This window comes from Rhinolophus ferrumequinum, chromosome 3, assembly GCF_004115265.2.
Source record: "Rhinolophus ferrumequinum isolate MPI-CBG mRhiFer1 chromosome 3, mRhiFer1_v1.p, whole genome shotgun sequence".
In the NCBI taxonomy this organism is placed as follows: Eukaryota; Metazoa; Chordata; class Mammalia; order Chiroptera; family Rhinolophidae; genus Rhinolophus; species Rhinolophus ferrumequinum.
The window spans coordinates 27166967-27227914 of NC_046286.1; the positions used below are offsets into that span (position 1 = coordinate 27166967).

General features: G+C 37.4%; 1 protein-coding gene across 2 annotated transcripts; it reads left to right on the plus strand.

The window, feature by feature from the left end:
- Positions 1 to 27146: 27146 nt before the first annotated feature.
- On the plus strand, positions 27147 to 38686 carry PTP4A1 (protein tyrosine phosphatase 4A1). 2 transcript variants are annotated; one of them, XM_033099786.1, is made up of 6 exons: positions 27147 to 27817; positions 31480 to 32026; positions 33204 to 33296; positions 33611 to 33741; positions 34701 to 34775; positions 35467 to 38686. In XM_033099786.1, the coding sequence occupies exons 2-6, from the start codon at positions 31922 to 31924 to the stop codon at positions 35582 to 35584; spliced, it is 522 nt and encodes a 173-aa protein (XP_032955677.1). In that variant the 5' UTR covers positions 27147 to 27817; positions 31480 to 31921; the 3' UTR covers positions 35585 to 38686. The 2 variants fall into 2 exon arrangements, with proteins under 2 accessions (XP_032955677.1, XP_032955688.1); XM_033099797.1 differs by having other exon boundaries at positions 27528 to 27817; positions 31483 to 32026.
- The last annotated feature ends 22262 nt before the right edge of the window (positions 38687 to 60948 follow it).

Here is a 60948-nt window from a genome sequence, read left to right on the forward strand (position 1 = left end):
TTGCTAGAGCAGTGCACAGAATGGGAACTCAGCACATGCTGGAATTGGCTTCCATCGCCTTCCTCGGGATTATGCTGCTTTCAACTGCCATAGCAGTTACTTCATGTATGCATTTTACACACAGCACATTATCTTGTGAGTTGCTTGTATATATGTCCAATCTTCCCTCCTAGATTATAAATTCTTTAAGGATAAGCCATGTAGTACATATCCTTGTATCCCCTCATGCCTCACAGACTTTGTGTAGAATAGTGACCGATAAATGTTTGTTGAGTGAATAAATGATCTGTGAAAGGTCATCTACTTTTTAAATGAGTCATTCCTTTCTCCTCTACTATATTTAGATGTCTTAATTTTTTTTGCAAATGTGGAAGATATAAATAATATCCGATATGTTTTATATTAAGTCCACAATGTTATAAAATATATTTTTATTTGTCTAGATCTGCATAATATTTTCCACACAGTAACTACTTCAATTTTGGTGCCAACTCGATGGAACTGTTCTCCGTTTTAACCAAGGAAACTAAGGCTCCAAGAACCTAAGTGACCTTGTCCAAGGTCACAGAATGAGACAGTGATACTCCTGGAATTTGACAAGGGCTCTTTTCACACATGGTCTCTCAAGAAGTTAGTGCTTAGACAATGATAATGACAGGGATGAACTTGCCTGACAGACTGCTCTTCTTCCTCTGCAGAGCCTCACCTCAACACCGAGAACAACCTGAAAGGAGTGGCTCACAATTCCCAGCAGCAGTGCCAGTTCATGCGCTGGGATTCTGACCACAAGTGTAACGATCAAGCCAGGAGTCAGATTTCTGCTGGATTTAGAACAGCATCTATGTGTTCATGAAAGAAACCCAATGGGTTGTGCTTTTTGTTTTTTTGTTTTTGTTTTTAATTTATTGGGGTGACAATTGTTAGTAAAATGACATAGATTTCAGGTGCCAATGGGTTGTTAATAGTACTGCAGCTCTTGGATCCCCATCCACCCGTTCACCCCAGCCAGGAGCATGGCTATAGGGGGAGGAGGAAGGCAGGCAGCAGAGAGGTAAGTGTGACTTCCCCACAGCACCTTATTCCTATTGTAAAGCTAGAGTACTGTCTCGGCAATCCAGTCCCATATCTTGGTTCATGATGTTTTGGGAGCCACTGAAAGTCTGATTGGTCCACAAAATTTCAAACACACCAGCAACACAGAGGGACACAGTACAGATAACTTGAGCATATGAATGTATTTTCTGCTTCTGTTGAGTTCTCTGAAAAATAGGATTAACATACACACTTGGTGGCACTCTCCATAGAGGACTTGTAGTGAAGAATGTGTTTTATTAAAATATTTATTACTAACATTACAGAACTTTCGGATAATTTTGACGGGTATTCAGGTTCTCTGGAGTCTCAAAAAATTATTATAATTAATATCTACTTTTTCTCTATATAACACTTGATACATAAGATGGCCTGATTGCAAGACAAATGTTAGATTAGAACAAAGATCAAACCTGGTAAAGCTTAATTTTCTACATTAGTGCAAGTAGATGATGTCTCTCAAACTTTTAAGCAAAAGAATTGCCCAGGTTGCTTCTCCTTTGTCACCCCTTCCCCTCGTTCTTTGCCATTTCTTGCTGCTCCTGCCCCTTTTCGCAACCACCTGTCTTCCTATACTACCTCTCTCCCTTCTAATTCTCCCTCTTTCCTCTCCTTTTGTGGAGGAAGGGCTTAACCTTTTGAGAAATTGCTTTATTTGCTGCACTATCTCTAAAGCGTGGTCTGAGGAGTCAATTCTGTTTGCATAAAATAAAAGTTAGAAAACAAAGTTTCATGAACAAAGGGATGGAGCGGAGAGTTATGAAGTTTATCGCACAGTCCATCATCTCCAAATCCATGCTATCAGCAGGGAAATAGGGACAGTTTTTCTGAGTAATCCCTCATCCACTCACGTGTTATGGTGGTAAAATATATGCTTCAGAGGAGTTGGCAGAAACTATAAAAGGACTAAAAATTATAAATTAAGTGTAAAAATATTTCTGCACTTACTGGAAGTTAGCACTATTACAGAAATATGGTATTTTGCCATTATAAATGCTTGGCTTTCACCATTATTTAGGTGACTTTATAGGATTATGAGTAATATTTCATTTTCTGACAAAAAGAAGATTAGAATCATGAAGATTAACTGTTGCTGGAGATAGGGCAAGGATAATAACAGTGTAGATTCCTGATAATAAGCAGATAGAAAATCAATCCAAAGAAACTGGCAGAAGAAAGTCAATTTGGAACCATGTAAAATGATGTAACGATGAAATGTAATCATTAAAACAGCCACGAGGTTAATTTACTTAACACTCTTTTTCATCCACTGGAGTCAGCAGATTATCCCAAGGTAAAGAAAAGATATAGGTGTAACCTTGTAAGAGGAGAGTTGTGGGACACAGCTACAGACAAAGCCAGCCTGGGAAAAAAGCACAAAGGCTAAATACTGCGTTTATATGGTGTGACTGGAAGACAGCCAGGAAAGGTTTGCCCTGCCTTTTATTCCCAAGTCTATAGTTTAAATGGATGGTCTGAGAAGATACTGCAAGTTACCTTGAAGACTCAGGTACCCAGATACAAATGGCTGCCTCATACCACCACACAGACTGTTTCCTGCACAACTCCAGGGGGCTCCACTCACATAGAGTACGATGTAGAAGGAGACACTGTATTTGTGAGAGGTAGAAGCCTTTCTGTGATAAACTGGTGGGTTCCTATAGAATAAGAGAAAACAGTAGGATATGTTAATAAAATATATGTATGATATATGCATATGTATCACATATAGATATATAAAGTATGATAGTGATTTTTTTATTAAATAAAACATGGATATAGAAAAATGACCAGAAGGAACTACACCAAAATAGTAACATTTCTGGAAGTATGCCTGAATTCACTTTTTCTTATTTCTAATTTTCTGTATTTTCACATTGAATAAATAAGTAGCTTTTTAATAAATTAACAGCATTTAATAAATTAGTGGCTTAATATATCCAAATTGATACTATTTATAGCTTCAATGTCATAAAGTGTTGAAGATGTAAGAATTAGAATGAGTTCTACACAGATGGAAAATCCTTTAGAAAAATTGGGCACTATTTTCTACACATGTTTATATTTTAAACTAGTTTTGCATTTTAAACTAGTCAATAAAATATAAGGATTTACTTTGCTTTTGAAAGCCCTGATTTTATTATAAATACTAGAGAATATGTATACTGCATATCCAAAAGTAAACCAGGTTTCAAGAATACTTCCCTCAGCTCTGAGGCTCTCTTAGTGCCGCCAACCTCTTGGATTGGCTGTGATCTAGACCTCAGACCAGCAGCAGCTGGGGCAACGTGATTTCTGGTTTACAGCCAATAGAAAAGGACTGTCCACCCCTAAACCAATCACAGGCAAGAGGAGAGAATTGGCTTAAGTTAATCAGGATTTAGTGTGGACCAGGGATCACTATATTACTGCTACACAGTGGGGAATGGGTAGAATCAAGGACAAATACAGGTTTTGTGAGGCATGAAACTTACACAATCTCAGAGTTCTCTTTAAATAAAACAATTTAAAAAGTAAAAATTCAATGTGAAAATGAATATTTACTTAAAATAAAAGCACAAATTATAATTTAAAAAGATGCAAAATGCCATAGACATCACAAAACCCAGAAAAGAGAACATAACATTTTTATTAATTAACTTTCTGACACATCCCTATTATAATAAACTTTGTCTGCATTTTTTTGGCCCCAACCTTTTTGATTACCTATTCATATGACAATTGTGTAATGGTTAATGAAGAAAAATTGAAATGTAATTCTCTTTCTTCTTGCATATATAATTGAAATTGTTTTCATTATTGGTAATTTTGAAAACTTTCTTTTAGCATAATAATTTATCAGTGATGTCATACACACTTGTAGGAACGTTATCAAATTTAGGTAGGACTCTATCAAATCCTTTTTTATCATATATGGCTACAAAATGTGGAAGAATTTTCTACAGTGTAGCTTCTGCATTCAGACCTCTCAAATGGTAAATCTCTTCCACTAATCCACATACTCCCAGCCGCAGGCACTACATGACCTGCTTATGGCTCCATACATCCCATACCTAGGTCGGCATAGCACGATGGATGATAGGACTATTTCTGGAAGCCATTTCTACACCAATGCAGCTAACTGTACATAGGAGTAACTGCAGACCAGGTAAATATATGCCATTAAACCCAAACAAAAATATTCTCTATTCATCATCACCTCAATTGGATTTCAAAAGTGCTTTCAGCTACTGAATATCACCCAACTGAAGGAAAAGCGTGATGGAGGGAAAGCTAGAGAGTGAAACAAAAATCCAGTCCTAACTGATGAGAGTTAAAATATCCCATTGTTACAACTTTTACAAAAACCCATGACCATGTTAAATCAGTACCCGGTTCCCTTAAGATTGCATGCTGTTTGGCAACAAACTGTCAAAAAATATTGTCTGGAAAAAAACAAGATAATGTACATTGTTTGTTTTTTTTTATCATAATGATCAGATTATATCTGCTTATTGGTTAATTAGTTAATGTATTACATTCCTGATGTGAGCCTACAGCCAAAGGCCGGAAGGAGGAGGGGTAGAAACATCACCAGACCCTGCCTTTGAAGAACTACAAGGGCATCAGAATCTATAGGTATTCATTTTCTGCTTTAAAATACTTGATAGATTTTTAAAAAAGTAAAATATATCTTGGCATTAATAACATCTTAATTTCATATATACACATTATTACATGAAAAAATAAAGGGTTCATATACAGCTATTTGAAAAATAATTTGATTGGAGATTCACAATGACATTTTGCAAGGAATAGTGCCTACTATCAAACTATAGCATTCATTGTTTCATCTTGGGTGCAAGGATATTTAACACTTTTATCATTTGTGTGGTTGGTGGACTAGAGCACAAGATGATTAAATATACAGATAGTAGCAAATTGGAATAAGTGGTTATTACTTTGGAGGATGGGATTAGAAATCCAAATGACCTTGCAAAGCTTGAAAAAGAGTCATATAAACAGACTGATGAGCAATTGTACTGAGAAATGGGTGGGGAAGTACACATAGGAATTTTTTTTGAACTACGCAAATAAAATGTAGCAAATTCTTAAATATTTTTTAAATGCAGAAATCACCATCCATCACAAATTGAATACACTTGAGTAAGTATAGCAATTACATTTTTTAAATGCTTCAATCTGGAGGTCCTTTAACAACAGTTTAAGTGGAAGGAAACAGAAAATGACATATTTTCCCATAATATCTGGTACCGAGCAATGTCCCCTGGATCAAGGTTTACTCTAATTCAGGAGAAAATGTTTTTCTGAGGGCAGTTGACTACAGAACTTCTGCAATCTAATGGATTTCTCTACTGAGTGGAAGGAATGTCAGAGGAGTGACACAGAGGGCCTAAAATTGGGGTCTACGTCAGTTCAACCAGTATTTATAAAACATTTATACATAACATTGCACCATGTACTACAGGCAATAAGATGTATAAGGTATGTTGTCTGTGGTTAAAGGACGACTTACAAGGTTTAAAAACACAACAATAAAATGTACTTTCTTCCTTAATTGAATAGTAAATAAATTTCACTGATTTCTTTCTAAAATTAGTGGCATTTGTCAGTTATATGTGTCTTTACCATTGCTCCAAGGTTAATATAAGATAAATTGAATGTTAATAAAACTAAATATAGAAATAGTTATAAAAATAAGTGTGACATCCAGAGCAACATCACAAACACACTTGGAGTGGCTTAGATGAGTTAGTCACAAGGACGGTGCCCCACACACATCAAAGGATCAAAGCTGACTTCCGGAACAACATGGCTAGTTAAAAATCAATACATATGTTTATTTTTGGCATAGGTCATTTTATTAGTCTGCTTTGCTGGTATTTGAAAGCCAGTCACAAAGGTTTAAGGATATCTCATTAACTTTGCTGAGAGACTAAAATATATAAAAAGATTGGATTAAAACAATGGAATTAGAAAACATCTGAACCCCAGCGCCCCATGGGAAATAAATCATTTATATTTTGTCCACTTGATTTTATCGAGTTTTAAAGATAATCTATGAATGATTTTTATAAGGTTTCCCCACTATAGCATGTGTTAGTTGTGTTTTATCCTCAAGGATTATAAATGTTCTAAAGAAATTTGCTTCTCTATAGAAAAATAAGTATCACAAGAAAAAGCAACCTTAATTATTATCCATTATATTACTTATATATCATTTCTTTTAAAATAGTAATAATAAATTTAAGATTTGGGGACATAAAGTATCAGACATTTATAGCAATATAAGGCCTTTTGTAACTTGAAGTTGCCCCCAAAGCACTCCAGATTAAAAATTCTCTGAGCAAACGCTCTGTGACTGCAACTCTCAAGATTGTTGTTACTACTTCAAGTGGAATTTTTTTTTTAATTATGTTTCCACATAATTATAAAAGGCCACATATCAAATGAGTTAGAGGGAGTGCCTTTGGTGAGGGGGGAGGTAATGAGAGTAGGGATAGGGAATAAAGGTGTAAAGTTAAAAAAAGAATAAGACTAAAATGAGAGGAACTTTCATGAACTGATGATGATAAAGTGGAATGAATTAAAGACAACAGTGTTCTTAATCATTCTAAAGTTTTAAAAGTATTTTTTTAAAGGGTGAATATTTCCTGGGCGGGACAAAAGTTTCCTAAGTTACCTAAGACAGTGGTTTTTAAGTTTTCACTGGAGCAATGGATCTCAAAATGTAGTCACCAGCAGCAGCATCCCTGGGAATTGTCAGAAATGCAAATCAGGCCCCATCCCAGACCTACTGAACCAGAAACTCTGGGGTGGAGCCCAGTAATCCTGTTTTAACAAAGCCCTATAGGTGATTCTAAAGCGTGATAAAGGTGGAGAACCACATTGGTAACACCTGGGAGCTTTATAAAACTACCAATGCCCAGTCCCCTGTCCCAAACCAATTAAATCAGAATCTCTGAGGTTTTCAACACTCCTCAGGTGGAGAATCACTGCCTTAGAGAGCCCCTCTTTATCCCAGAGCAAGAAACCAACTGGCTGAGCTCCAAACTAACCCTCCTTCAATAGGATGATTTGAATCTTGAACTTGTTTGCTTTACTTTTTCAATGAAAGGTTTTCTTAAAGGAAGTGCAAAAACCACAGGCTGAGTACAGTCAAGACTAATTTGTTTGTTAACACCTGTCGTGCGGGGTGTCAGGCGGGGTCTGTGGGGTCTCTGCTCCCGCTCCCCACACAAGAACGCAGGATATGGCTAGGCCAAAAAGGAACACCCACGGAACCATAGGTAGGGGAGTCATATCTCTATACTCTCGCTGGCGGCTGGGTTGGAGACACAGGAACCAGGAGCAACACAATTCTCAACCCTCACGGTGCCGCTTGCAGGCTCAGCCACCATCTTCTTGCTAGCTCCCCCTTTCTTGCTAGCGTAGCCACAGCAGTTATATTTGTGGCCAATGGCTCACTGGTTACAGCTGACGGCCAACTAGCCACAGCTGATGGACATCCAATCACAGTTGATGGCCATTTACTACCTGAGCCAGCACCTTTCTATGTGAGGCCGAGAGCCTGGAAACTGCTTTTTGGGGGCTCTGTCCCCACAACATCTTTGTGAGTAGATCAAGCCCTGAGGTATAGGAACCCTACAGCTTCATTTTGGTATGTGTGGAAGGGAAGAGGGGAAGATGATCATCGTGACCCTGGGGCACAGTGAGGACACCTCAACAGCCAAGAATCTGGAGAAAACGCCACAGTCCTCACGAAGAGAGGGTCCTACCATAAGACCAGATAGGGGTTTCAAAGAACAAAAAGTGGAAATGGTGTCACAGACAAATCTCACCTGCATTAATCAGAGTTTACCTGAGGTTAGTGTTGTACAGCCTAATGGAGATTAGTCAGATACAAAGATAAATTACCTCTGAAATTATTTTGCAAAATAGTGGTGAAACAAAATTTGCTGACATCAAACATACATGAAAATTTTCTGGCGCTTATCTCAGCAGGGTTATGCCCAAACATCGCCGCCATTAAAGGTTCTTTGGAATATGAGCTGGAGTGTTTACCAATAAAGAAATGATTGTTCAGGAGACGGTGTTTCCCAGGTTTCCACTGGGACCTGGCATCAAGAGAAAGAGACAGAAACCCAGGACTGTTCTACTACTTTCTTTAGCACTAAGGATTACTGAAAATTTAGCAAACATTGTTAGAGGGATTTCTATTCTTCATAAAAATAAAAGATTAGACATGCAAAAATTGAGACTGAAGTATTTATTAATTGTATTATAAAAGAGGAAGTTCGGATATTCTAAGTTGATGGAAATTTGATTAGATTAATTTTCAGTTGAAGACACTTAGTGATGAAGATACATGTCCCAGTATTTAAGCTGTAGCGTTGCATAAACAGTAAATAATTTAAAATATTTTGAAATTTGGTCCAGACATATAAAATAATGCAGATACCAAGAAATAGCTTGCAAAGAAAGATCAAAATTAAAAGAAAATAAAAATACATAGTTGGGGGTCTCAAGAGTATAATTTTTTATTTTTTAAGATAGTATCAAAAATGTGCTTTAGTTTTTCCCTACAATAGTAGACTTGTTGCAACATGGATTGTCTGGCCTCTGCCCTTAAAGATTCTGAGTCCCGAAGTCTGGAGTGCAGGCTGATTTTGCATTTCTAAGCAAGTTCTCTGGTGATGCTGATCCTACTGCTTTGAGGACCATGCTTTGATAAGCACTGATTTAGAACACTGAGTAAATTCTAGCATGTACAATGCATTAAAATTACACAACACATAAGACTTATAAAGAGATGAAGAATAAGTCAATACATATACTTGACCCACCACCAATAAATATACTTGACCCACCACCTAACCTAAGAATTAAACATTACAATGCAGTTGACATCCCCTATATATCTTTTCTGGATTTCACTTCTCTTTCAACTTCAACTTTAGGGGTATTCATCATTCTTCATGTTTCATTGTTATTCTTTATGGTTTGCCACGAACTACTGCAAACTAACAAGGAACAAGAAATCTAAAAAAAAAAAAGGCAAAGGATATGAATTGGCAATTTCAGAAGAAACTCAAAAGGTCAGCAAATACATGAAGACATTTTCAAACTCATTCATAATCAGAGGAATACACTTTTAAAAAAATATGAAATAACACTCTATATAATTTGATGGGCAAAATTACAAAGCTGGGGAATGCCATCTTGCGAGAGGGTTTAAGGTGCAGGGAGAAACAGAACATTCGTGTCTATTGGCAGAAGAGCACGTTCTTGCAGCCTGCTAGAAAACAATCGCGAGTTGCTTGGTCAAGTCAATACGGTTATACACGGTGCTCCCTGCAATTTAGTTCCTGACTGTCCATTCCTAAGGAATTTTGCATATCCAAAATAAAATCTGTTGAAGATTGTGATAGAAGTCAGAAGCAATCTGATGTCTGTGACTGGGGAATAAATAAAGTGCGGGGGAAGTAATTAGTCCTTGAACTACCTACCTACCATCCACCAGTTAGAAGAAACACAACACTAAATGTACCACAGAAACAGAGAGAGACCTAAAAATCTAGTCCTGGTTAAAAAAAGAAAATTAGATAGAAAATGAGATTTCTATTACAATACTATACGTACATATATTTTATTTTTTTCTCTTAACTATTTAAGAGCAAATTGCAGACATAACTCCTTAGTGTCCTAAAACCCCAGAGTCCTAAAACAAGAATGTGAACATTCTCTTACTAATTGCTACAATGATCAAAATCAGGAAATTAGCACAAATACAATAATATTAGCTAATTCACATTCATATTTCCCTAAGTCTCAATAATGTTATTTATAGCAAAAGAACATCTGGGTCATAGACTGTATTCAGTTTGCAAGTTTGCTTTAATCTTGAGAGTAGTTCGGTCATTCCAAATCTTTCATGACCTTGACATTTCTAATGAGTACAAGCATTTAGGATGTACCCCAGTTTGGGTTGTCTGATGTTTTCTCATGATCAGATTTAGGTTATGCATGTTTGGCAGGAATATCCCTGAAGTAATGTTTTCTCTTCTCTGTGCATCCCATCAGGAAGCACTTGATGTCAGTTGCTCCCATTACTGATGATGTTGACTTTGCTCATTTTGTTAAGGTAGTAATTACCAGGTTTCCCTTCTCTGAAGTAATTTCTTTTCTTTGAAATTAGTGTCTCTGGGAGATACTTTGGGATTATATACATATCCTATTACACATCAAACATTCCCTTAACTGGTTTTAGCACCCATTGATGATTCTTTCTTGAATTATTACTATGATAGTTGCCAAATGGTGATTTTCTAATTTCATTTCTTCTATATGTACTAATTGGCATTCTACCATAAAGAAGTTCTTTTAAATTTCAAGCTCGAGATGTTTCAGACTCATTTTGTATTTTCCCAGGCCCAGCCCTGGAACCAGTCATTTTTCCAAGGCCTGTTTTCTTTTGAAGGAGAATGCTTTTTAGAAACCAAAATCTGGACATTAAGTGTGTTCTAAATGCAGTGTAATATGCCAGTTTTCCCATGTTTTATATTTATAACTCCTCTTTTCTGACAGTGAGAACCCTGGTTCCATTAAACAAAATATTTTTACTGATTTTCTTAATTCAATAATATTCAGAAAGTAGTTTCAGAGTTCTAACTCATACTTCTGAGATAATCAAGGCTTCTAACCATAATTCAATATTTATTTAGAGTTTTTTGTATTTGGGAAGCGTTCTTGAATAAGAAATGACACATAAAGATAATAAGTTTCCTGAAACAGGAGGTGAGCCCATATAACCCTGTTTTCTCTGCTATCACAAGACCCATTATTCTAATTGACTCTTGTTGATGATTTATTCAATGAGTAAGTGATACAAATAGTTTTTTTAAGACTCATAAGCATTATGAACTGAAATAACGAGTGATTAAAGAAACAAACAATTCAGGAGGACATTGCCAGAAATAAGTGTTTTTTAAAGTTTTGAATTAAAATAATAGTAGTTGATTCTCACTTGTTTTCTGTCAAATACTTGATTTGAGCACCACACTGGCTCTGCCCTCCTCGGATGCTAAGGTTAATCACCGTTGGAGACAGCCCATCAGGAGTCTAGTCCAGTGGCGGTGATGATCTGATGATCTGATGTGAAGAGCCAGATTTCTTTACACTACAGCCCCAAAAGTATCTCCCTGCCTCCCTTCTTGCTCTCTCTAAAACCCACAAATTTGACTTATGTTTTTTTTGTTTAAAACCATTTAAGGCTCCCCATTCTTTCGGGTTGCTTTTCATATTCCCTAACATGGGATACAAATTCCTTCACAATCAGGGACTTGTTTATCTTGCTAAGCTTTCCCTATTTCTGTCCTGTAAACCTCCCTCATTTTCCCAGACCCACTTCTTTTCCACAGCTCCCGCTTTAGGTCACAACTTCTTCATGACAGCCCTCTTAGAATCTTCAGTCTCGGATTCTCCTCCCTGACTTCCCTTAGCACTGACTATTTCCCTGAGTGTGGCACTTTTTGTGTCATTGTTATTCATGTGTCCAACAACAATTTATTGAATAACAGTATTTTGTAGTGCTTAAAAGATGGAACCTGGAGTAGACAACCAGGCTTTGAATCTAGCTCTCCAACTCACTTGCTGTGTGACATCACCTTTCTGTGCCTCAGTTCCCTTAGTTGTAAAGTGAAGAAAATCCTAAAACCTACCTCCTAGGGTTGTTGTGAGGATTAAATTAGCTAAAGGATTAAGTGAGTTGAAGGGCTTAGAATGATGCAGGGCACACATTGAACGCTTTGGGAGTGTTTGCTGTTCATAGCAGTATCAATATACCCTCGTGCTGCTTTTCCAGAGATGGACTCTCAGCATCCTTGTTTGTCTCCAGCATGGCCTGTGAGCTCACAGAGCCTTAGACCATGTCTTGTTCTGCCTTGTATTCCTGACACCCAGCACAGTTTATGGTACATGATAGAAATTCAGGAAAGGTTTATTGAATTGATATTGATTGAATTATTTTTAACAGGGACAAAATATTGACAAGATGTGAAAGCCTAAAAAAAATTTGTTTTTTAATTGGGAAATAGAAACCACACATAGATAACCCACAGTGATTGCTTTTGAATCTGTATAATAGATCCCAAACCAAGGGCCTCGTGGGCCCCTTCCTGAATTGCTATTAACAAAGGTGTGAACAAAAAAGTTCCCTTGGAGATAATCTAATCAACTGGGAAGGATTGCCTCGCCCTTCAGGAGTGTAAAAGGACTTGAGGGAGGCTTAGGTGATCTAGTTAGAACTGTCTTCCCATAACCTAATCAACTAGGCAACTAGGGAAGGAAGGGTTTGCCCCACCCTTCAGAGGTATAAAAGGAGTTGAGAGAGGCTTAGATGATCTAGTTAGAACTTTCTTCCAAGAGAATCCTGCCTATGCCAAGAAAACACAGCTAGAGAGAGGTAAGTACACCACACACATTAAAGGCCCTTGTGGTGGAGCTCCTCAAGGCTTTAGAACCTGTTGACAGTGGTTCTCTCTGAGAAGTGGGATCTGGGGTGCAGGTGGAGGTGGTGGAGTCATTTTTAAACATATGTACCGTGTTTGATTTTTCGAACTGTGTGCATGATTTCTTTTTCTATTAAAAATAATGTTTCAATTTGTTAAGAAGTAATCTGGACCTTTCATTTCCAGATTATACATGTGATCGTATTTTACAGCCTAAATATCAGGTCAGTCAATAGGACAAATATTCGACATCACACCATCCCAGACAATTAGGGAAAGCATGGTCACAAAATTCATATTTGGATTCTTAATGAATTATGAAAATTTGAAACCAGGCCCAGTAAGAGCTATGTATGCTATGTAATAATGTAATATCTGGTCACTGGAATGTTTAAAAATCACTATTTTTATAATTAAAAAAAATCAGTCAATCTGGAAATCAAAAGGTGAACCATATTTTATTTTTTGAATAACCTGAAATTTTATTTTTGCTTTGGGAATCTAGTTGTACATACTTGGTCATAATTACCTGCGCCTTTTTTAAACTGTTGATCGGGTTTTGTTTTGTTTTGTTTTGTTGCATATATGAGAGCAATACAAGCCACTGTGGATAATTTGGAAGATAAATTGGAAAATATAAAGTAGAAATTATAATGTCCATAATCTATACTACTTCAGAAATAGCCACTATATGCATTTTGATGTAATTCTTTCCAGGCTTTTTTTCTATGTACATACACATGTTTTATTTCAAAACTAGGATTATGTTATATAAAGTCCATTATCATTAACATTGCTTTAATGACCATGACCTTTTTAATGAACATTCTTGGGAAATAGTGGCATAGAATTCTTCATACAAATTTACCAGGTTGTATTTAACGGGTTTCTGAAGTTCAAAGTAGTGAAGAAAAGGTATATCTAAGTATATTAATTAAATTCAAACCACTTTTTCCCCAAGGGTACTACTCAACTTCAAACTACATATTTTGCCTAATCAAATAAGTCCCCAGTAGTGTGATATGACAGTAAATACAATCTTTTGATATTAAAGTTCTACTTTAAAAGGCACTGTTGGTTACTCAAGTTTGAGTAGAATCTGCTTTGGTAACTGAATGGTTTTCACACAGTTTTGGTCTCCATGTTCAATAATGAAAGCCAAAGGTCAACGTGCTTCCTCCTTATAAATAATCAATTACATGGGTGACCTTAAAAATAGATTTCTTGTTGACTGAGACAGGTTAATGGGAGCTGTCTTAGAATCCTGTCCTGTAGTGTAGCTATTTTAATTCCAGCATAGCTAGATATGTTAGTCTTCTCTGGCCACTAGCACACATTTCAGACCTTGATGCCCCAACTAAGGAATCACAGCTAAGGAATACATACATAGTTTACTGATGAAGATTTGATTGCACTGTCTCTGATTAGGTCAAAAATTGGTATTGCATGCCATGGTGTATAGGAGCAAGAAAGGTAAAGCATGATGTAAAATTCACACGGGTTGTAGGAGAAGGGAAAAAAAGGAATTTATTATAAGTAGCTAAACAGAACGACTACCCAGTTTGGAAGTATAATTGTAAGGGAGTACAATTAACATTTTGACTCAGGTTATTTAAAAGCAAACAGTTATCGTTGTTTAAGGCAGAAAAATTTTTTTAAATGGTAGGGCATCATAGATAGTGATGTCATATCAGTTGACCTTATTTTAAGAAACTTAGCTAGAAATTTCGAGTTATCAATCTAGAAATTTCCATAGACATACACTATACTCCTTTTTTTTGGTAATTCAGTGATACAATTTTTTATTTAAAGCAGAATACTGCAAGCACAAATATTCAGATTAACAGATGGTAGACTCCTCAGCAGAGTCAATAAAAAAAGACTTTACAATTCTTCACACCAGAAGTGTATTCAGTTATAATTCAGTCTTGCAGTCTCTTTTTTTTCTAAAGTACATTTCATTACAGTAGAATTTTTCTCTATTCTTATCAAGTTTCTGATCCCTTTGAAAAATGTCAATGCATATGAAAAGCATTCATGTTCTTTTCATCCAATTACCATTAGGACTGGGAGTATCTGTCACAAAACTTGGGACCAGAAATTCGTACAACCTTTTTTAGACTATTTCCTCCCTTGTGTTGACTTCGTTTCCACTCCCACATTCCAACCTCCCAGGCAGAATTAGGCCTCATTCCTTTAGGGCTCCCATAGCACACAACAGAAAACATCTATTATACATTTTATTGCACAGTATTGTCACTGTTTACATGTGGGTGACTTTTGAGGACAGCATCTTTTTCATGGTTGTATATTCATCTCTTAGATCAGTGTCCATGCAAAGAAAATGCTCACAGGTAGTTTTGTCAGAATCATACCAGGAAAAGATTGTTTTTATAGATAGTGTGGACTGTTCAGAAACACTGATTGTATGGTTCCTGCTAAAGATGTTAATATGGGTTAATGTAATAATAGAGCCAAGCAAAGCAGCAATTCCATGTTTTCCTGTAAAACTCATACCCCATTTCTTTTCATCTTTCCACACCCAGAACAATTGCTTTTCATTTCTAGTAATAGAAGAATAGTGCTAACTGACCCTCCCTTCTTCAAAGGGGAACATAGTTGACTCAGCAAAGAAAGTGGGCTTTATAGAAACCTTAGAGGCTGCCCTTAGATAGGTAGAGGTACAGGTATTGGTCACCATGGCAACATTCTCTCTCATTAGAGGATTGAGTCAGATTTTCAGAATAAAGGCAAGGACCTTGGAAGAGTTCCCTGGCAATCAGAGTGTTTAAGAATTCAGTTTTCTTGTCTAATCATTATGTTGTTTGGTACACCTGAAAGTAATAAAAAATCAAATTAAAAATAATTCCGTTTTCTTGTCATACTCATCAGAGTAGATCTAGACCTAAGACATAAGATCCTTGAAATTACTGCCAGCCAAAGCGTGTCGCTGTCTCTCCTGGCTCTTCAGATATGGCTCTGTATACATGGCATGGAGCCTGGGTTACCAGAAATATTACTACTGCTGCTGTATCTTCTGCTGCAGTCACAATCCTTGGAACTACAAAGAAGTTCGTTGCCCCTCTACACTAGAAATGGATGAGTTTGTCTCCCTGAGTGACACCTACCTTGTATTTCCAAAAGCATGCTTTCACTCTGACTAACAATGATGAGCTCCTTTAGAGTAGTAGCACCTGAGAGCTTTTTAGATCCACACCCCCTCCCCGCCTTGTGAATCAGAATCATCCTAGGTGCCTGTAAAGGGAAGATTTGAGCATATATTTAACAGATCAGTGGATCTTGATTTTATGAAAAGAATAATGAGTCTGGGAGCAGTTTTCACTGTTAACCTCTGCGTATTAAGATGGGATAGCCCCTTCTCCCAATGCCTTGTTAGAGTCAATCAGAGATGCAATCAAATAATATAAAGGACATCACTGGGGGAGTTAAATTACATGAAAATGCAAGGTACATTCTTGTTAGGAGTACTTCCCTTGACTCTGAGATGACTTTGCCACTTTCTGTGAGAACTTGCAGAGCCATTATCCTCGACAGAGCTCTGTTCCCTGAGCTATAATTGGATGATCTTCCAGGTCCTTCCAGTTCTATCTTCACATTGCTCTAAAATTCTTTCATCTTCTTATATTTGGAAAACCCCATTCTCCGACTTCTTACTGGATTTCCTGTTTTCCATCACTTTAGCAGCTTCTGAATCGCAGGTCCACCAAAAAGGCACACAGACATAAAAATTTCACAACTTCCTTTTACAAAGCTTGTGGCAGGAAGAAAGGCTAGGCCATGTACTTAAAGAACTCTGAAGAGATAAAAGCCCCTTAAAAATGAAAGATTGCTATGTAGAAGCCAGGGGTCCAAGAATAAAAAATAACTAAGAACCTTTGTTAAAGAACAAAAATTCAACAAATTCGAAAATCTAATTGACTTTATTGAATGATTCATGGTTCAGGCAGCATTTCATCTACTACATGGAAAGTGCTGCAAGGAGTTGTACAAAATGGAAGAGGGTGAGACAAAGAAGTTAAAAGTGAATATTTTCAGGTGAGATTACTTTCACTTGGAAGAGAAGGGGTCTTATCAAGTGTACCTCACTAGAGCTGGCCAAGGAATTCCAGACTGATTGGTTTAAAATTCCATTCTTGGGAGAGGCTAAAACAGCAGTCAGGCTAGGTATTAAGTCTTGGTGAAGCTTAGCATGAGTGACTCCATTTTGAACCTGTTTCTTTTTAACACTTTTAAAAGTCATTTTTAATGATTTCCATGTTATAAATTCTGTGAATGGTTTCAGGATGAAACTCTAATAGGATGCCTCTATCACAGATATATTTGCAATCGTGAATTAAGTATAATGGCCACAGGCCATGATTTTCCCCTCTCAAAATGGATGTAATTGAAAGGAAACTATCATAAATATTGTAAAATCTGTTCTTAAATAACTATCGCTACCACTGATTGGTCAGCAATCTCAGTGTAGGTAGTGATTACCCACAAGTCAAAAGAACACATTCCATATTCTTTTCAATTAAACCTTAATATTAACTAGCATTTCTTTGGTACAACCAACAAAATAAAGATGAAGGAAATATTTTCCTTAAATTTCCAAAAAGTTAGTCCAGTCTTCAAGCTCATATTTTTGCAAATTTAAAAGTCTAATTACACTAATACAATATAATAATTTAAAAATATTACAGTAAACTTGCTTTAGGTTTGCCATGGTAAGTATTTTCTTGGGCCATGGTTTCTGCCTGCCTTATAGTACACAAATGGGAGGATGATGGCAGAGGGGAAGTTAAGTCTAGAATTCTCTGTAAAGGCTCTGCCAAAGAGATCAGCATGTCACTATCACTTTGGGTGAATCTGTACTAGATCAATAATTTATTCCTGAGTCACTGATACTATTTGTCCATTCTTTTGTCTTGTTATTCATTTCAAGGGAAAAAAGTAAGATTATGCTAAACAGTAATGTAAAAGTGCATTACTAATAGTCTTTCAGGAGAAATTCTCGGATACAGGAAAAAAACAAAGTAAACAATCTGTCCTCTCAGGTGATACTATCCAAGATAAGCCAGGCTGTTATCATCATCACTTTTCTTGATTTCACCTTCTAATCTCATTGTCTGCTTCCAGCTCCTATTTCTCAGGGCTTCTGTGCCTAACAAACACCAGCGCTCTCCAGCAAACATCCTGAAATCAAGCATGAAACCATAATAGCACAAAAATTGCTAGTTGCTCATTAAATACTTATGTGCCAAGTGCTATATTAGGCACAGGGTAGTTAAAAGGACATGGCCTCTGCCTCGGAAAGCTTCATGGAGTATAAGGGAAACAGAGTTTACAAAAATGATAATAATTTAACGAATTCTGCAATGTAAAGGTGCTATGAAAGCACAAGGAGTGGGGTACCTATATTCATGGGGAGATCAGGAAAACTTCATAAGAGAATTAACTTTAGGGTTTTAGAGGAAGTACAAAGAGAATTTTCCAGGTTAAAGGAATGGCAGATCATAGAGTTCTGAGAAAGCATGACATATATTTTGGAAATTACAATTGATTTCCAAAGGTAGAAGAGTTAAAGTGGAGTAGCAGGTATGGCTGGTAAGGCAAAGGCATAATTTGGGGTGTCTTAAATGAGTTTGGACTCTGTCTAAAAGTTAATGGAGGACCATTAGAGGATTTTAAGTAGAAGAACTACAAGGTCAGATTTGCATTAAAAAAAAAAAATTGGATTTTTAAAAATACAGGCTGGATCAGATAAATAGAAGACTACAAGTCATTCAATCAATCTATTTCAGTACAACTTATTAAATATTGCTAAAGGAATTAAGGAAAGGAAGGAATAAGGGAGGGAACAAATGAAGTAAAGAAGACAGTAAAAAGTGGAAGGAAGGGGACACCTGAGGGGCAGAGGTACAAGTCACTGGTATTAGCACAACAGTTAAGATAAACAGGTCTCATGGAAGAAGGGAGGAGATTATTGGTCAGCTTTGGCCATGTTGAGTATGAGACACTTGGAATTTATCCCATGAAAATATATATATGGAACTGAGGAGAGAAATCTCTACTAAAAGCATATATTTGAGTCGTTCAAGAGAGTTTCAAGAAGGAAATAAAGATGAGTCCTGATTTGTCAAGTAGTTTGTCAGATAATGCTCATCGAATGACTATCACAAAGTCTGCACATAGGGAATACTAAATAAATGTAGTAGGAGGATAAGCTTTGGACAAGACGTATCCAAGGAAGTAAGACTCTATGGCAATCTGGAGGATAGATAATTTTGCTCACTTTGTTCCCTTTCCCAGTGGAAAGAACATTGGAGAGATGACTCACTGATGTTCATGATGTCAATTAGTGGGGAATTAACTGGTATAATTTCGTTAAAATTAATTCATATTTACAAATAACATACGAATGAAAAAAATATCTCACAGCTATAAATACTCCTATATAAGTAACAAATTTTGAAAGCCATTCTAAATTAATTAAAAGGTTAATGATGACACTTGTAAACAGCCGGAACTTAAATGGAGTTATTTGGGGAAGTGTTAGTATATAAAACTAATCAACAGAGTTCCATTTCCATCCTTACTTGTAAAACAGTACACTTACTTTACACAATTAACATTAAATAAAAGGAAAAGGGCTTAAACAGCAGTAAAAAGTAACTTCGGTTAAAAAAATTAACTTCCCAAAGACTATAAAATGAGTTGGCCTGTAAGTTTGTTGCAGACATACTTTTCCTTGCTGTCATATGATGTAAATAACACTTTCAGCTCACTTTTCAACTCTGGAAGTGTGCTGCAGTAGCTCTAAATAGTCCTGACAGGAGCATACCAATATAGCAACAAAAACATGTTCATATATTTGTAAAACCACAATCATAGTTCTTAATTAAAACATATCAAAAAAAAAAAAGAAAAAAATAGTATGAATGGTTTCTTCTGATGACAGCAACCCAGGATGGACAGAGTAGGAGATCATGGAGCGGCCTCATTTATGAAAAACTAAAGAAGGTAATCCTAGCACCAGTTCATAGACTGTACTTTGAGTAGCACTGGAATAAAGGACAACTTCTCTTGAAATATTCATGAGGGTGAATTTTCAGTAATTTACTACATTGTCGTATTTTATGATTCACTTTTACTAAACTCATGGAAGGATGACATGTAAGCCAGAATGCAAGTTCATTTGCAATGGAATGATTCCTTCCCAGGATTAGAATATGTGAGAATCCAAATTAACAGTGAAAAGTTTATTGAGCAAAGAACCCAGAGTGCAGGACAGTAAATACTGTAACCTTAAGGAATATTTCAAGACAAGAGCAGTTTAGGTGAGCGGTGGAGGCAGGGAATCTTACAGCCAAGCCCACTAGGATTTGAATCCCAACTGCATTATATTTTATTACTTGTGTGACCTTAAACTTTCTGAGGCTCTGTGTACCGATTTTTATAATGGGGATAACATCAATCTGGAAAGATTTACAAAAGGATTAATACAATGCTTAATACAGTACCCAGTGCATAGTAAGCATTCAGTAAATGTCAGCTGATGTCATCAATACCATCCTATAGTAAGATATCTCTACAACAACCCACATGATCATGGCATACAGATCCAAAGTCTTCCCTAGACAGTGCTCGATAAACACTGACAACCTTCAAATCTTTCAACTTTACTCTTCTATGTACCCAGTCATCAACTTCCTTCTGTTCTCACCATCTTCCTCCGGATAGATACAATAAAATTGATTCCGTTTCAGTTTACAATCACATCCCGGTATAACTTCCCTTAGATTACACACAAGTCACCTTGACTCAAGCTTTAGATGTCTCCAAATGTTAGTCAATTAGGCAATCTTTTGGTTTATAGCCACAGATATGGTAAATAAACACTTTTATTGTGGCAGAATTTCTGGTTTAATTCTCTGAAGGCAACCATATTTTCTTTTATTTCAAGTTCTCAGGAAGCTTCACATTGGTTGGGCATTACATTTTCACATCTGATGGCAAATAAATCTGCATTGAAAGCAAATGATAATGGGATTAATTCTCTGGGAGCATGGATGGACTCAGAACAAGAAAGGTTGTGACATCTAGACAGCTGGAGTCAGGTTAGGATAACCTGGTGCCTCCATCTCTGCTGCAGAGATTACAGAAAGGCTACAGACCTATCAGAACAACCTCTTCTTGGACAAATTCTAACCCCCAATTTCTAAATGCCACACAAATACCCCTTCTGCTACTTCTGAATAGTCATCATACATTTAAATGTTTCAAATTACTTCCATGTAAATAACATTCCAGACACTCATTTTCTAAAAATATCCTCTGAAATTCTGAAAATACGTATTGAGAATATTAAATATGATTAAATTCCTTTAAGCATTCATTTGATATCCCCAAACTGTAAGCAGCATTTTTTAAAAGAAATTAGAAAATATAGATATTTATGAAGAAAAAAATTATTCATCACCCAATGACACCCACAATTGGGCATTATCATGACACTTAAATGTCAGTTGTAACACTTTTAACATTTTGGTTTATTTCTTTCTATTTTTAACTTTTATTTTTACATAGTTGTGATTATATAAATCATATAATTTGTATGCTGTTTTTTTCATTTAATATTACTGAATAGAAAGCATTTTATCCATGTTAAAGTCACTAAAGGATACTTTAATATCTAAAAAATATACCATTTTGTAGATGTTTCATTATGTAGATATCTCAAGTGATATCACCCACTGTGTGTTGATTTTTTAAACCAATGTATATTTCAGCATTTGACTTTTCTAACAAGTTCAAGAAAAAAATGTAAATATATATTTAACACAATTTGAAAAACAGTTACAGCACAGTACATTTTAGTGTTTCCTACTATTATAGTTACTTATCAGGAGTTTGATTGTTCTATGAAAACTTAAATATACAATTTTTAGAAGTTCCCACTCTCTATTCCTAAAATCCTCAGAAATAGTGCCTTTCTCCAAGTGTATACGGAGTATCTTTATTTCTTTTATGCTTCCGGTTATTTCTTACAAACATGTTGCTAATGAAAATGGTCATGTAAAAATATGGAAACTTATATCCCCATAGCACAAAATAGGCTTATATAGTGGCCTTATCTCTTTGTTTGGATGTTGACAACAGCTTTGGGAAACTGTAGGGCATGTTGTGATTCAAGTCTTCTCAGTTCTATTTTCAAGTCTCTGATTTGTGCACTTTTCTCCATTCTCATTGTCCCCCTCATAGACAACACCAGCATCGTCCTCTATCTAACAAGGTAGGAAACCTCAAGTTGTTCACTCTCTCACACCAATTTCATTTTCGAGCTCCCTCCAAACCATTCTCCACAGATAGGAAAAAATCATTTTCTTAGAACATTTTCCTGTTATGTAGCTGTTGCTCATTGTCCTTAAACTCCAAATTCTGACCATGGCCTACCTGATCTAGGCCCTGCCGGATCTCCAGGATGACTCCTGCCTTTCTTTCCTCTTTTTATTATGCTTGGGTCTTTCATCTCCGTGAGCACCACCAAACTCTTCCCACCTTGGGTATTTGTACTGGCATTTCCTCCACCAAGAATTTCTCTCTCCTCCTCCCCTTCTTTCTATGATTCATCCTCATCATTTAGGTCTGGGTCTCCTGGGACACACCACCCCTGATTTACCTGTCTAAAGCAAGTTACACCAGCTACACATTCTATTTACCTCCTTTACAGCACACATCACAACGTATATTCTTTGCTTAGTTACTTGTTTCTTCTCACCTGTACGTAAATTCCGCTGGAGGCAGAAACAATATTTGTTGTTCATCATGAAATAGCAGAGTGCCTGGATTATACTAGGCATTTAACAAATCAGTGTTTCAGTGTTGAAGAGAGTGGAAAGGTCCACAGCCAAAACTGTGGTGTAGGTAAAAACCCCATGGAGCAGGCAGAGCGGGGCCAGGAAGCCCTAGGACAAAACTCCAGTAAACACCCTCATTAAAGGGATTGAGAGATACTATTAATAAAAGGAGCCTGAGAAGCAAACTGAGGAGAATGAGTAATGGGATGCCCCAAAAAGATTTTAGGTGAGAAAGTAACATGATCATATCCAAACATAGGTTGAGTATCTACTATGTGTATTAATATGTCTGAGGATTCAAGGAACACATGATATGACAAGTCTTTTTGAATAGAGGAAATTTTGAAATGCTTCTGTACTAATTGTCTCTTATTCAGTATCTTCCAATGATGAAAGAAGTTATAGAAATACTACAGTAAAAATAGCAATGTTTGTTGAACATGCCCAGTTAAAAACAATTATGTTAGAGTAGGGAAAAAGCATGACTACTGTAGCTTTTTTGTTCAATAAGTGTTATTGTGTTTTCCAGCAACCATTCAAGAACATTTCTCTTTATGTAAGGCTTACCCCAGTAATGCTACTTAGGTCAGTGTCTGCCTGGATAATCTACAGCCTAAATGCCAACTCTGTAATTTAAACCTGTCAAGCGACAGCTTTGCCATAGCATGCATAACCAACCTTTAAAATGTATTTATACTCCATTCGCTTTCTGTGGCCAGATTAAATTCTCCTTTCCTAAGCTATTTTTGCCTCACTTCAGACTGTGGCATAATTCAACATGTTCTAAAATACTACATAGAGACTGTGGCCCTCCAGATTTCCAATCCCCAAATGATTTTTATTCAGACTTCAGAACAGCAAAAGAAATTTCTCCAAGTTGACTGAAAATAAGAAGAGTTTTCTCAAACTAGATTTCTCCAGGTACTAGTATAATCAGTCATAATAAAGGCATGCTATGAAAATGCTATGAATTATTATAGGTTCATAATAAGTCCTTTATTTAGTGTTCCAAGGAAACAGTTCCTTCCAACATGCAAATGGAAATATTGTTTTGACTAATCTGTCCATCACATCATAATATGCAAACTGAACCTGCACAAATGTAAGCACTATATTAAGTGACAGGTTTTCTAATGTGAAAACATATTTGCCTCTGATTTGAAGACTTCCCTAAGCAATTTTCAGGTTTACATTTAAGTTGATTAAAATTAGACATAAAATGTCAAGGGACGGAAAATGGACATCATAGAGATCAGGTAAAGAGAATAGCCTCTTAGACAATGTTATAAAAAGTTTTTGAAAACTGTCTTAATCAATTTTACAGAGAAAATATTACCTCTACTGAGTCAGTTTGACTCACTAAAATGTTGATTTCTGATCCAGTAGGATTCATTCATCTAAAGATATTTACATCTTCAGCACCCACCTGGGTAGGTGACTGACAATTTCTATGTCTGACATTACGTAATACAATAGCCCAAGTGCAGCTATTGGCCTATGGACTTTGTCCTTGAAAGGCTTGTTGTGACAAGCTTAATTGCTCATTGGAGACTTCTATGTCTAAATGTCCACAGAAATGATGATGTAGCATTGCTGTTTGGTTTTTATTATTTAACAAACTTATTAAGACTTCATATCCTCATCACAAGAAAAATATTGTGACTGTATGGGAACGGATATTAGCTAGACTTAGTGTGGTGATTTATTTCTCAATATATGCAAATATTGAATCATCATATTGGACACCTGAAACTAATATGTTATATATCCATTATACCTCAATATAAATAATAAATAGACAAAAATATACGGACATGAAAAACAAATTTGATAAAACTTTAATGTCTTAAGGGAAGAAAACAAAGTCACTTCTTAATATAGAGCATGCTTTGGTTTTAAACAAATTTATACTTTGAAAATTGCATGTTCACAGAAATTTAAATATTTTTTTAAACATTTTCACAATAACACAAGATTAATTTTGGATATAAGCTGTTCTATAATAACAAAAGGATAATAAATTTATAATGTTTATAGAATCCATGGTTCTACCCCTGAATTTTTAGGACATTTCTTAAATATGGGAATATACTTACAATCACCCTCTGCACTAGACTCCAGAAACCCACTTAGTAGACAGTATTTGCCTCTATCCTTGACACATCATTGTACCTTACAATCTAATGTTTTTTTTCTGGGTTGACATTGTTGCATTTAATCTTTCTATTATTGCGATGGTAATACTCTTGCTATATTAAATGTATTTTTTAAATCAGACTTCCCCATAGCCCCAATGACTATTCATAGCCCTAACCAATCTGAGAAGATTGAGAGGAATGAAACCCTCCATTGTTTTGATACTCGTATGCGTGGTATAAATGGAATCAATCAATGTTTACTAGATCTGTCCTTGAAAGAATTTCTCTTCCTCAGGATTTACTGATTTGTCTTCCACAGTGTTTCATTTTCTATACAGATCTTCCTCATTATGCTTTTACAACCTTTTTTATCTCAACTGTTTGCTTTTGCATCTTGAAAAGTCCTGCCTGCCATGGAGCTCAAGGACAATGTTTTGCTGAGGAAAGTAACTTACAGATTGTTTAGCAGGCGAAGTCTTCCATCTTAGGTCTCCTTCTGGAGCACAAGTTTTGAGACATGTTTTCTCATTCTTGGATGTCTGGACGACTTTTTGCAAGTCTGTTGGCTCAGTCAGGAGACCCTCTGTTAATAAGTATGGGTGCTGATGTTCCAAGTGCAAATCTATAGAGCTTTGAGTCGTCAGACCACAGTAGTCTCCTGACCAATGTTGGGATGAACTACTGACTGTTCTCTAAGAATCAGCAGTTTAGAACTATTGGGCTGAGTAGAGCAGACACCCTCAGTACAATAGTGAACCACAGTTGTGCAGGGCACATAGAAACATGGCAGCGGCCACAGTGGCAGGCCCATGGCTACCCTGAGAGAATTTAGTGAGCTGGTCAGAAAGACCACATTTATTTCCTGTTTAAAAGTGTATCCTTTCTCTTAAGAGCAAAAGCTTTCTCTAGTTTTTTCCATCCTTGAACTATGTCCTTTTCAAAGTAGAATAAGGTGGCACTTCATCTGAGAGACTAAGACCCCCAGAAGATATTAGTCCACTTGAGTTTGAGCCCAGCTTTTAGAACTTGTTGAGCATAACTGGCTGGATATTTCATGTCAGCACCACTGTGGTAATTATAGGATCTGCGGATCACAAGTCTCACGAACTGTATCACAAGTTCCACAAGAAAACTGTTTAATACTGATTTGGCTCTGCTAACCATTTGCTGAATTTAAATCTTGTCCCACCAAATTCATATTTTGAAAAGTCATCACCTGAAAAACTTTCATATTCCAATTAGCATCACTGTGCTGACCAACTCTTGTAGTAAGAATAGCTGACTACGTTTTTCTTAATTGCACCATTCTAAATGTTAGTCAAGATTTTTCTTTATTTTGTTCCTTCTGCCCATGCTGCATCACCAATATTTTCTCCCAGGGTGACATTTTTAACTTTGTCAAAAGTCTTTTGCCATATAGGAGTTTTAAATTTTATATAATGAAACCTGTCTTTTTCTTTCTGACTTGAGTTTCCTGACCTACTTAGGAAGGCCCCTCCCACCCGAAGATTATTTTTTTTTTCAGTCTTAAGATTTTAAAATCTTTACTCCTTTTATAGTTTCATTGCGAAGGAACATGATATATTTCTCAAGATCTTTGGTTTTCCTTGATTTCGGTGGATTAAAAAGTTTCCTTGGCGAGCAATTTCTTTAAAATGAAGATGAGTACTTTTGTTCCTGGAAAAGCCTGACCCACTTTTTTTATTTTTTGAAAGCACTTACTTTGTTTACAGTGTATATGTTTATAAGAAAGTTGAATAACTATGCAAGCACAGTCTCTAAATAGAAATTCTAATAAATCCTAAGAGCTGCAGTACACTGAGAATACAATTTGATCCCTAAAGCCCTCTCCAATCTACTGCTCAGTGAAAACAACAAACAAAAGGCTTCAGTGTTAGAAAACCAAGTTCTTCAAAGCAGGTAAAAGTCCTGTTTACTCCTTCCAGAAAGCTGAAGAGAAAGGGTTTTCAGATTATAAACGAGAATTGCCCTTGTGTAGTACAGAACAATTGGGATAAGGCTCTACTTCTTAAAGGCCTAAATTGTAAAGACAGTGGGACAACAGGACTGAAAATGAACAAAAAGAAAAGCTTTAGCTTTGACGCAGGAGAATTACATCAGACCTTGACAAAACTGGAGTCTTAATTTTTAAAATGCTTCCTTTACGAACCTTTCATTATCTGCGACAACACATCAAGTGAACAGCACTACAAAGGATACATGTGATTTCGAAATACCACAATTGAGCCAACTGCATTTGCCAGCGTATGTGGCATTGGAGACGTCACCTAAAAAAAAAAAAGACTGTGGCCAGAAAAGGGCTTTATCTGCATCACAAGATACTCTCCCTGACTAATATAACTTTGTGAAGATAATTTTCTCTCTGCTTGAAAGTGTCCCCCAGTGACAAGTATTCACCTAGTCCGAGCCTAGGGCCGTGGCTCTAAAGGTGTTGAGTCACCGGGTAGAGCGGTCATGCGACATTATACTTTGATGACGTTGATCGTAGGGGCTCAGGTGCCAAGGTAAACCGCTGGCAAAGATGACTGTGGTTATGACTTAAGGTAGAAGCAAGCAGAGCCGGGACTGAGACACGGTTCCAGTCCTAGAAGGGTTGCATTGTAAGTTTGAGGCAAACTTCAAGCCTCCCATGTAACGTTTTAATGATAAGAACCAGGGTTTGCGGCGCTATTCCTCCCACTCCACGGATCGGAATCTTCTCTGGTTCCCATCCCTTCCCCACCCCAGACTTTGTCCTCCAGAGTCCCTTCGAAGCCACTTCCCTCCCCCGCCCAGGAGCACTTCGCCATTCATCAACCGGTTCACACCGGCAGCGGCCGCCGCGCGGTGACGTCCGCGGGGGGCGGACTTCCGCCCCCGCTCCTCGGCGCCCAGCCCGGGGCCCCCGGCCGCGATTGGTAGCCAGGGCTTCGCACGTCTCGCCGGCTATAAAAGGGCGGGTTTGTGACGCAAGGCCGCCTCGGCGCGCGCATTGGTTCTGTGGACTGCGGGTCGACTTGGCTACGCGCTCTCCTCCGAGCCGCTCACTGCATGGTAGAGTCTGGTGCCCCCGCCGCCGTCTGCAAAGCCGCCGCCGCCCCGCCACGACCACCTCCACCCCCTGCCCTGCAGCCGCCGCCACCGCCTGTGTCGCCGCCGCCTCCGGACCGGCTGTATGATTAGGCCACAATCTTCAATGAGTAAACATATTCCTGTGAGTATCCGTCGTACCGCCGCCTCGAGCTGGGGCTCCACGACCGGCCTCGCGTCCCCGCTGTCGCCTTTGTTCAGAGCCCGGCGTCCGCTCCCCGCCGCCCCGGCCCAGTTCTGGTGGGTCCCAGGCAGGAGGGGACCGGGCTACGGCTCTGTAACCGGCCGGTGGCGGCTGACTGCGGGAGGCGGAGGCCGGGGACTGCGGGGGAGCGGTTGGCCGCGGAAGGCACCGGCTTCCTCGTCCCTGCCGAGCCTGGGGCAGCGGGGGCGGTGCGGCCGGGCCTGCGCGGCGGGCGGGGGAGGTTTCGCCCGCGCGGCGGGCCGGCAGGGGCGGCACAAAAGCCGCTTTGTGACCGCCGCCTCCGCCCTCGGCCCTGCAGTCTGGCGCGCCTGGTCCCGACCCGGCGGGCTCTGCGACATCCCGAGGCCCCTTTGTTTGGTCGAAAGAGAGCGGCTCGCCGGGGGAGCGGGGACGTGGCCCGGGGTGGGGCAAGAGCTGCGCGTGTCACTGCGGAGCCGGATACGGGGAGGGCGCGGCGGCGCTGGGGTCGCCGCGAGACCCGGGCCGGCGTGGGGTAGGCGCGTCTGGTAACGGTCTCGGCCGAGAGCTCTCGGAGCTCGGGACCGGCGCGGGACAGGAGCCCGGTGCAGTCAACTTTGTGCCCCGCGGCCGGGACCGGCGCCTCAGACAAAATGGCCCCGGCGTCCGCGCCTGACTGGAGGCGCGGTGCGAACCCGTGATTGCGGCGCGGAGAGGGGGTGCCGCGGGCGGACCCCGTGTGCGCCGCGTGCGCCGAGCGGCGGGGCCTCGGAGGGGCTGTTCACCAAGTGCAGCTGTACCGGGCCTGGGGCGGAACTGCTAGGTGAGGTCGCTGACCGCCTGGCCCGCCCTGCTCCCTGAGTCTCCACCTGGTAATTCGAGCTGTTCCGGATTTAACGCCCCACTTTGGGCTCTGGATAATGGGAACAAGTCGAGTCTTGTCCTTTCCCTGGGGCGAGACGGTCGAGAAAGGGCCTTGGAAACTTCCAGGGCTACTGTTGCGCTGAAACGCAGGAGTCCTCGGCCGGCCCCAGCGCGCATTTTCCCTGCCAATCTTGGAATGGCCCTGGATGGCGCCTTTTAATTGGTGCTATTTAGAACTGTTCCTGAAATCCGTGGTGTAACGTGTTGTTGCCTTCTGTTGGCTTCTGGCAACAGAAGCCAACCAGAGCCAGAATTCTAAGGCTTATATTCTGTCCCTGTGGAAGTCTCGACCATTCCAAAAGTATTAAGTTGTTATTTGCGCTGTAGTTGGAACCGTCGACGTGATTGGGATCCAGATTCTGAGGCAATGCTTCCTGTTGCCCTTTTTGTATGAATTTTGTTACGATGGCAGTAATAAATCAGTTGAAAACCAGAAAGCTAGATCATTCCCAAGAGTAAGCAGCATTTTACACATGCTTTATTCTAGATGCATTACCTAAAATATAAGTAGATGTGGGACAAACTCTCCAACCGTTTTACAAAACAGTTGTATAAATTAATTGCCTTCAATGCAGTCTGACAAATTGTCTTAAGCTTCTGCACAGAAATTGCTCTCCCCCCACCCCCGTGTATATTACTGTGATTATGTGCAATTTACAAATGGGAGGGGAAAGTTCCTTGGTATTCCCAAACTTCCCATCTTAGTTTTTCCTGTAGCAAAGAAATTGGGAAGGGGAGAAAGGTCTGTCTTGGGCAGAACAGAAAGATGATATGTTACTGGTCAGTGCAGTTTTGGTAGAAGTCCCTCACCCCTACCCCCCAGCCGCTGGGTGGCTCCACTCAGTAAAAATAACCAGTTCACTAAGTGAATTATTTCTATATTGCTTTCTCTGCTTCCTGATAAAATTACTAACATGAAAGGATATGGCCACAGTCAGCTGTAACAGGAATTTTAGCTGTTAAATATGGAAATAGTGGTGTGAAATACTGTCTCAGAAATAGTCTTACAATTGCAAAATGATAGTACCTGGCAATCAGAGTACTGAGATAAGTCATTGCCCTTAACAGCTTTACAAATGATTTCTTTAATTCAAGGTGTGTTATGGAAAAGGTGCAAGAATGCACTTTTTATTCTAATGAAGTAATATTTAGGATTTGAGGTGAGATATAATTGAAATTATTTCCCGGTTACTGCAGTCTCTATACACTGTAATAGAGTGAAGTCCTTAATCTAATCACTAATTTTTTAACCTAGCTAGCAAGTAGGTGAAGTAATAACTTCCCAAGGCTCATTTGAACAAATTTGGAATAATGAAAGTTGTGTTACAAGAGGACCTTTTGATTCCTGAGACTAGTTCCATTGTTTTGACAGAAAAACGAACTGGGTTTTTTACTTGATATTTTCTGTGATCTGCTAGATTTCCATGTGGATTATTACTCAATATCGGGAAGTTCTAGAAACTAATTAGCATGATTAGTCTATTTAAAGGTGTAATATGAAAATAGCAGATAGTTTGAATTTAATGGTAAGCCTTTTAAATGCTTAAATTTAAGAATAGAAACCTAATGGAAAGTTTTATAAAATTTTATTTGGTAATTTACCCATGAGAATACATATAATGTGTTTGGGGCAGTGGCTGGCACTTGGTGCTCTTGTTAACCTATTAATATTTCTTAGTCCTCTCTTTATTCCTAAGTACACAAGTTTCTTATGAACTAGTTGGTAGAAGATTAACATCGATGCTTTTTGTGTACATATTCTGAAAATAACCAGTAATTAATCATTTAATCTTTGATGTAGACATAAAATTCATTTAGTTCTTTAAGGAAACTTGGATAAAATGTAAATACGTATTTATTGATTGATAGTAGTTACCTTGCTTTTGAGACCTATGAAAGAAATGCAGGGTAATTTCTACCACACAACACCTCCCTCTACCCTTGGAATTAGATTCAGTTTTAGGCTGGATCAGTGAAATTTTGGTTTTAAAATACAAGAATATTGAAATTATGAATAGCTTTTATAGTTATAAATGGGATTTTTTTGTATTTATAAACATACATCCTTATAATACTTCACATAACAAGCTGGTTAACTTCCAGAGACTTAAATGAGGAAAAACTATTAAAAGGGAATGATAAATTAATTGGTTGTTAAGGATCAGATAAGATAATGTATATGGAAGCATTTTGAAAACCCGTTTTTTTTTCAAGAATACATTAGAGAAGTAAATTATGCTAAGACTAACAGCTTCAAAGTTTTCATAAAGTTTGTAATAAATGTAAAAATATTTTATTAGTTGGGAACTCAATATAGAAAGCTGTACATAAAGTTTATAACAGTAATGTAAAGCAAAGAACCAACTATTAAAAGGACTGATAAATAGAAGAATATAAGGGATATTGATCAAATGTAACAGTGGTATTCTTTGAGGGATCTTTGTATTAGATGAGTAATTTCAATTTAAAGTAATCTATTTGTGAGTGCTTGTTTTATGCATATTGATTTAATCTTTAATCATCCTTGTATTTTTGGTGTTCAAGTAAAAGTTGAAAGGTGGCTTGGGCCCAAATTTGGAAAGATAGTTGTGTAGTTGTATACTTAAATACTGTAGTAGCATAACATATTCCTTTTGAATTGGAAAACAACTTTTCTCTCTCTCTCTCTCTCTCTCTCTCTCTTTTTTTTTTTTTAACAGCAGTTCTGTGGTGTTCTTGGTCACACATTTATGGAGTTTCTGAAGGGCAGTGGAGATTACTGCCAGGCACAGCACGACCTCTATGCAGACAAGTGAACTGTAGAAATTCATTACTACTCCACCAAGAAGCCCCCATAAGAGTGGTTAACCTGGACACCGAAGTGTTGAATTGAAAACTGCAGAGCATTTTACAAGAGTTCTGACCTGGATGGGGTAAACCTCAGTGCACTTCCTTTTTATTGCCTCAGTATTACTGGATTGAAGAATTGCTGCTTCTTGTTAGGAGGTTCATTTCATTTCCCATTACTCCCAACTTCATACTCAAAGCACTGAGAATTTCAAGTGGAGTATATTGAAGTAGACTAAGTTTCTTTGCATCATTTCTGTATTCAATTTTTAAATTCTTTCATAACCCTATTGAGTGTTTTTTAACTAAATTAACATGGCTCGAATGAACCGCCCAGCTCCTGTGGAAGTCACATACAAGAACATGAGATTTCTTATTACACACAATCCAACCAATGCGACCTTAAACAAATTTATAGAGGTAAGGTTTGAAACTTTTCATTGTCTTAAACTGATTGCAGTTTAATAGTGGGGCTTTTTTTTGTCTAACAAAATATTTTGGAAAATCCTGAGAGGGTGTGTCTGCCGTTCCAATTCTCAGAAACCAAATATCAGTGTCTTTAGGTTAAAGGTAATTTTGTTTTATATATTTCAAGAAGCACATGTACTTGAGTTAGTTTGGATTTATAAGTTAATATCTAGTTCTTTGTATCTCAAAGTTTGCTTAATTTTATGATATGTGGACAATATAACAGTATCGCTCTTGATTATACAAAATTTATAGGACAAAGGCTGCCACTTACAGATTGTTCATATATAAGCTTAGCCTAATACCATAAACCAAAATTAGTTTATGTCTTGGACCCCATTTGATGGGTAGAATCCAATTTTCAGTTACTAATTCTCTTTCCTGGTGGTTGCTAGATAGCCAAAACTATCTTACTACCTACCTCTTGTGATTATAAGGAAGGAATACAATGCTGAATAATTTATTTGGACATATAAACAATTTATTTTATGTGTGCAGATGCTCAGAAACAACAAATAGGCCTTGCAGAGCATAGAAATACTTTGACAATCTATATACTTTCTATATGCCAGAAGATAAAAAGTAATAACTTTTTATTACATAATATGTTTAGTAATAACGTATTACGAATCTTTCCTGTGGGTTTTTCCTGCTCTATTTTTGGAATTTTAGTCTTTGAATATACTTTTAAGTCTCTTAATTACACACTGTGTACTGCAAATGAGCGAAAAGGAGTTCATATAAGGAGTAAAGTCATGTTACTTATGAATGATTCCTTTGGTTCTGTTTACCTTTGTCTTTGAATTGTTCTGATCCTCTTTGGTTAGTGCTTCATTTCCAACTAAGCCAGTGTTACCATGACTAAACAACTTCAGCATACGAAGAGTTGTGGAATTTTTTTTAAACTTCTAATTTATTAAAATGTAATGTTTAACTTTCCCTTTTATGCTATTTTAGTTATTTAAAACATGAGTTCACTTCCTTGTTAAATATACGTAGGTTATACCATTCATTCCATAATTTTTTGTTAACCAGCAATACCTGCTGGAGAAATGATCAAAGTGACATGGTGGCAATAGTGGCATGGCATAAAGACCACTGAATATTTTTTAATGTATGTTTTTTCCAGGAACTTAAGAAGTATGGCGTTACCACAATAGTAAGAGTATGTGAAGCAACTTACGACACTACTCTTGTGGAGAAAGAAGGCATCCATGTTCTTGTAAGTATTTAATAGTTCTATGTGTTTATAATACTGGGATACAAAAGTTTATTCAAATAAACCATCAACTTCAAAAAGCATAATTTTTTAATTTGTTGCAAAATTAATGCAGTATCTTAATTTCAAAATAAGCAGAAGTTTGAACTGAAGATCTTTGTAAAGATACAGCATTTTTGTGCATTTCATTAACAGAGTTTCACAAAACATCTTTAAACATGTTAAAATGCATTTGATAATATTTTGGTGTTAGAAATTTAGAAGTATTAGTGTCGTATTTATAAAATATAAAATGCTTAAATATTCTTTTGACTTAGGATTGGCCTTTTGATGATGGTGCACCACCATCCAGTCAGATTGTTGATGACTGGTTAAGTCTTGTAAAAATTAAATTCCGTGAAGAACCTGGTTGTTGCATTGCTGTTCATTGTGTTGCAGGCCTTGGAAGGTAAGAGAATTTCTTAAATAGTTGATGGTAATGATCTTAATTCTAGTAAAAACTTGATACTGACTCTAGTGAAGGAAGACTCAGATATCTCTTCATGAATCAATTTGTTAGGTTACTTAATGAACTAAATTAAAAAGTAGGTGATTATAACAGAATAATGTATTTCCAGTACAGCTGGAACTAACGTGCTATAGCTATGATTTACATTTGTCTCTGTGGACAAAATTACTTGTAGAACTAATTGTGTGTGCTGGGTTATATCCATGGTATTGGAATTATTGTCTAAGCTTATTGGAGAAAAAGATTGTGAATTGTCTCTTAAGGTAGTATGTATTGCAATACATTTGAAAGGGTCCTTGATTCTGGAGGTTCTGATTTCAGTAGGAACTCATTACCCAGTAGTGCCAAAATATGCATGTCCAGATTTGTAAATCACTACTACCGCCCTCCACCTCCACTGTAAAAAAGAAAGTCCTACTCTGATGAAGGGTAAAACGAAAATCAGTGGGGGAGTTAGCATACAACTGTGTCAAAATAAAAATTTCCAGAAGGTCTTTAGAAAAGAAGTTCACGACATTTAAAAACATCTTTTTTTTTCTTTTTTAGTTGGAAGTATTTTTCACTGCTTAGAATTCAGGGAAAATTGTCTGCATTTATCAAGGTGTACCCTGTCTCCTAAATATTTTCAAGATTACCTTCCAATAATACAAATTTTAACTTCTAGACTGACTTGTAATAGTCAAGGGCATAGTTCATGTTTGGTTCTAGATAAAATGTGAGTTTGATATGAACATACCGGTACTTTATTTTTGTTTTTTAATGTAAAGTCAACATTTTTACTACACGTATTACGTAGGAAGTATAGTAAATAATAGTACTTCTGTATTGGGGAGTGTTAGAACTGTTGAATTTTCCAGGATTTGATTTTGAAAAAAATGATTTATCAAAATTCTTAACAGAGCTCCAGTGCTTGTTGCTCTAGCATTAATTGAAGGTGGAATGAAATACGAAGATGCAGTGCAGTTCATAAGGCAGTAAGTATATAATGAATTTTTTTCTTTTGCTTATTGAATGTCAGTGAGTTTAATTACATTGCTATGAAAGAAATTTTTTTCCAACAGCCAATCTGATCATTTTTAGGGTAGTATTAAAACCAGGAAATAAAGATTTTACCTCCTTTTTTTGCATTCCATGTAGCTGTTCATATTAGATATGTTCATATTAGTCCAATAATATTTTTAATTGTTTTACTTTAAATTCTTGATTGAATATGTTGCTTTTTTCATTTTTATTGGGGGTATAGTTAATATACGGTAAAATGCACAGGTCTCAAATGTAGATGAGTTGACAATAACAGCCAAATCAACCAACACAGTACAATGTAGAATATTGTGATCACTCCCTGAAGTACCCTCATGGCCTTTGTAGTCATCTTCCCTCCCACCAAAGGCAATCTTTCTGACCTCTATTACTATAAATTAGTTTTGTCCTTTCTTGCACTAAATATAAATGGATTCATAAATTTTGACTTGTAACTACTCAAAAGATTTGAAAAATTGACTACCCTTTTTCCATTTACATATGTATGCATGTCCATATTTCTGTATTAAATCACAGTAATAAGATAAATTGGTACAAGAGAGGAGATAATTTCCTATAACACAGTAAACTTTATTATAGAGGAATGTTGCTTTAATTCTTTTATCTTTTGTTTTTTCCTTCCAGAAAGCGGCGTGGAGCTTTTAACAGCAAGCAACTTTTGTATTTAGAGAAGTATCGTCCTAAAATGCGGCTGCGCTTCAAAGACTCCAATGGTCATAGAAACAACTGTTGCGTTCAATAAAACTGGAGTGCCTGGTGCCTTGGAAGTGGAACTTGAGACAGGACCTAATTTGTCATGCATCTTAGCCAAAATCTTGGCTTGATGAATAAGTCTAAGGAAGCTTCCATATGTAGGAGTATTGAAAAGCAGTTTTACCCGGCCACAAGCTTGACAGAATTGCAGCCTCTATGTTTGGGTTACGATCAACCTGTTTTGACACTTAGCAAAAGATTCTTGCTGTTCAGCATTTAAAACGTGCTTATCATTTGTAACAATTGACTTTTCCCAAAATTATGCAGTATTGAGTTATGTCTTTAAATCTATTCCCATGCCAGAATCTTATCATATATAAGAAATTTAGAAAAGATTAGGTGCCAAAATATCCCGCACAATACTTGTATATTTTTGGTATCATACAGAACTAAAATCCCAGGAACTATGAATACTCTGGACCTTATGTGATTTAGCCCTTCAGTCATTTCAAACATAGAAAGTAGGATCTATAGTTATTTGCCTGCTCACTTTATGTTTACATCTCCCATATTCATACAAGTATTTTTTCATTTTTATTTTGGATTTTTATACCAAGTCTTACAGTGATTATTTAATGTCTTTCTATAAATCTCATTTTGTGCTGTTAAGGAAAGCCTCCATTTTGAAAATCTACATTGTACAGAAGCACATGTCTTTAATGTCTCCAGACAAAAAAGCCTTACAGTTAATTTTATGTTTGCACTTGGGGTGCAACTTACAGGGAGGGCCTGAAAAAAGAATGGGAGGGGGGCTCTTAAGTATTTTTAGTAAAATGTTGCCTTTGTCTTGTGCAGAACACGTAGAATATGCTCTTTAATTTAGTAAATATTTTTTTAAAAGGTAGAGATGCTTTTGTTGTAGCTAAAACAATTGTTAATCATAAAAATTCTTGTAATTTTTTTCATACTTAATCTGAAGTTGTTTACCAACTTATTTTTGTTTGAAGTGTGATTTTTTTTTCCTGTTTCCAACCTCTTGCAAAAAAAAATGGGTTTCTGCCAATGAATTGAGCAGACATCTAATATTTTATATGCCTTTTGAGCTGTGTAACTTAATATTTGGATACTTGATAATTTGTTTTATTATGTAATTGATAAAATGGTGATGTGTATTAATGTTAGTTCAACCATATATTTATACCGTCTGGGAATGTGTGGTTATAGTTCTGTGGGAGAAATAATTTGTCAGTGTTCACCAGCTTGTAAAAATCTAGTGCGAGAGCTTAAACATCTAAATAAATAATGAAATGCATTTATCATCATTGACATTGTTTTGCTTAAAGTTAACTTATTTTGTAGAAAACAGTAAGATTGAATTGCGTTTTGCTTAGTGCCATTTGAAGTGTGTTTTTTTAAAAAAAACAAACGAATTAAAATGAAGTTGGCGTTTTAGTAAGCTCCTTAAAGACACAATTTGTTAGGGTCGCGAGAACTGTTCACTATTTTAAAGTATTTATCATTATAACCTTTGCTTTTTAAAGGTTTAGATAATTTTGAACCAATGTATACTATTGTGTAATAAGGGAGGTCCTTGATTTGAAGCTCAGTTCCACCAGTTAATAACTGGTTTGGGGCAACTTCTGAGCCTCAGTTTTCTCATTTGCAAATTAATAATTACATGCCTTTATAGGTTTTTGAATTAATTTGAAAATAATCTGAAGTAATTTCCTTTGCATAACTCATGTTAATATAAAAGGGACTTAAATCAGATGACCTTGTCTGATTTTTTTTTAATAGCAGTTAAAACTGAATAAAAAATCAAAACTTGAGTAAACTATACCTTGTGCTGTAAAGAATTTGTTTCCATCTCTTCATGGCAGTTTAGCACTTAGTCCACTCTTGAAACTTAGAGCTGGGGCAAAAGGAACAAGAGGGGCCTCTGGGGGCCCTTGGTTCTTAAATCTTAGATATTTTATGATTGGGGCTAAGTTATTTAACCTGGCTATATTTTTGTTGTTTTTAGTACCAGCCTACTCTTGAGAAGATATTTGTGTAATTGATTACTAAATAATAATTTCTATTGTCACATAGGCCATAAAACAGCATTTGTGTTTATAGAGAGGAGATGCCATCATGATTAATGAAACATACTCCGTTTTAAACAGTTTGCAGAGTTGAATTGTATATATGGTGCTAAAAATCAATTTATAAACCTTGTTTTGTACAGTATACAATATAAGATTTGCTTTCTATCCAAATATTTTCTGTCTTGTAAATATGACTCATTATAAATACACATAATATATCCTGGGAGATTCCTTACATCTAATTAGAATTAAAGTAAAAATATGAGTTGAGGTCTTTTATACAGGAAGTTACCAGATGGGTTCTAAAATTTGGTTACTTGGCTTTGGATAATTTCCTTCAATATGATGATGTAAATAATGACTAGCTGATAAGGCTTATCTATAGGAACCATGTTGCTGACATGTAAGTAATGTGATTACTGAAGCATAACGAGAAAATGAAATTTTTTAGTTAAAAGAAAAACCTACATATGAGTGCTACTGGCTGTTTTGCAGCACACTGCAACCTTCATTTATTCCCCTAATGCCCCCTTTTTCTAGGACAGTGCTGTTTTATACCCACACTTTCACACAAATGCATGTCTAGAAGTATCCTAGCCTAGGCATTCAGTGCCATCTGGTCACAGAGCACTTCAAAAGGATATTGTCCCCTAACTTGACTTAAGAATTTCAGTCTCTGGGGTCTGTCTTAAAATGCCATTCTGTTAATCAGAAATACAACCATTCGCTAGGCATTTAAGAATATGGTAGAGAATATAAAAGATGGTGTCACCAGATTTTGGTCACCAGTGAGTACTAAGTAACCCAGTCCTTGCTTGCCATAAATTGAGAATGCTTTCTATTGAAGTTTTACGCAGTATAATTTCAAAGGGAAGTGGAAACGTAACAAATTTCTTTTACATGAACACAAAGTACAGTTTTGAAAAAATACGTTTGCTGTACATGTTTATACTATACATATTCCTTGATTCCTGAATGAACGTGTGTGTATATATGCCATATATATATATGCCTCCTTACACCTCAATTGAAATTAAAGACTGATTTTAAAGTGTTCGACACAATGTTTCTGCATTATGTTTGGGGTAACTAGCCTAAGCAGAATCTTGGAAGGAAAATACATATTTGCCTTCAATTAATTAAACCAGTTCTATGCATTGTTAGGAATTGTGTATACAATTATACATTCATTGTTATAAATTGTGTATACAATTACACAGTGTATAATTTGATGTATATTGCCAGACTAAACAATTGAGTAATACAGCTATCATGATAGCTACCATTTATTAAGAGTAGTATTGTCAGGTAGGTTTCATAATTTGATTACCTGACAATTATTAGTTACACCAGTTTTATATAATCACTTAAGGGATTTGAGCCTCTAGTTTGATGACCAGCCGATAAGTGGTAGAACCCAGGGATTTAAACCTGTGTGACTATCGACTACACACAGCTATGACTATGTCTGACCATTTTTTAAGTAACCAGTTAAAGGTTTTATATGAGTTCAGCTCCACGTACGTAACTCGCACTCATTTTCTTGAAAACCTGTTCATAACATGATTTTATAAATGTATTTAGATTGAATCCTTTTCTGTGTTTGCAGAAGAACCTTTTTGAAGTTAAATCAGGATAGGCTAACAGCCTACAGAAATAACCAACTTGAAAGTAACTTAGATTTATTTCTCACTTAAACTTCATACCCATCAAAGGACCCACACCGATGTACTCTTCTGGAACAGTGCTAGTTATAGCGAAAGGTAAAAAGGCTTTGGAGTGTCTCACAATTAAGATCTTGATTAAGAAATCATAACACTTCTGTTCAACTCAGAGCTAGTCACATAACCACCTAGCATAGGAAATGCAATCCTATCATTTGCTAATAAGCCAGCAATATACAGCATTAGTAACTACCACATCAGAGTTTATAAAGTGGATTTGTTTTTTAAAGAGTATATCCACAGCAACATCCCACATGACTGAAATACCAAGCATAAGGGAATAAAGTTTCCAAACAACCAAAATAGACGGGAAGTTTAGGCACGAAAGTGTGCTTATTAGGGAATCATAGGCGCTTATTTAAGCACATGTTAGTCTTAATTTAGATATAACCAGCTAGATTTTAGTTTTGGTAATTTGATTTCCTGCCAGACTGCAGGTGGTAAATAAAGTGCAGAGCACCGGAGAGAAGCACATGGGTAAGACAGGAGTATACTTGTCAACCTGACATTGAGAGACTTGGGTTATGAAACTAAACTGAGTTCAAAAAGCACAGCCATTTGGGTCATGTCAATGCTATGACTAAACAGCCTTAGGCTTATATATCTCAGTCGGACTTAAGTCGTCATTGTTTGACAGCACTGAACAATTACAGATATTTATAATGATTACCCATAGCCATCAAGACTATAAACCATTAAATTTGGCTTTGTTTATTTTAAGGTAAGGAATATTATAACCCAATGTGTTCAAGGGATGTTCTTAGATACATTTTTAGAAAAATGGTGCCATGAATAAGTTTGGCAAACACTAAAGTTAGACATCATTTACTGCTACATTATTTAGAGCCTTTAATATGCTAATGTGAATTTTTAATCTTTCCAAGAAGGCAATATAATATTGGACCATCGTATAAATCAGCGTCCCAGAAGGAAACGGTACTCTCACAGCGGGTAATTGAGAAACATTCAATAGAGGGAAACCAACAAGGGAGGATGCAGTATACTGTTACCATCTCCAGACCTAAAGATGCAAAGGGGAACAGCTAACAGAACTGGAGAGAACCGCTAAATGGTGAGAACGGCCTCACAGAAGCTTACTGTGATCATATGAGGAAGACAGCCAGTGAACTAGTGGCAGTCTAGCAGGAGGGAGGCAAAGGAGACCCAGGAATAAATACCTAGTCTCATTTCCCATTCCCTCGAATTTCCTGCTGGTCTCTTTCCTCTCAGCCCTCCCCTTGAGCCACACCCAAGAGGACGGTAGAGGGCAAAGGAACCTGTACAACTGTGGATCCCTTTTTTTCGCAGGTGATTGGGACTAATATTTTGCACAACACACTTGGGGAAAACTTGACAATATCCATTTATAAAGCTATCCAAACCGATACACACAAACACTTTTTAAAAGTGACAATGGAAGAATTTACAGTAATAGGAAACAACTCATTAAATTTCAATTTAATGAATCAAGGTTGATTTGTGGGGCAATGGAGTATAGTTTCTCCAATGAAATGGTAAGATAAACAACATAATATCCATTACACTTTTGATAACAGAGTTGGTCATTTTTGCAAAAATTTTACAGGGATTTAATTTTTCCAAAGACCTTTATTAACCAGTTATTCAGATGATTATGGCACCCATGTAAATTTTCATTTTTTCTATTTTCAATTGATTTAACTGTCAGATACTTGTCTAATAATACTTCTGTTGTGGTTTGAACAATTGTCTAAATTCACTATTAGTGACTTCATACAACTGAAACTTAAATTTTTCAGTTGCATATTATTTGCATTGATTGACTACCAAAATGGGCAAGACGGGCAAGAAAATGACTAACAAATGGGTTTGAATGTAATACATGCTAAACTCATTTTATGAGTGGATGTTCATTAATTAAGAGGCTGTACATTTGCTTCCCTAGAACTTAATTTACATAAGGACTCAAATAAAGACTGTACAGCTAAAAGGAGCCCCTGGTCTGAAGAAATAAGCGACAGAGTTCAGCTCCCATTTGATCTAATGGGTCCTGAATAGGTGTGACTCACTATTTCATTTTATTGTCTGTGTTCATTTAAAACGTGCTCACACTAGCAGACTACCGGTAATACTGTTAGTAAGATGATGCCACAGAACTTCACCGATAACTTCTATTTTTTTGTCCACTGAAGAATCCAACCTGAGGGAAGCAACTCATCGGTTGGTTTCTCCAGTTCTCATAATGCAAACTCTATAACATAATAGCTCTAACTAGGCTTGCTCCCAGTGTCAACATATATAAATACCTATTTCCTTTGCAAGGAACAGTGTTTTAGGGAAATCTCTACTAGTGTATTTTCCTAATCGGAATTCAATCATAAGGAAACAGCCCTGTAAAATACTTTGTTCTGTTTTCACTAGTTAATATTACATATATAATATATGTATATTATATATATATATATTATATACACATATACAAACACACACAAGATGTGATCAAACAATATGGTGAACGTTTAAATAAAAATTTATTACAGTAAAAGACACATTGCCATTAGACACATTCCCCCTTGCTTCGAACACATTTATCGTTCTTGCCACTTTCTGAAGCAGTTCTGGAAGTCCTCTTTTGTGAGTGTCTTTAGTTGTGCTGTCATGGCTGCCTCCATGTCCTGAATGGATTCAAAACCTTTACCTTTCATTTTTGGGGAAGAACCAGAAGTGGCACGGTGCCAGATCCGGTGAATAAGGTGGATGAGAATACACTGTAATGTTTTTATTTTGACAGAAATTGCCGTACCAGAAGCAATGTGTGACATGGAGCGTTGCCATGATGGAGGATGAAGTAAAGACATTAGAGCCACTGGCCACTAATATAACTGCTGTGGCTACGCTAGCAGAAAAATGGGGGCTAGCAAGAAAATGGTGGCTGAGCTAGCAAGAGCGGATTGCAGTTGTCATGGTGGATTGCAGCTAGCAAGTGAGGTTGGTTGGCAGAGAGAAGTGGTTGCAGATAGTGTGGCTCCTTCCTCCTGTGTCTCCAACCCAGCCACCAGCGAGAATATAGTATGACTCCCCTAACTATGGCTCCGTGGGTGTTCCTTTTTGGCCTCACATATCCTGCATTCTTATGTGGGGAGCAGGACCAGAGACCCCACCCCGCCTGACGCCCTGCATGACAATTTGTTACAAACATTGCTTAGAAATTCATCCCAAGAGAAAAAAAAATCTTTATTTGGTGACTTACTTTATTGAAGTCCTCACTACTCTCAGTTTGCTGCAGCATGTTTCTCAGAACTTTTCAGTTTTTGGAATGTTAAAGGCAGCTTGCTTCACTTACTGATTTTCACTCGCCTAAAAGAACTAATGATTTTCCCCATGATATAAAAGGCATAGGAACAGTTTACAGAGATCTAGTTTACCAAACTAAATAACGCCCCACTCCTTTAAAAATCACACCTTTACAAAATTATTCTTCCCACTCAAATAGGTCTTCTTATTTGAAATACAGAAGAATAAATTCCCAAACCCAATAGAAAGTATCATAATTTATTTTTCTAGCCCTTTCAATATATTATTTCTTTTACTTCTTTCCACAGTTTCCTTATGTTTTTTAGGTTACTCCCAAAATAAGTGTTATTCCTTTCTCTGTGTGGGGACAGAGTCCCAGAGAGCAGTTTCCAGGCTCTCAACCTCATGTGAAAAGGTGCTGGCTCAGATAGTAGATTGCCATCAGCTGTGACTAGTTGGCCATCAGCTATTACCAGTTAGCCATTATACCCTAATATAACTGCCATGGGTGGCTAAGCTAGCAAGGGCAGATTGCAGTTAGCAAGAGGGGTTGGTTGGTTGGTTGGTTGGCAGATAAGCGGACCGCCGATTGCAGCTAGCAAGTGTTAATTGGTTGGCAGAGAAGCGGGCGGCAGACTGTGGATTGTGTGGCTCTTGTTTCCTGTGTCTCCAACCCAGCCGCTGGCGAGAATATAGTGGTATGACTCCCCTAACTATTGGCTCTGTTGGTGTTCCTTTTTGGCCTCACCATATCCTGCGTTCTTGTGAGGGGAGCAGGACTAGAGTCCCTGCATGACACTCTGAGTTATAACTTATTTTAATTTTTGAAAGAAAATAATAAAAGAAATATTTTAAGACATGTTAAGACTACTCAAATGGTTATTCTACCTTACCCTTATTCACTAAGACATTGATTCTCAAACTTAAGCCTGCATCCAAATCACTGGAAGGCTTGTTAAAACACAGATTGCTGAGCCCTACCCCCAGAATTCCTGATTTAGTAGGTCTGGAGTGGGGCCTGAGAATTTGAATTTCTAACAAGTGCTCAGGTGCTGCTGCTGGTAGGACCAGCAGAAAGAGTAGGAAAACTCTTTCAGAATCACTGCTTTAGAGAAAGGTGTTTGAATGCTAAAGGAAATGGGAATGTTGACAGGGATGTATTATGTGCAACTTGAACCATAGCCTCTTCAGTGACCTAAAGGACTTGCCATGTACCAAAGCATTAAGAAATAGGTTGGGGATGATGACACCAACATCCAGGATGAGTGTGGTAGTGGGTGTCTTCTCTGTACAAGAAATAATATAGCAGGATATCACGAAGGACTGAGTTGCCCAACTCCAGGGGAATAATGAGATCTTGGAGTTTTAGAGGTCAGGTGATAGTGCTGCATTGTCAGAGATAAGATAGATAAAATGACTACAATAAGCCACAGGGATGAAATAGTAATTAGAATGTCTTGTCCTTGGGATCTGTGATGATAACTAATTCATCATGGGATCCCTAGATATGAAATAGATGGGCAGCTTACTAAGGTGCTACTTGATGTATATAGGCGGAAAATTATACCGTGTGTCCCTGAAAATAAGACCGGGTCTTATATTAATTTTTGCTCCAAAAAACGCATTAGGGTGTATGTTCAGGGGATGTCATCCTGAAAAATCATGCTAGGGTTTATTTTCCATTTAGGTCTTATTTTCAGGGCAACACGGTAGGTCTTCTGGTCAGAAAACATAATTCAAGTCCCTGTAGTGGGATTCATGATCTTTTCCAGTTCCCAAATCATCCATTATTTGCAGTAGCCAAGATATGGAGACAACCTGGTTGTCCATCAAAGGATGAATAGATAAAGAAGAGGTGGTACATATATACAATGGAATATTACTCAGCCATCGGAAAGGATGAAATCTTGCCATATGTGACAACATGGATGGACCTCAAGTGTATTGTGATGAGTGGAGTAAGTCAGACAACAAAAGACAAATGTCATATGATTTCACTTATAAGTGGAATCGAAAGAAGAAAATAAATGAAACCAAAAAAATAGAGATAGAGAACGTTTTGATGTTGCCAGATCGGAGGGCAGTTGAGGGTTGGGTGAAAAAGGGAAAGGGATTAAGAAGTACAAATTGGTTGTCACACAGTAGCCCAGGGGATGTAGGGTATAGCATAAGGAATATAGTCAATAATATTGTAATAACTATGTTTGATGTCAGATAGGTAGTGGATCTATTGGGGTGGGAGGGGGTTGGGGGACAGGTGAAAAAGGTGAAGGGCTTAAGAAATACAAATTGGAAGTTATAAAATAGTCAATGGGGTGTAAAGTAAAGCATAGGGAATATACTCAGTAATACAGTAATAACTAGGTATAGTGCCAGGTGGGTATTAGACTAGTTAGGGGGATCACTTCTTAAATTATATAAGTGTATAACCACTATACTGTACACCTGATGTAATGTACAACATAGGGAATATAGTCAATAATATTGTGATAGAGTGGTGTGGTGTCAGATGGTTGCTGGACTTATCATGGTGATCACTTCTTTAGATATATAAATGGTGAATAACTGTGGTATGAAACTAGTACAATGTATATTAGCTATATTTTAATTAAAATCTTAAAATAAAAAAATAGTCATCCTTAATCAGTGTCTGAAAATTGGAGAAGCTGCAGGCTATACTTTACTTGAGCAACAATTTGCTTTGATCTTACAGAAAGAACACCTTCTGCTGCCTCTATGATGTAAATATTGGTATGCTTGATGTTTCAGAGGCTCCTTAAACTAGCCTTGTTTTTTTGGATTCTTTTTTCTTTTTGCTGTTCTGATTGGGTGTTTTCTTCTACTTTTTCTTCTAAATTGCTGATTCGATTCTCTGCTTCATCTAATGTTGATTCCCTGTAATGTATAATTCATTCCAGTTTTTGTAATCTTTATTTCTGACTGGTTCTTTTTTATGTTTCCTTCCTATTTCTTTTTTGAAGTTCTCCCTGAGATCATTGAGCATCCTTATAACCCATGTTTAGAACTCTGTGTCTGCTAGGTTGCTTAGTTCCATTTTGTTTAGTTCTTTTTTCTGGAGCTTTGTTCTGTTTTTTATTTGGGACATGTTTCTTTGTCTCACTATTTTAGCTGCCTCTGCATTTGTTTCTACATATAAAATAGGGTTATTATGTCTCCTGGTCTTAGCAGAGTGGCCTTATGTAGTAGGTGTGCTATGGAGCTCACTGGTGCAGTCTCCCTGGTCACCTGAGCTGCATACTCCAGTTGTGTCCCTTGTGTGCATTGTGTGTTGTCTCCTCTTATAGTTGATCCTTGGTTGCTGTTTGCATGTCACTGGGAGGGATTAACACTCAGGCTGATTGGTGGTAATGACTGGCCATGACTACAGCGGAAGAGTTGTGCAGGGACTGACCGTATGGAGTAGGATTTGCTTTAGCAGGGATCTGGTGCCTGTCCAGTATCTGGTGTCTTTGGGTCTGTCAACTGCATTCACATGGTATCATTTAACACGCTTTTCTGTGTTTTGTATTTTCTGTAAATTGGTAGTTAGTGATAGAGACTTATTCAGATTAAGGTTTTTGTTTTGTTTTGTTTTGTTTGATAAGATGATATCATAGGTATTCCTTTTAAATGTTGGATCAATGAATATATAGACTATTTAAAAATAATAGACATATAAAAATCTAAAACCAATATTCTTTCTGTGTTGTCTTTGGAGGTGGCTGGGTGATCCTCCAACTTGGTTCAAAGCTGGCCACTGGGCATGCCAGCCCCAGGGCCACCTGGGAGGAGACCCACTGCAGGCCAAGTTCAGTCTCAGACTGTGCCTTACCAGGGGCCACGTGGCATGAACCACGAAGTAATCCACAGATGGCCACCACCCATGCTTGGAGGTGCCTTGAGAGGCCAAGCCATGAACCAAGGCCGACTGTTGCTAGTGTTGGGTTTAGGGCTGCTCAGCCATAGGTATGGGACATGCTCAAGCCAGATGCTCCTTGCTTGGGTTTTGTGAACCTTTGAGAGACTTTAGGAAAGTCTGCATCATGAGCCATGGTAGGTAGTTTGTACAAAAAAAGCCACTAGAAGCAGCTTAGGTGTGCCTGAAAGGTGGATGGTGTGTGGTCTCCAAATCACCAGACCTGGGCGAATGAATGGCATTAGCCTGGCTGATGGAGACTTGGTAATGGCATCTGCCTGCATCTGCGTGCTGGGAAGGGGGAGGGCTCAACATAAAAACAATGGCTTCTGCCAGCTCCTCCGTCCAGGAGAAAGCTGCCCCTCCATCCCCGTCCTGAAGCCAGAAAATTCATTTCCTCCCCGTGTGTTCCTTTCACCTTTCGAACTGCTGCTCCAGCACCGGAGATCAGAGGGAGTGATTCCATGAGTGAGTCAGTCCATGTGCGGGCCCTTTAAGTGGAGCACCTGGGAGTACAGCTGCCCTCCATCTCACTCAGCCACAATCTCCCCTGGTTTTCACAGCCAGAAATTATGGGAACTTCTCTCCCTGGCACTGGAACCCTGGGCTGGGGAGAGGTGGGGCCCCCTTGCTCCTCAGGGTGGGACCTCCACAGCCGAGATATCCCTTTTGATTTTTAATGGTCACACGCAGGTGGGACCAGCCCGTTCCACATCTCTGTCCCTCCTACCAGTCTCAAAGTGGCTTCTTTTGTATGTCCGTAGTTGTAGGACTTTGGTTCAGCTAGACTTCAGGCGATTATCAGTGATGGTTGTTTTGTAGTTTAGTTATAATTTATGTGGTCATGAGAGAAGGTAAGCACAGCGTTTACCTACTCCACCATCTTGACCCCAAGTCCACATGATTTCCTTTTTAAAAGGTGAACTTTGCTTGTCAATCCTTGGAGAATTTAATAAATATTGATGCCAGGGCACCACGCTAGAGCAGTTAAATCAGAATCTCTGCAAGTTGGGTGATGGTGAAAATAAGTTTTAACAGCTTCCCAGGCTATCCTGCTATGCAGCCAGGAAGCAGGACCTCAGGTCTAAAGTACTCATAGCAATCGACCCCTTTGTCAGTGTCCAGAGAAAGGTACAAGACCCTTTTCTGACTGACGAGACGTAAGGAGAATTCTGCTGGGGGGGGATTTTGGTAAAAATTTTCCTCCTTGAAATAGGAGAAAAATGTAACGAGAAAGATTTTTCTGGTGCCAAAACTCCTGCTTCTTGCTTGCCGCAATGTCATAGGAGAGCATATGGTTGTGGTGGCCATTTTGCATGAGGAAAGATATTACTAAAGCAATAAAAAGGGCTTAACAGAAAGATCAGAAGATTCCAAGTGTATCAGTAGGAAAACAGAGTCACTGTAAACATAATGAGATTAAGGGATTTATTATAAGAATATTAGACCTTACACAAATATAAGAAGAGTTGTGAAAGTAAAGGTCTGGTAAAGGAGTCAGAGAATTAGAGAAATAGGCACTGACCATTCCTTCTACTTGAAGCCCTGATATAAGTGGACAAATTAGAGCTGGCAGAGAAATTCAAGAAACCAAGCTCAACTGCTTGCCAAAGTGGGACTGTAACAGGAGTACTCAGGGAGAGGACTCTTCAAATTGTCACCTCTGGGGAAATAGTTGCCTTTTTGTAGCTATCATTTCTGGGTCTGCAACGAAGTGTCCAGTGGTGGGTCAGGGGCTGCTATTGTTTGCCAGAACCAGCAGGTGGCAGGAGAGGCAAGATACCAAATGGAAATGAGGAAGGACAAGGTGGGACTCATCAGGCATCTCTGCCTCTACTGTCACCCAATCTGACAGCAATGGCCTGAGTAAAATGGCTTCAATTTCATGCGCTTTCCAAATCTCATACGAATTCTTTTTTTTTTGTCCAGCAAAGGGGGTTCTGGGAAAGTACCAACCTCAGTCAAGAAAAGGGATAAACAAGTTTAATCCTTTGGAAAAGTCTAACTTTGGTGGTTAAAATCAGTCTCAAAGACAAATTTGGGCATGGTACCAGTTGACTATCACTCCAAACCTTGCTTTTCCCCTATTATAATAAATGAAAATCAATGTCCTTAAACTTGTAGGTCCATGCCTCTCTTTGACTAGGTACTGGTACATCTTTCTTACACAGATAAATCAATAAGTATAGACTAAACAATAATGGAGTAAGGGCAAAAAATCCAAAGGCTAAGAGGAATTTTTTAAATGAAATAAATTAAAATTTCAAGAAGCAGACTGATACTAAAAATAAAAGTTGATAAGAATGAAAAACACTCAATAGACAGGAAAAAGTAGAATGAGGTGCAAAATAAAAACAGGAGGCTTGTATTTTTGCAGTTAAATGCTAAAATAAAAGCATATAAAAGAGGAACAAAAAACAGCATACATTTGGATGAGGATGTTAATTAAAACAGTCTGAGGGTAACGAGCAGGATTGAGTCACCATTGGAATAAATTATAATTAATTCAGGTTTCCAGAGGCAACTAACACTAAGACAAAGTTAAATTTACCCCATTCTAACCAATGTAGACAATAATTCTATTGGAGGTTTTAAGAAGTCCTCACTATGCCATTGATCTCCATTGAGTATTTTTGCAATACCCATATGCAGTGTCTATCCTGGCTCTTCCAAACTTGTCTGGTTTGAAAAACTCATAAAAGAAAACTAGTGAGAGAATAAAACTACAAAACTTACAGAAAATATCTTACAAATTTTTTGGAACATTGACTAGTAAATGGAAGTAAATGAGTGGATTGGTATTTACATATGATATTTATTTAAAAATGAGTTTCCCGTCAGTATATTTTTAACAAATATTTAAGAATATTTGTTGAAAGGACCAACAGTAAGCAGCAGCTTTATCTGAGTGTTAAACTAGCTTCAAACAGGCCCTGAGAGGTCTGCCATGCCACTCCTGGGAAATATATCAAGCATATCTCACTTTGCACCATGAAAATAGTCTCATTTTTATATACATAAGGACATACAAGAAAGCAGTTAATACAGTTGCTTCCTGGAAAGGGAAATAGTATATGGAGAATGGGGATGAAAAGGAAACTCACTGTTCTTTTCACTGTATCTATTGAAAATGTTCTACCTAATGCATACATCACCTATTAAAAAATAATTTAAAAACAAAACTTTTCAGGTTCTCAGTTTCTGCCTCTGAAATTGACAACCATTTTAAGGAAGGAAAAGTACTCTTAAATGACAGGCTCATCTCTCTTGGCTTTCCTCCTCTCCTGGGTCTTGATTCACAAATTCTCACTTCTTTAATTTCTCTCTGATACTTTCAAACTATAAATTTTTATGTCTACCATAACCTTAGCTTTTAAAATTGTTTTTAGTGGGAAGGATAGACCCAAATGATCTACCAGTAACTGAAGCCAAACTTCTATGAAGTTAGTGACCACTTTTTCTTATTGCATGTGCTTGCAATGTAAATATTGGTGCAGTTTCCAAGTTACCATGAACTTAGTAAATGCAACATGTTAATCAACAGGTGTTTAGATGTATTGTCCCCCAAATTAAATGGGAACAAGAACAAATGAAACATATTCAGTTCTATAGACATTTATTTGTGAAGAGCATTCACTTTGTCTACTGTAAGACAGGACTCACGTCACATGCGATCTCTATACCATCTCATTTAATTTTCGTAACAAACCACCTGATATTTATGATCAGTCTTATTTTACAGATAAAGAATCACAACCCAGAGATATGAAATACTTTTTTTCTGGGTCACAAAGCCAATGATTGGTAGAACTTAGTTCCAGTTCAGCTTTGATCACTGAAGTGGATAGTATGCTCCACATTTTACCAGGCTCTGCAAGGCCCTGTGTTAGAACATGAATTAAAAAAAAAAAAAAGAGTGACAGCATTTAGTTTGATATTTTCTATTCAAAGACATAATTTTTGCAAGCTGGAGCTTGTGATTAGGAGAATAAATTATGCTGAAGGATAAAAGCACAGCAGAATGGAATTATAATTCGTTCCCCTTTCATTTCACCACACATGATATTTCCATACTCATTGTAAAGGGTGAAATTCTGAAGGGGTCACACAGGGGAACGGGAGGTGTCATCTGTTTTTCCCATTTGTTTCTCAAACCTGCTCCTGGATAGTGGCGCTACACTTTCTTTGTAGAAACAAGTTGGTTTCCATTTTCTCCACACAGCTAAAGTCCCTGGATCCCCAGCTTCAAACTCAATCTTTCCCTCCACTTCCCAGGACCTCTAGTCATTCACTGTATTTAAACATTACCAGCTCTAATTTCTTTGAATTAAGATGGAATCTTCTTTGACACTTCTCTGCTATTGTGAATGTCTTACCACTTTACTCTAGGGGTTCAGTTTGTGTCATTCTTGGCCATCTCTCTGGCACCCTCGTTCTTTCTTAGGTCATTTCCCTTCAAAGATCTGGATTCAAGCCCCTGAGTCTCAATGAGCTTTTGCCACGATGCCGAAAGCCTGCCTGCCCCAACCTCTTTGTGTCACTCACCATAGACCCCTTGCTGTGTTTGCTCTATTGACCGTCCCCAACACTGATCCCCCACGTAGTGGTCAATAGTTATTCCACTTTACTCTTTTCTGCAGTGAGATACCCACTGGGTTGTACATTTCCCTATGCTGTTGAATGAGGCTATTGCTTCACAAACTTTTGTGCACAGTTGTTTTTTCTCCTGGATGAATGGGTTGAACAGTGAATATTATTTTAGAAATAAATATTCATTAAAGATATTCTTAAGCCTCTTACTACTATTAATACTATAGTTTACAATAACCAGAAAAAAAATCACAGCAAATAAGAACAAATCATAATCACTACCTTCATGGAATCTATAATCTAGTTGGAGAGATAAGCTCCCTAATGAGACAATAGAGGACAGAATGAAAAAGTGCCTTAGGAGAAGAACAGACAAAGTACTATGTATGGAAGTAAAGAGGAGGAAAAATGTTTCTTCGAAAAGAAAGAATTGGGTATGAGTTCATGAGAGAGAGAGAGACAATTTTTTTTTTTTTTTTTTTGGTAGTTGGATGTATTAAAAAGAATCCCTTCCTTCCTCTCTGGTGAGGATATGAGCCCAATAGCTTCTAATAGCTATTTTACAACCTTAACAAGAAAGTCAGTCTCCGAGTAGTGGGACCAACAAGCAAGTAGAAACAAACCAAGAAATAGGGAGAGAAAAAAGAAAAAGGGAGAGAGAACGAGAGGTAGAAAGACCTTAAGGGCATTTGAGTTCCTGATTCCAGATATCTCTAATGCTACTTATACTGCTGATCTTAATAGGGTTTGTTGACAAGAGCCAACACATTCCCTGTTTTGCCTAAGTTAGTTCCATAAACTGTAATTTTTGATTCACAAACAAGCGTAATGAGTCCTATTAGATAAATACTATTTGGACTTTACCCAGTTACTAATTATGGTTGACCCTTGAACGACATTGGGGTTGGGAGGGTCAACCCCTCACTCCGTCATAATGTACTTAGAACTTTTGACTCCCCAAAAAGTTAACTACTAATAGCCTGACCGGAAGCCTTACCAGTAACATAAACTGTTGATTAACACATATTTTGTATGTTATGTGTATTATACACTGTATCCTTATAATACAGGAAGCTGGAGAAAAGGAAATGTTATTAAGAAAATCATAAGGAAGAGAAAATAGATTTACATTATTTATTGAAAAAAAATTATGTATAAGAGGACCCACACAGTCCAAATCTGTGTTGTGCGAGGGTCAACTATACATCGTTCTGTGTTTCCCCGAAAATAAGACCATGTCTTATATTAGTTTTTGCTCCAAAAGAGGCATTAGAGCTTATGTTCAGGGGATGTCTTCCTGAAAAATCATGCTAGGGATTATTTTCCGGTTAGGTCTTATTTCTGGAGAAACACAGTAGTTAACTAATATTATTTAATCTTGGTTAATCAAAGCTAATCTTAGTTAAGCTAATGTTCTAGTTTTTTAAAACATTCGATTTGGTCATTTTTAAGTTAACTTTTAATGGTCCTTTGGGAATCCTGCTTTCTATGCTTTATTTGAGGGTCATTATTCCACAATTTGGAAGACGGGAAATAATAATACATAGAAAGGTTCCCTAGGATCGTAAGATATGCAATACCTCGAAACTAAACACATTTGTTCTTCAAGTATACAGTGGCTAAAAAATTCAGATAAATAGCTTAGCATTTTGAAGGCAGTACATTAATGTTTATTTCAAAAAGAAAACACTATGACTCCAAAAATGAAGTTAGTTAAACTTTGAAGCTGAAAAGAACCAAAGCTTTTCACCCTGAAGCTGCCTTTTGGGATATGAATTTTAAGCTAGTTATTGAAGCAAAAGACTCAAAAAGAAACTTTGAGTCTCCCCCCTTTCCTGCTCAAGAGATTCAGACAGAAAAACCTGCTTCAAGAAGGAAATCTTAGGATAGTCCACTTAGCCTGATTTGAATTAAATATGGTAAATAGGAGGGCTTCAGGCAGGGGCCTGTTAGCCAGATACCCCGAGTCCCATTCTTTCTGAGTTGCCCAGCAAGCATGTTCCTGCCACGTGTGCTCCAGCTCTTCCTCAACTACCTGTAAATTGTCCAATCTCATTTTTGAAATGTAAGTCCTCTTTCCCCTCCTTTTCTCCTTTGCCCAAAATGTTACATATACCCAATGTTGTCTCACTGTCTTTGGGATTTTCACACTTATGTGAATTCTCTATGTGCATGTATTAAAATGTGATTTTTTTTCCTGTTAATCGCTGTTAATTTGATTATTAGCCCAGCTAGAAGAAGTTAGAAGGTGGAAGGAAAAGTTTTTTTTTGTTTGTTTGTTTTGTTTTTTGGTTTTTTATTTAGCCCCAACAAAGCAAAACTCTAAAAGGATGAGTTTTCTGAACCACTTTACAAAACAGGTGTATTTCCTGTTTGTGGGAAGAACAATGATTAGAATGCAAGGGTACGCAATGTTGAGCCCAATAGCTTCATTTCCCGTAAGTGCAGCCTTTTGCTAGTGGGATAAGAGTGCTCAGCTGCTTCAGACGATTCATTTATTCAACAAACCTTCATTGTTCCCTCTTGATGAACAGAACACTGCCAAGGACCAGGCCAAGGGAACTTGCAAGCGTAAAGAAGTAGAAGCTTTCAGTTGGTATGAATAAATTCTGAGAATGTAGGGGCTGATAACTAGTCCTATCCTCTCTTTCACATGTTCCACTTATTTATTGTGGGGTAAAAAAATCACCCCAGAACTTAGTGGCTTTAAGCAACAATCATGTTCTCATCTCTCATGGGTTCTATGGATCGGGAATTCAGGAACGGCTTGGCTAGGTGATTCTTTTCAGGTCTCGAATGCAATTGCAGTTAGAGAGTCACTAGAACAGTGCAGGGCTGGATCACCTGGAGGTTGGTCAGGCGTTTCTCTCTCCAAGTAGTCTCAGGGATGTCTCTCACTGTGGGTCAGGTTAAGCTTCCTCACACATGGCAGACCCAGAGCGTGTGGATTGCTTATATAATATGTGGTGGCGTCCCCCAGCGAGAGCCACCCCAAGGCATCAAGATGAACATGTGCGGCATATTTATGGCCTGTCCTTGGAAGTCACATAAAATCCCTCCGCCATACACTTTGGTCAAGGCAGGTGCAGGGGCCTCCCCAGGTTGGAAGAGAAGTCATAGCCTAGACCCCATCTCTCAATGGGAGCAGAGAAAGTGATATTGTAAGAAGAGCAGGTGAGATGACAGATACTGTTATGGCCATCTTTGGAAAACGTAATCTGCCACACTGTACCTAACCCTTTTGTGTACTTTGTTTTTCTGTGCTTCTGGATTGACCTTAATACTGTTTAAACCAGATTTCATCTTCACTCTTATAAATACTGATGGACAAGTAATAAGGCAAACGAGAGACCCAATGTGTTTGGTCTCAGGTACCACATCCTACCGACGAAAACCATGCTCAGTAAAGGTCTGTAAACTCCCACCAGTCCCCTCTCTATTCCTATTTGAAAACAACTGGAAGTAATGTGTTGTATTTTGATAGAGAAGAGACCTTACAAACCACAGCAGTCATTTTGTAGCCTATGTATGGGATATTCCCTTTTTATGGTGCATACACTATATATAAACCACACTATATGCATAGGATTTTACAGTTAATAAACAAACACAAAATGATTACTGAATATACTAGATTTTTATTAGAAATTTCCATTTTTTCATTGGTTTCTGATTATTCTTACATTTCCAGACATACTTGATAGGAAAATAATAAAGACAATAGCTCTTGGGACCTTCTTTAGTTGCCTTTTTAGTTTTTATGTTAAATTGTAAAACACTGCATACACATCAAAAAGTGTGAAAATAAAAAGGCATCTATTGATGAACGACAAGATTGAACAAAAGTTGACATCTGACCATATCAGCTCCCCTTCTCCTCTCTGTCTCTCTCAAAATAGATACAATTTAAAAATCACCCCTCTATTCCTACCTTCCCTTTCTAGTTCTGCCACGTAGAACTGCAGATTGTGTTAACATCATAGTTTACATGAATGGTGCCCCGGAGTGAGGGTTTTGTGAAACAGAACACAATTATGCATGGCAGCCCCAGAATTATTTTACTGAAATTACAATGGTTTTCCTTACAGTGGTTTTCCTTATAATTCTCATTGTTATACTTTCACTATGAATGAGGATTATATATAAATGTTCTTCATATGCTGGTTTTTAATTGTTACATAGATGCTATCATAATTATTTTGTAATTTGTTTTTTTACTTACTTTACCCATGTTAATAAATGTGTCTAAATAATTATTACTGCTCTGTAGTATTCAACTTTATGAACATACCACAATTTATTCATTTCTCTATTAATGTAGTTAATTCCCCTCCCCCACATTTTTTTTTCCTCTATTACCATCAGTGCTGCAATGAAAAACTTGAACAGGTATCCCTGTGGACATAACTGATTTTCTTTTGGGAATAAATATTCCTAGAAACAGAATTGCTGGCAACTAGGGTATGTAGATATTGTATATTGTCAAATGCATTTCTGGGGTAGACTTGGCTACAGTAACAAATAGACCCCAAAATATCATGCTTTAAATTCAATAGCAGTTTACTTCTCATTCACCTAAAAGCCTACAACTTGCAGAGTGGGTTGTGCCAGGTGGACTCTGCTCAATGTAGCTATTCAGGTAACCATGCTGTCAGGGTTATGCCATTTTAACAACATGGTTTCCAAGTTGCCCTATGCATTGTCATCCCAGAAAGGGACAAGTACATGGAGAAGCACCTCACTTTTATTCCTATTCCATTGGTAACCACACCTAACTGCAAGGGAAGCTGGAAAAGGTAGTCTGGCTGAGTGTTCAGGAGGAAGAAGAGAATGGAGTTGATAAAGAATTAGCAATCTCTGCCTTCTTCATTTTGCAAAGTTGTGGAAGTAATTCATATTTCCTCCAGGAGTATACAAAAATTTATATTCCTTCACACCTTTACTAATACACGATATTGTCAAACTTTTTCATTTTCTCAAGATAATGGGTATGTAATAGTCTAGTATTAGGCATTTAGTTTGCCTTTCTCTGATTAATAGTAAGGTTAACATCTTTACATGGTTCTTTTGCCATCCATTTTTTTCCTTGTTTATTTAAATCAGTTGCTTCATTCCCCGCCCTCTCCCCCTCCAGCTTTTCCTTACTGATCTAGGAGGAATTCTTCATAAATTCTATTATACCTATTTCAGCTTTATGAATTTTAAAATTCTTCTCATTTACGTGTGTCTTTTCACTTTGTTCATTGTACCTTTTGTCATACAAAGTCTCAAATTTTATTGTAATCCACTTTATCAATTTTCCTTTACGGATTGTACTTTTTGTGCCTTATTAAGGTATCCTTTCTTGCCCAGATGTAATAAAGACATTTTACTATGTTTATTTCTGAAAGTTTTATAATTTCATTTCCCATATTCATTATGTAATCCATCTGAATTGGGGGGGGTCAAAAGTTTTCCTTTTTACCCCCTATGGAGAGTCAATTGTTCAGCATCATTTCCTGAATAGTCTACCCTTCCCCTAATGATTTGTAAGTCAAAACCCATATATGCATGAGTCTGTTTCTAGATTCTTTTAATTGGTCTATTTGATTACCTATTTGATTATAATGAAGGCATGTTTTAATTATTATAGATTTATAATAAGACTTGATAGCGGATAAGGATAATCCTCCTTCTTCAAAATTGTCCTGACTCTTCTTGGCCCTTTCCAATTGAGTTTTAGAATTGGTTTTTCAAGTTCCATGAAAACTCTATTAGGATTAAAATTGAAATTGCAATAGCTTCATAGATTATTTGGAAGAATTGTCATTTCTATGATAAGAAGATCTTGGTATTGGTTTGAACACCTTTCTAATGATTCTAGAGGATCTTTTAATTGTGACATGGCATTAAAAACATAAGCTATGCATTTGTTGATGCCTATAGAACTGTACAACACAAAACATGAATCTTAATGTAAACTATAAACTTCAGTTAATAATGTATCAATATTAGCAAACTATAGCAAACATCCCACACTAATACAAGAAGTTAATAATAAGGAAAATAGTGATCCAAGGAGTGAGGGGGTATATGGGAACTCTCCATGCTCTCTGCTCAATTTTCTGTAAACCTAAAACTGCTCGAAAAACTAAAATACATTGTTTAAGGGGGAAAATCCCTTAAGCTATTGTGTCCACCTCTTAGTAGTTGTGGGACTTTGGACAATGTTTTGTTTTGTTAGTTTTACTCTTATTTAATTTCCTTATCTGTATCATAATAATTATCATAGTACTTATGATAATAATTCCAAGAAATGGTTATTTTAAAGATTATATGGTATATGTAAAGTGCTTTACATAGTGGCTGGCAAATCGAAGAACTCAATAGTGGTAGCTATAATTATAACTTAGGCCCAATCACTCCTCTCTTCCAACAGGCTAACATTTAGTTCTTAGCTGCTGAATTTGTTCATTCATTGGAAAAATATTTATTCTGTCCCAGATATTGTACAGGCACTATAAATATAAAGATGTGAATTGTCTGCCCTCAAATAACTTATAGTCTAGTGGAGGAGAGAGAGAAGTAAGCAGATAATTATGATATAGTGCCATAGTGCCATGAAAAACAATGTCTGACATTCCTTCCATGTTTGGTTTACAGGATTTTCCTAACCTCTGAATCTGTCTGGGCTTGAGGCCAACCTTCCTTGGTTTGGTCCACCAAGCCACTGACTGAACCTAGATTCTGATAGAACAATGAGTTCTAAGAAGTTTCAGGCCCCAGTAACTCATTACCATTAGCAGTTGGCGTTCCTGATTGACTGGCTGGTTTCTTATCAAGAAAAATACACCTTTAGTAGCTGCATGTAGTATACCACTCTTAAGAAATTAACATCTTCCTCCATGACTCTTAGAAGCCAAGCCTTGCCAGCCATACTATTTCTTTCTCCCCAACCAGGCCACTCATGTCACACAAATATATTACTACCAAACACCAAGCAGTATTACCCAAAACAGCAAGTCCTCCATTGTTCAGAATCACCTGACTCCTTTGCGCCAGCTCCTGCAGAATCCCCACAACTCCTCTTGTCAGTCCTGCTGTGTCCTGAATGCTCCATGAGCTAACGGCTCTGAAAACTGCTTCCAAAGATAGCAACTCCTGAACCAGGCCAAAGTATGACCTGATGCCAAGAATTTTTAGCATCTGCTAAAAGATCTCTGGTTCTAGTGGTCCTCTGGAAAGTTGCGCTGTGTGGCTTTCGTTCCCTTTCAGTATCACACCATACCATGACTACTTGCTTATGAAGGAAACATATTTTTCATTCTGACCACACCTGAGAAGAAATTAAATTGGTTAGTGCCTTAGTGGCTGTTAATTCATAATCACGCTCTCTGCCTTTTTCTAATCCAGGCTTGTTTCCAAATTTAAACCAAATTGAGCAGATTGTACTAGAGACCTCTTTTCCTTATAATAAATAATATTATAGCTCAATAATTCCTAGATTTTTTTTTATGCTAGAAATGTGGACAACTCTGTAGATGACAAGTTTCTTGAAAATAGCATCTTTGTTTTATTCATATATTTATATTTAGTGATATTCAGAGCTTCACACGTAGTAGACCCATATAAATCTGTGTTTAATTAATTTGAGGATTTTTTTCTAATGGTCCCTCAGAATTACAGGGAGTCTCACTGAGAGGTAGTCTTATTTCAAAGATGATGTTCTCTGGAACCAGGTAGATATGTTTTCTCTGAAGGTAGTGAATTTAGGAAAACCTATCTTACTGCCTCAAAAACAGACTATGTGTCCTATCTGAGTGGCACATGTGCCATTAGAGGATACATACATGACATCTATTGGGGACATATGTTATTTTCTATGAGCATATCAGAATCTTAACTACTTCCTAAATTTGAGAAATTCCCTACTTTAGGGGTCTCAGTGGAGACCAGAGCCCATATCCCTCTAGAAAGTTTGAAGAGGCCGGACACTTTCCTTCCCAGCCTCCATTTCAGTAGTGCCTGGGCTCCACCTTGAGACACTCCTTTTCCAACTCTGACTTGGGAGCTAGTAGCACAAGAAGGGACCATGAAGCATTCTCTTTGGGAGCAGGGACAGGTGCAAGTATTTGGCCTCTCTCCTTTCTTCTGCCCAAATCTTAGACCTAGCCCTGGAAAACGTCTGTCCTCAGGGGTATGAGGAGGTCTCTGCTTGGTCCTTTTTTGTCCATTGAATACCCTTGAATAATGTTGATGTAATAAAAACAGTTGTCTTCCTCTGTAGAAGTTAGAAAAAATTATTAGAAACTTGTGATTTCAACATTTTTGTGGGAATACTGAAAATGAGCTCAACATTTTTTTCAACATTTTTTATATCATGGATCAAGTATAAAGTAAATTTCCCAAATATCCCTCCTTTATCTGAGCTATTATTTGTGGTGCCTAAATGTGATGGCAACTGTTTAAAATGTACTTGCTTATTTGTTATGGTCTTGGTAGAAAATGATCATTGGAAAAATTCTAACTTCAGTTTGCTGTTGTTATGTGAAGAAAATTGGAGATGAAAATAATCTAAAAAGTAGCTAAGGAAAAGGATCATTGAAGTAAAGAAGACTGGATGTAACCTTGAGGCCAATGGCCCCAGAGTTACCCCAACAATACCGAAACGAATCTGAATGATAAGAATAAATTAAATACTTTACATACATTTGTTTTAACGTTAATAGCCATAATGTATTAAGTCCTTTATACTTGACCCACGATATAAGGTCAGGAGAACTTACTACATTATAGCTATTCACATTAAAGCAAAAATATCTATACTGCAATAGAAGTTTATGTGAGAAAACCAAGGAAGTTGTAATAGGAATACACCAAAACTTTGTTGTCACTTTTAATTTGATTTATCTTAATCTTATAAAATATAGGCATTATGAGGAGAAAATGTGATACCCCCCAATCCTAGAAATGATTTATTTTGTACCAAAATAGTGCCAAAGGTACTTAGATTGTTGAGCTCATGACAACAGGTAGCACAACAGTTCATTTACACATCTAATCATTTTAAAACCTGACATTTGGTTTATTGTAATGTTATGGCTTCTAAGCAGTAGTTAATTACACTAAAGCACGTTATGGGTTCTGAATGTCTTTTTTCCTATACATAGTATTCAGTCATGTTTCCTCCCTCTTCTTGTTCGCTGGGTTTCAGTATCACCCACAGTGCTCCTTAAAATACTTCTTGTTTTCTTAAGAAGATAACATAGGAAGAGATCAATAACAACTAGAATCATGCACCACTTAATGAGGGGGAGACGTTCTGAGAAATGTGTCTTTAGGAGATTTCATTGTTGTATGAACATCGTAGAGTGTACCTACTACACAAGCCTAGTACCGCCTACTCTACACCTAGGCTACGTGGCATAGCTTATTGCTCCTAGGCTACAAACCTGGACAGCGTATTACTGTACTGAGTACTATAGGCAACTGTAACACAATGGTGAGTATTTGTGTAGCTAAACATATCTACACATAGAAAAGGTACAGTCAAAACATGGTATGTGCAATTTTAAAAAATGGTACTCCTGTGTAGGGTACTTACCACAAATGGAGCTTGCAGGACTGGAAGTTGCTCTGAGGGAGTCAGTGAGTGAGTGGTGAGTGAATGTGAAGACGGAAACCATAACTGAACACCACTGTAGACTTTAAAAGGATTATACGTTAGGCTACATGACATTTATAAAATAACACAAGATTAAATCAAGCACAAGAGAAAATGATGCAGGCAAGAGCCACTGTAAACAAGAGATGTATTTAGGCTGCTGCTGGTGTTAACACGGCA

Bases quoted from the DNA above. Each gene is read 5' to 3' on its own strand.
- PTP4A1 (XM_033099786.1), top strand. From the start codon at position 31,922: ATGGCTCGAATGAACCGCCCAGCTCCTGTGGAAGTCACATACAAGAAC. The intron at 33,297-33,610 runs GTAAGTATTTAA...CTTTTGACTTAG, and splicing joins AAGAAGGCATCCATGTTCTT to GATTGGCCTTTTGATGATGG. The intron at 34,776-35,466 runs GTAAGTATATAA...TTTTCCTTCCAG, and splicing joins GCAGTGCAGTTCATAAGGCA to AAAGCGGCGTGGAGCTTTTA.